Source organism: Lepisosteus oculatus, chromosome 5 (assembly GCF_040954835.1).
Source record: "Lepisosteus oculatus isolate fLepOcu1 chromosome 5, fLepOcu1.hap2, whole genome shotgun sequence".
In the NCBI taxonomy this organism is placed as follows: Eukaryota; Metazoa; Chordata; class Actinopteri; order Semionotiformes; family Lepisosteidae; genus Lepisosteus; species Lepisosteus oculatus.
This window is the reverse complement of record NC_090700.1, coordinates 13,887,163-13,959,251: the sequence shown is the minus strand read 5'-3', so window position 1 is coordinate 13,959,251 and position 72,089 is coordinate 13,887,163. Positions and strand designations below refer to the sequence as shown.

Below are 72,089 nucleotides of genomic sequence, written 5' to 3'. Positions count from 1 at the left end.
AAGACATTACATTCCAGTATCTTCTTTACGCTGCATCACCTTCTCAAGCATCATTTCCTGAGCTTTCTACTCATTCCTTGCTTCAAATCTTTTTTTGTTTTGCCAAAAAACCTTCTGCCAATTACTTTAAACTCAGTCAGCCATTCCTCTTAAAATTGACTTTTAGTGATTTGCAAATGATCCTTATACCAACCCAGAAGTTGCTATGATGAAGAAAAAGTGATTTGTTTACTACAGCACACAGTGGAGCACAGCATCCTTTTGGTGTAGCCATTGATGGTCTGTGCAGACACTGGGGAAAATAGCTATGGTAGCTCAATCTTTGCAGTTCTTTGTAAATCAATCATTTTGCAACTGATTGATATGTATTTCTGGACAAGTGTGTTACCAATAAATTTTCTATTAAAGTCTAGTATCGTAGTGTTACATCCCTGTGTGTGTCTGTATGTATCGTTTTTTTTTCCTGCTTCCTGTATTCAGGTACCCCCCCCAATTGGTCCATCATTACACCATTGCTGCAGCTGTGATGTCATTATGATCTCTACTCCCAGCCAATCAGAACCCAAGATCTACAGTTTAAATACCAGAAAAGGTTAGACTCCATTATCTTTTCCGTACAACTTTGGTCAGCTTTCAGCTCATCTTTGGTTAGCTTTTTCGCTCGTGTTCGCATTTGCTCGGTAGTGTTCGTGTTTGTTCGTTGTTAGGTTCGGCTTCGTTCGTTTGTTTGTTTTGATTACCTGTGTTTTGTTATTATTTTGCCCGCCCTTGTAACTTTCCTTTTTACCTTGCTTGTGCTCATTTTGTTACCCTAATCCTTGCTCGTGTATTTTCTTCAGTATTATCTATTTTTCCATAATCGTGCAATTGGTTCACTCGTGTCGTGTTATTGATAACTGTGAACTTGCTGTACACCAGGGGAAAAGGTAAAGGTAAGGTCGTCGGGTTACATTGTGCACATGTAGGTTTGTTTTCTATCTAGACACACTAGGTTAGGGGCATGTGCCACTGATGTATTTTGGTTCTGGTTAGTTCACTGTGGGGAAGTTAGGGCCCATGAAGACGCCCTATTTTACTTTATTTTTATTTGGGTTAGTTAGGTTAGTCCTCACTGTATTAGCTACATCTGTTTGGTTTAGTTTTTTTCTTTCCTCTGGCAAGTTCTTTTTCCCTGTGTGCTCTTTGTGCCCTGTAATACAAGTCACTGTAGCGGCGAGGCTTAATAATAAGACAGAATTAAGTGTTTCTGAGCTTTCCCAAATTAGGCCTCATTTCTCTGTTCATCTCTGTGGTGCAGCCACAGAGAAACCATTCATGCAAGGTGATTTAAGGTCCAAGGACAGCTCCCAAAGGGGGATGCACTTAGCTAAGCCTGGCTATCATGATCAATGGTCACCCATTGGCGCCTATCTGTCTAGGGAGTGCCAGTTGGACATCTGGACTGCATTACTAAGTGTCAGGACTAAGTGACTCATATCTCACCTTGATCAACCAATCAGGGACTGGTAGGGCCGAGTAACCCACGTGGGACTCTGATGCCCATGGAACTTTCAGCCAATCAATGAGCTGAAGTTCCTCCAGGTAAAAACAGGCAACACAGAGAGCCTGAGAGATTCAGAGAGTTTGAGATTCAGATTCAGATCCAACAATTCTAAAGGGAATTCAAAGGAGAATTCCAGGAGCAGAAGGCTCCCAAGGGCAGGACATCCTCGCAGCGCGCCTCCTGACCATCCTGAGACTCAGCCCGGACAACCACGGAACGGCCAGTGTGTCCGAGTGCCAGAACTTTCCTTTGTTCTAAGAGTCTAGAGTGGAGGTTGCCAGAGAGTAACCAGCAGCAGGCCTCGTGAACAGGTCAGAACTGTGGACAGCTGAATTACTATTCAGAACTAGCTCTTCATCAGGAACGAACCGGTCCTCTTCCTGACTTGCTGGGACCCACAGTCATCTTTTCTCCTGTGCACAAACTTTGCTAGTTAAAGCCAACAGTGAGCATCAGCAGCGCACCGTCGCAAGCCGCACAGCACAGCCTGGCACCGAGCCAGAGAGCGCGGATTGGACAGCAACAGCCTGCAACTGTTTCTTTGTGCCCACAGGAGATCTGAATCCCCAAAAATTGGATGAGTATTCAACTTCAATGCATTACAGCTCGAGAATTCAATTGTTATCCAAACCAGTTGATATCAATTTAATTCCTAAGAGTTATGTACTTGTTTTGAGTATCTAATGTAGAAGTTGTAACCAAGTTCACTTTACGAAACGGTCTTAATGAATGATATACTGAACGTATGTCCTCTTGATGTGTAACTCTTTGTAACTGACCGAATATACCTTTTGTATTCTGATAACCCTCTCGATAAGATCTGTTAGGTTTATATGCATATTCTATGTATTAATAAATGTATCCTCGTGTATTAGTACCTGTGTGTGTGCGTTGTTTGAGTTATATCGCATGGTTGGATTCTAAAGCCACCAAAAGAATCAACTTTGTGATTTACTGCTACAATTAATAATTGTCTCAGTAAATGCCCAAACCCTACAGAACTGGTGCCTTCAGAGAGCCACTATGATTACATATTTGGCGTCCCTGAACCACTTTTCTCTACATTATTTGGCGTCCCTGGGTGGGCGTGGCAAGACTGAAATGAGTCAACCAAGCGGAATAATTCAATATAAAACGCCGCGGGTTTCATACACGACAATACAGTGTGCTGAAAGCAGAAAGAAAAAAAGTTCCCCTTGCTCTTTAAGCAGTGCTTGATTGTTTTGTGATCTTTTGCGATCTACCGGATTGATTGCATACTTGATCTTGTGGTTTTCTGTGGTAAAACTGTGATTTCGTACTTAAAAGTAATACTCTTTAAGTTTAACGATGGTTGCTAAAAGGTCTGAATTCGAGTCGCTATTAAGCACTCTCTCTAGCAGCGACAGGTCTGACCACGATCTCTTCCATATCTCCGTCAGCGGAGAAGCTAGGAGAATAAATCTCCATTCTCTGAGAGAGCTAGCGAAGGACATAGAGAGATTTGACCCCGCAGTGTCAGAGAATAATATCGAGAGTTATATTCAAGACCTCAGGTATACCCTGCAGTACCTGCCAAACGCCACAGAACAGGAGAAAGTGTTTCTGGTCAGGAAAACTACCAGCAGAGCTGTACATGAGTGGATGGCTAGGCAGATGAAAGAAGTCTGTAATGACTTTGAGCAGCTATGTCGAGCACTTATCGAAGAATACAGTGCGTTTATTGACCCAACTGCCGCGATAGCCGCCGCTCTTAACATTAAGCACGAGAGAGCAGAGTCCCCTCGCGAATATTACGAGAGACTTAGACGAACTTATTTTGCAGGGCGAAATGATGAGGGTTGCGAAGAGAACACACATTTCAAGGGTTTATTCATTGGGGTTGGGAAAGGGCTAGAAAAAGCTGAACAAAAGGATTCAGTAGCCGCCCGCCTGGCCAGGCTTGAACAACCTTTATTAGGACAGGGACAACCGCTCCCCAAGGCTGCCGGAAGCGTGAATGAGCTGATACTCTCCAATGGAGGAGGCGGAGACCCGCCCCCTCTCCCTCCCTCAGTCTATCTGATTGAGCGGAAGAGTTCCTGCCTGGATGAGGTCAGCCACTCCCAAGCGAGTGCTGACTCCACCCCTGAAGTCACAGAGCAGGCAGTAAAACGCAGAGGAAAAGCAAGAAGCTTTTACCTCAAGGCTGCCATGGGAGATGTCTTACCCAGTGAGACACTGATTGACACTGAGGTTGAAAGGTGTTTGATGTCACACGGCAAGCTCAAACGGGTAGAAAAAGAAAAGGGCATGCGACTCAGAGAGGAACCTTTGGTGGATCACCAGAAAGGCAAAGTGTGGAAACAGGTCAAGGCTCCTAAGCCTTCTGTACAGAAGGAAAGGGGGGCCAAGAGGCAGACTGTGCTCACACAGTGCCCACCGAACACAGAAGCCCATGCGGAGATTCCTTCTGTTCCCTCTGGACAAGAAATAAAAATATTTCCTTGTTCCCCAGATATACAGGGAAGTCGTGTCCCGGCTGAGGTCCCAACAGCCTCCATGCCACAGGAGCGGTGCTCCGAGCAGCCGCCTGATCCACCAGGTAAAGCACACCCCTTTTACATCCCTAAAGAGGAGCAGATCTCCCCACCTGGCGATGAGAAGGAGCTTTCCCTGTGCACCCTGGCACCCAAGAGGGTTCAGGAACACCACCCCGCAGTGGTGGAAGGGATCCAGATGGCAGGAGAGCAGGTTGGTGATGTAGCCCTCACCCTTAGCGCTGAGAGGTCCTCTATTAGTGAGGATCTGCTTGAGCAGCTGTCACAGGGCCACCGCCAGGTGCCCCTAGTGCAACATTCACAGGTTAGACAGGAGGTCCAGCTGGACGCTGAGACTACTCCGCTGTGGACACACCTGATCCCAGATGCCGATTCCCTCTGCTGTGACCCAGGGAACCTGCGGTCAGGTAACATTATTTCTCACAACTACCAGGTAGTGAGTAAGACTGACCTGATTGCTCCTTCCTCAACGGCAGGGTTGCCAACACACCCAGTCCCCCAGAAGGGACAGGGAATGAAAGCCGAGCCAGTTTTCTTACAGCCACCAGCTCAGTCTGTCAGTCTGAGTCTGACCAACAGTGGTTCAGCCAGACTGGAGCTGGATGGTAAAGTCACCCGCCTGCCAGTGCAGGACATCGCAAAGAGAGGTGTCAGAATCCCCGTCTGCACTGACATGGGCCTGGTGAGTGATAGTGAGTTCAAAGACAGTGAACTAGCTATCCCAGTGCTGAGGCAGCTCCCTGAACCCCTAGCGAGGGAAGGGGGGAGCGAGCAGGTGTCCTACACCTACCCCCAGCGAACGATTGTAAACATGCCGATAGAGGGATTCCTCAATCAGGAAGTGTGCAGGGTGGACCTGAACAGTGAGAATGGGATAACAATCCCAGATCACTCAGGTGCTCCAGATGACCACTCAGCCGAGGGTCAGGCATGCTCCACCGCTGCACCGCCCCCTGCAGGGTTCCTAGAGCACAGGCATGAACAAATCGAAAAAGCAGATGCCCTGGAAACGGAGGAGCAGCATCAGCCGCTGCGTCAGATCTCCCCAGATTTCCAAGATGTTGGTGCCCAAGATGCCACAGGGCATACTGAGAAAGACACCATGTACATGCTGCGCCAGCTTAGAAAGGCAACAGTCACTCAGAAGGAGATGACTGGGATCAGCCACCCGAAAAGACTTTTGGGAGGACTGATTGCTGCCACCACTGTTGTGCATTTGCTATTTCTGGTAGGTTTGTGTGCTACTGGCACTCTCACCCTGACTGCCCCAAGAAGGCAGGTGTCAGAGATGCCAGAGGGTAGTGACAGACTGTATCGACAGCAGCAAAAGTTGGAAAGCTTAGGGAAAACCCTACAGGCAATTTCCTATGCAACAAGGTTAAATCTTATTCCCCAACCAGTGGACATGATTGTTGGTGTTATACAGTGGGTTTATGCTTGTGTGCAACAGGCCAGAATGTTGACACAAGACCTGTTAAGGGAGTTTAGTGCCACTGTAGCCAGTCTAACCACGGCACAAATCCCAACCCACTTGATTCCACTCTTCTCAGTAGAGGAGTGTGTGACATTAACCCCATCGCTCATAGCTCACCCAGAAGGCAATCCAAGATTGAATTCGGTTCCAAATCTTGAGATGGGTATGGCTACCAAAGCTATCCATTGGCTGTGTCTAAACGATTCACCAATGAAGGGTGTAAAGCTACTAACGAGCAGAGGGAGGTTAATGAACCCCATGAAGAGCAGATGGGAAGTAAATGGCTGGTCAGCACACCACATTTAACTGACACTATGACTTGTGACGGGCATGATACAGCTACCACAATGCAGCTATCTAACCAACAGTTTTCCTGTAAGTTCCCGAGGAGGCCATAGTACAGCATGGTAACTTAACACTGTACGGTCTGGAACCAGACAATATAAGACCAAACTTGAGGTCATGGATGCCTTCAGGTGCCACACTAAGGAATTGGATAGAAATCCAAGAAACAGTAAGCCCTGAAGAGGTACAGGTAGTTAGTTTGCTTTAATGGAACAAACCTCCAAACCACCCTAGCAGATACCCAACACAGGTGTTGTGGTTTATCGGGGGGCTGGGAACAGGAACTGTTGTTATTGTAACACTACTGCCAGGTAGCTGGATCATGACTGACAGTGTACTCTGAATGATGTAGTCTCACATCAAGATGTACTCTGGGTAGCATGAATGAGTCAAAGGTAGCATGTCAAAAGAAAGGAAGTGACTTCTCCCCAAATATCTACTACAGAGGTATCAGATATTGACAGTGAACTTCCTCATGTGTAATTCCTAGACTGAGATAATGTCTCCTACCGTGTTTATACATACTCCAGATGTTATTCATCCTGTTTGTATCCAATGCTGGTTCCGGTATGAATTCTTGAGGAGTAATGTGGACATTTAAGGTTAATGTTCTAATGGCAAGGGACATCACTTAACTCTGTTTTGTTTTGAAGGCAACAATGCCTCGGGACCTCGTGGCCTTCAAAAAGGGGGGATATGTAGCGGCGAGGCTTAATAATAAGACAGAATTAAGTGTTTCTGAGCTTTCCCAAATTAGGCCTCATTTCTCTGTTCATCTCTGTGGTCCAGCCACAGAGAAACCATTCATGCAAGGTGATTTAAGGTCCAAGGACAGCTCCCAAAGGGGGATGCACTTAGCTAAGCCTGGCTATCATGATCAATGGTCACCCATTGGCGCCTATCTGTCTAGGGAGTGCCAGTTGGACATCTGGACTGCATTACTAAGTGTCAGGACTAAGTGACTCATATCTCACCTTGATCAACCAATCAGGGACTGGTAGGGCCGAGTAACCCACGTGGGACTCTGATGCCCATGGAACTTTCAGCCAATCAATGAGCTGAAGTTCCTCCAGGTAAAAACAGGCAACACAGAGATCCTGAGAGATTCAGAGAGTTTGAGATTCAGATTCAGATCCAACAATTCTAAAGGGAATTCAAAGGAGAATTCCAGGAGCAGAAGGCTCCCAAGGGCAGGACATCCTCGCAGCGCGCCTCCTGACCATCCTGAGACTCAGCCCGGACAACCACGGAACGGCCAGTGTGTCCGAGTGCCAGAACTTTCCTTTGTTCTAAGAGTCTAGAGTGGAGGTTGCCAGAGAGTAACCAGCAGCAGGCCTCGTGAACAGGTCGGAACTGTGGACAGCTGAATTACTATTCAGAACTAGCTCTTCATCAGGGACGAACCGGTCCTCTTCCTGACTTGCTGGGACCCACAGTCATCTTTTCTCCTGTGCACAAACTTTGCTAGTTAAAGCCAACAGTGAGCATCAGCAGCGCACCGTCGCAAGCCGCACAGCACAGCCTGGCACCGAGCCAGAGAGCGCAGATTGGACAGCAACAGCCTGCAACTGTTTCTTTGTGCCCGCAGGAGATCTGAATCCCCAAAAATTGGATGAGTATTCAACTTCAATGCATTACAGCTCGAGAATTCAATTGTTATCCAAACCAGTTGACATCAATTTAATTCCTAAGAGTTATGTACTTGTTTTGAGTATCTAATGTAGAAGTTGTAACCAAGTTCACTTTACGAAACGGTCTTAATGAATGATATACTGAACGTATGTCCTCTTGATGTGTCCCTGAACCACTTTTCTCTACATCACTTATTCAATTTGTACTTCGTAATAAAAATAGAAAAGTACAGAAATACTGGGTATATATGTTTTAATTCACACACCATTAGGCCTGTGGATTTTAGAATTTCTTTGAGATTTCTAAAGCATTTAAATTCCTTTGGAGAAGTCATTAAACTTGTTAACAGCTATGTACAGTAATCTGTAGGCCTGACACTAGGTCTGTTACAAAGGTTAAACTACGAAATATTTGCCAGCATTTCTCCTTATAGTATTCTCCCTCAAAAAACTGTATAGTAAAGCCATGCTTTTGAATTCATTCTTCAGATGACTTTTAATTCTGGGTTTGACATTCAACATACTTTCACTAATTTTCTTGCAAATATATCCAAAGCATCCCGTAAGTAAATCAGCCTTACCTCTGTGGAATACTGTTAACATCACTGCAGGGGCAGTTCTAGTGTGCATCCCCATGTTAATTGACCTGCACAACAACATGCTTATAAAAGTCATACAAGTGGTACCATTGTCAGAAATTTGATTTCTGAGGCATCAGTTAAGGTGTTAAATACAACATGATTTCACACTTTTTTTCATAGACACATGCTATATTGGAAAATAAAAATAAATTGGGTGAGTATTACATTAATACTTTTGATGCATATATAGATATGTTAATATTTTCCTGTATTTGAACTAAATTAAAAATCTATATTATTTTTAACAAGGTTTATAAACAAAATCAAATATGTCACAAATAAATCATTATCAAACACTCATTTCACAGTGCAAGGAATAGCAGTCTTACATAATACAAATATTTTAACTTTTTGTCAATACTAGCCATGAAAGCTCTACCTGTTAGCCTTTGACTTGCAAGCAATGAACCACAAATTTACCATTTTGCTATCCTAACTTCATTGGAATATTGCCTATAAAGAGTGCAACAGATTGTACATGCTAATCCTATGCACAAAGTGTTGATAAATTAATTTTATATACTGCACAGCAGGAAGTCAGTCCATAACTTTATTTCGCTGCTCCACAACACAGATAACATAAATCATCGTATACAGTACAGACTTGGAACATAGTCTATTGCGGTATACAGTACCAGTGCTTTAGCAATAATATCTGTTATATACAGTATGTATTTAGTGTATTGATTTTCTAGGTCCAATGACTTTTATTTTATTAAATGACAGTTAAGGCCGATTATGCTTTGGATGTGCTCTGTTATGATATAACTTGCATTTCATATGATTTAACTTGCCATTGGGTCACAATTTCATGAGAGGCATGCAAAGGTGACAATCGTAGACATTCTAAAAGGCGTCTCTGAAGTGCAGCGTATACTAGAAAAAGGGAAAGCACACTAAAAAGGAGTGCACACTAGAAAAAGTAGCAAACACTAGAAAAAAGAGCGCACACTATTAAAAGGAGTGCACAATATAGAAAAAGAGCACATTCTATAAAGAGGTGTATTACAGAAATATATTATCATTCTGCCCTCTACTTTTAGGTTGCAATTATGTCCGTCATCCTCAATAATTTACTTTAGGAGAGTGACAGCTGGTGAAAGGTGTCATACTATATATTTTTCATGTTCCTTTGAGAGTTTTTACTTAGCTAACTTTAAATAATTTCTCCTTTTCATTTCCTATGCAAATCTGACACTATTGTGTTGAATGTAAGGACTGTATGAATGTTTAAGTGTTTAGAAATTTGGGAATTGAAATTCCAAACATTCTTCTGTTAGGTACTGTAGCTAGTTAGTATAAACAATCTTCAGGCATGTACTGCTAGCTAGTTAGTGGTTGACAGGACCACCCTTGCTTTTCATGAAAATTTCAGTGGTGAACTGGATAAATTCACTCAGTGGGTTTGATTCAAAAGCCTTTTTAACTCAGCTATACTTAAATGGATGATGTTTATAGCTAGCTAAACCAGTCATTGAAATATAATTCACAGCTGCGGTATCACGTTATATTGCATTGGTGTTATTACACACATGAAAGTGAACTGAATGTCTAGCTCCATATATATAATCATCATTTGCATAACCAAATAACAGTACTGTTCGTAATGATAGGTAACCATGTATTGCCCAGTTTGTGGAGGATGTTTGGCAAGTTTGTTTTGTTTCTGCAGTTCCTGTGGCAAAAGTTTTTAAACACCATCCACTTAGACAAAGATGAGGGAAGAATGACCATGCAATTCTGTAATTACTGGTCTTTTTCTAGTGTGCACTCCCTTTTCTAGAGTTTCATTTTAAAGTGCCAACTCCCTTTTACTTGTGTGAACTGCACTTTGGGGCCACCATAATCCTGGCCTAAATGGATAAATAAAAAAAATACTTGAAATATTTGAATATTTGAAAAGGATAATGAGATTTGTATTTTCAGGTTAGAAAAAAGTCTCATCAAGAAAGAAGTTTGTCATGAGCTCCCTGAATTCAACTGTTTCAACAAATTCCACGTTTGTTCGACCTCAGTTCTTTTACATCAATGGCTTTTCTAACATTCCACATGTTAAGCACTACTTCATTTTCTTGTGTTTTGTTTATACAGTAACTGTAATAGCAAACTCTTTCATCATGTTCATTATATTTATGAACCAAAACCTTCACACCCCTAAATATTCGGCTGTTTTTAATTTAGCTGTAGTTGATATGGGTGGCAGCACAGCTCTTATTCCTAAAATGATTGAGACTTTCTTATTTGATTCTCAGTTCATAACATATGAAGCTTGCTTGGTCAATATGTTTTTTGTGCATTTGTTTACTTTCATGCAGTCACTAACTCTTCTTGCACTTGCCTACGATAGATTTGTTGCTATATGCTTTCCGTTAAATTATCACAGTGTTATCACTAATGGAAAGATGGTTTTGATTTTGGCAATAATATGGATTATGACAGCTGGCCTTATGCTAATAGCTGTAGGTTTAGTTACAAGACTGTCATTCTGTAAATCTATTGTCATAAACAGCTATTTTTGTGATCATGGGCCTGTGTGTCAATTAGCTTGTAACAGCAATTCTCCAAATCATATTTACGCACAGTTTTGTATTTCAATTGTCCTCATTATACCATTAATTCTGATTGCACTATCCTATATGTGTATTGTGTTTGCGTTGTTGAAAATTGCATCAGGAGAAGAGCGTTTAAGAGCAATGAAAACTTGCACCTCCCATCTAATCTTAGTGGCAGTGTTTTATCTTCCCATATGTGGAACCTACCTTGCTGCGATACTATCTACCATTCATCCAGATGCCAGAATATTAAATACATCCTTATCTTCTACTATTCCACCAATGCTGAACCCCATCATTTACACATTAAAAACCGAGGAGATTTTGGAAACAGTTAAAAGGCTTTACAATAGAAACAAGATATCGGCAGCTTTTTGAGAAACATTACAATGAAATTTATTCTAATTCATTTTTAGTACTGATATTTATATTTCATGCAATTTATGATTTTAAATAAACATGGTACACCTCCTTGATTCATTAATAAAATGAATGTTTCTGTGTTTGTTTCTAAGCATGTGTACCATATATAGACATAGTCACATGAAATTGTATTACAACAGGTCACAATATACAAATAAATGTAAGTTATTAATGTTAAATATTGAACATTAGTTTATTATTATAAATGGATGTATAAATTATCTAGAATGAATATGTGAATCTAGAACAATTTATCTAGAATGAAGCATGCCAATCTGAAAACACAGGTATGTTAAATGATTATATTTCTTGTAATTTCTTTTGACTTATAACAGATTTACTTCTTTTTGCCATTTTGTGTCTATACATACCTTAAATCTGTGGGGAGCATCTTTCCTACAATTGTATCAAAGAATTGTCTTTCTCAACAAAAGCAGATTAAAACAAAATAAAGACTGCAGTGCTGGACAGTTTTATTCAGTGTTTGTCTACTAATTTTAAAGGACTTTCTGAATAGCATTTGGAAACATACTGTATGTCAGAAATATGTCAGAAATTAGCACAAGAAGCTGTATCCCTGCAATACAATATGCACTTCAGTATGAACCATCTCATTTTCACTAAAATACTCTGCATTCTTGTGACATACAGATGCAGCCATTCAAAACAAGCGGACGATACCGCATTATTTTCCGGTGTGCTTGACGCAGTATACCGCAAGTTAGGTATTAATACCGTATATTCTCGCATAGCGCCGCATGATACCGCAAATAAAATAATAGTATCCTGAAATTAAGCTAATAAAGCTCAACCTCTCATGTTTGAGCTGTCGCCATCAAAGTCTTTACCGAAGATAATACTAAAAGTATTTAGAGTATAATGAATGACCTTGGACAAGCTGTAAACTCAAAGTATTGCCCTGGTCCACATTCACCATGCCTTTCACATGCTCATAGAAGATATTGATTTAGGAACATGTATACTGTACTGTATACAGTATGTATATGTATATTTAATCTGCTTTTATGTCTTTACTGTGCCCGTTTAAGTATTGAATATTTATATGGAATTTTACCATAACGTGTGTGAAATCCATAAATGATATTGGTTTTGGAACATAAACATACAGTATGTAAACTGTATATGGCTGGTCTCGGTACTTTGAAGAAAAAATACACACCAGTATTTAATTTCTCCCTAAACATTTTAAGCATGGCAGTCTTTAACTAATGTGAAATAACGTGTATAAAAAGTGGTAGTTTTAAGCTTTTCTGCGAATACGCTTGATACCGGAGTCAACAAGCATACTTTTAGAATTTGATTAATAGGAAATATAATGCGGAATCGTGTATCTAAAGAAATTAATAACGATGTAATTTGGTTTCTGTCAAAGCGCAGGGAAACCTATAACTTGATTCTTATGGATGCCTGGTCCCACCAGGGATTAAAGAAAAACATGGAATCGCGTATCTAAAGAAATAACAGTATACAGTAACTATGTTCATGCACAAACAGTAGCATGTTACATTATTAATTTGGGGGTCTCCTCCTGCCAGAAAGCGCTAAATTGCATTATGAGTGTGGTTTTTTACTTTTTTTAAATTACAACCCATAAATAAGTTGATACTGTTTAGACTTTTAATTATTTTAAACTGTATTATAGCAGCACAATGTGCTTTTTCACGAAACCTAGAATAAGGCAATGTCTTGCGTTGTACAGCTTTTCAACTAAATATATTTATCGCTTGCACCTGACACTTGAGGTGCCTGACAAAAACCGGTTGAACAGCTCTGGTGGAGATTTGCAGATCAGATCAGATTCCCTTCCCCCCACAGAAAGACCGACTTATTAGTCGCTATTCACTGCGACTCCAATTTCAGGCGTAAGCGATAGATTCCAGTTTAGCCGATCTTGTTACAGCATGTTACAGTTTACTCTTATTAACCATATTAATTTTAAGTGCTTAATGCCATTTTTTGACCACGCACGAATATTCTTATGTCCATATCTTTGCAAGGGAATCAGTGTGAATTGTAAAACTAATTAAATGGCCGCGGGCACTTTCCACCCCCTCTGACAGCAGGAACATAACCCATTCTCAGCTCAGCAGCTCATTACAATATATAGATGCAGCCATTCAAAGTGCGTGGTACAGACACATACCGGAGGTAATTGGCTACGGCGTCGCGCATTGTTACGCAGGATGATGCGCGGTACCGCAGTACGTGATTGGTTGACCGACAGGGGCAGTCATGGCCCGTTGGTCTGTCGTAGAAAGATTTACAGTAAATGTCTTTACTGTGCCCGTTGTAGAATATTTATATGGAATTTTACCACTGAAGGGAAATCTTCGTAGCTGAGCATAAAAAGAATAGGAGCACACTGTAATGAGTGTGAAGGCCATAAACGATATTAATTTTGGAACATAAACATACAGTATACAGTACATACAGTATATAGCTGGTCTTGGTACTTTAAAGAAAACATACACACCAGTATTCCATTTCTCCCTAAACATTTTAAGCATTGAAGTCTTTAACTAACGAGATACCGGAGTCAACAAGCATACTTTTAGAATTTGATTAAAAGGGAATATAATATGGAATCGCGTATCTAAAGAAATTAATAATGATATAATTATATTCATGTACCGCAACACAAGAATAGTACACGCTGTACACGCTGAAACATGATCAGATTTTCCCCGGTTCAGAAAAAAAGATCTGAAGTATATTAGTTAAGAAAATTAAATCTAAACGGGGAGAAAGCTATGCTGAAAGTTTATTAAGATACTTAGAAGACAAAGATATCAATTTATGTTGCATTTGTCTGATTGTGAATCAAAAAACACATATATTTAAACATGCGTTTACGATTTAAATCAAAACGCGATTCAAATCAATATAAATGTATATTTTGTAAGGCATAGGTGACTATTCATTGTTATTAAAAAGACTTAAATTCGATCATGTTGTGATATTTAGAAATATAAATTTGTTTGGTGCGAGTGAGGTTTTATTTAATCTCTGACCCAGGGAAACATTTTATTTTTTCAAAGAAATGTTTGTTAAAAAAAAGTCATGGCTCCAGCTGGATTCAAACGCACAACATGTGACGTGGGAGTCAGGAACCTAACCCACAGTGCCACATGAGGAGTGTTGAAAAAGCCCTACAAACATTATCAACAGACATCGTACAGCGTGTACTATTCTTGTGTTGCGGTACATGAATATAATTATATCGTTATTAATTTCTTTAGATACACGGTTCCATATTATATTCCCTTTTAATCAAATTCTAAAAGTATGCTTGTTGACTCCGGTATCACGTTAGTTAAAGTTAGTGTAATTTATAATGTATGTATTTTATGTAAACCATGTTTGCTATTAATTCATTTAGGGCTAAAATACATTCATTGTCTTCCAATCGAGTAGAGTTGACATTGGAAGCTTGCCACACCCGGACTGTTAAACCAACGCATTAGCACGTCAAAGCCCAGTGAGAGTATTGAGCCAGTATTGGCTTTAGTATTCCCCCCCTCTCCCCTCAATTCAATTCAATTCAAGGTGTTTTATTTGCAGGACAGATGGGTACAAGCAGTGCTGGGTATGTATATTGTAACGGTGTACCAGAGCAGGGAGGCGAAACAGCCCCACACAGCCCTGTCGCAGTACACGAATATAATCATACTGTTATTAAATTCTTTAGATACCCGATTTCATATTATATTCCCTTTTAATCAAATTCTAAAAGTATGCTTGTTGACTCCGGTATCACGTTAGTTAAAGACTTCGATGCTTAAAATGTTTAGGGAGAAATGGAATACTGATGTGTATTTTTTCTTTAAAGTACCAAGACCAGCCATATACTGTATGTTTAAGTTCCAAAATGAATATCGTTCATGGCCTTCACACGCGTTACAGTATGCTCCTATTCTTTTTATGCTCACCTACTAAGATTTCCCTTCAGTGGTAAAATTCCATATAAATATTCAATACTAAAATGGGCACAGTAAAGACATTTAAATCTTTCTACGACCGACCAATGCACCATGAATGTCCCTGTCTGTCAATTAATCATGTACTGCGGTATTTTGTATTGTGACGCGCGAGGCCTTAGCCAATTACCTCCGGTACGTGTCTGTGCCGCGCACTTTGAATGGCTGCATCTGTACACGATCCAAAGAGCTAAAAGTGTTTTGTCTGTAGCCTCCAAAAAAATAGTTGGAAATATTTTCCATCCTCAGTCTTTTAGATATCCAAATATATTTATTGAGTACATTAGTATATTGTTTGTTCTTTGTTTATGCCATAACTGTGGAATACTGTTTACACTTTAAATGTAAAAGTACAGTATACTCTTCAATGAGACCTGCTGGGCAAGAGGGAGACAAAACAGGGAAACATCAGTCAACACACATACAGGGGTCAAGGAGTGCTGAGCACGTAGGCGGACAGGGGGATCTAGCATACAATGGAATGAGGCATCAACACAGTATGACGAGTGGGAGTCAAAGCTGGAGTTTCACAGAGCGAGGCACAAAGGGGTATTCCATCAGGATTTATTTTTGTTGCGTGTTTTTTGTCTCGCTTCTCCGGAGCCCAGTTCGGCCCTCCCTTCCTCTACTCAATAAAGTTTTTTTTTGCCCTGGAGGAGGGGGTAGCTCTCAGCCATGGACTCCCAGAGGTTTCCTTTCAGTAAATGAGGTTTTTCCTTTCCAGTGCTGTTTAGCTCTTTTTTGCCGTCAGGAGCCGAACTTGAAGGGGAGGAGAAGGGGTACTGTCATGCCCTGTACACCTAGAGGGCGCTCTACTTCTGTCCTCTTCCTAGTTCTCTGTGATTATTCATGTCTTTCTGGTGTGTCTTGTTGTGTAACCGATTTACTTCCTGTGTCTGCTCTGCCCCTGGCTCAGCAATGAGGTAACAGATGCCCTGAGACCCATCTAGCACCAGTTCGCACCACGTCCGTGGCCTGAGGGCTCAGGTTTCTATACCGACATCATCTGACCCTCTGACCCTGGGCTTGCCCCCGTGTTGCCCCTTTTACCGCTGCACATAGGGTCTCTATTGCTCTCCTGGCCATTCCACGACTTGCCATTTCGACATCCATGACAAACAAGGAGGCTACACTTTCATTAATTTTCTTACAAACACTTTCATAACATCCAGTCAGTAGTTAACTTTATTTCTCCGGAATACTACTAGTGTCACCACTGGGGCAGTTCTTGGGTGCATCCATATGTTAATAGAAATTCTCATCAAAAGTATGACATTCTGCCCAATTAGCTACTGGAGATGGATTCGAACAGTGGATGAAATAAAAAAAACACAAATTAAAAAATTAGTGAAATGACATTAATTAAAATGACATTAATTAAAAAATGTCACTACAGTATGTGATCCCTTTTCTTTCTATATAAGATATAGTGCATACTGTATATAGCATATTAAATAAATTAACACTACCAGGCAGTTGATTTTGAACCTAAGATGAAAACGAATTCGAACTTTTAGCTAAAGTAGTTTGTTTTTTTAAACAATTTATGGAGTTTATAATAAAAGTTCAGAAGGGATGAGAACAGCCAGTTTCAGTGGTCAGTAATTCACAATCACTGCTAACCTTATTTCATCACTTAAAACCATGGAAATATTAAATGTACATCATCCCTTTCTCTCCTTCGCATATGTCTTTTTGCTTCCCACCTCTGCAGCTGCCTCTCGGTCACTCCTCACTCTGCACTGGGGTCCTAGCTTCCTCATCATATCGATAAGAGATCAGCCCTCAGCCAAGAGGGTTAAGACAAATTTTGACCAAAACACTCCATAATCTTTTCAGTTTACTTCATTCTTGGGTGTTGCTATTCCAAGTGAATGCTATTTAAAATATATCAATTAACCTATTACAACAACACTTTCTTCTTGTCACTTTGTATTTCCAGGCCATAGGTTAAATAAAAAAGGCAGAGTAAACTCTGGATGAGATTATAACAGTTTGCTTTTATTTTATTACAGACTGGATTGCATACAGTATTGCCTGTAAAGAGTGCAATAGATTGTACATGCTAGTCATATGCATGATGTATTGTTAAATGAGTTTCAGATGCTGAGCAACAGGAAATCAGTCCTTAAACTTATCATGCTGTTCTACAACACAAGTCACTAAAATTGTGATATACTGTACACACTTAGGACTCACATGTTCAGTAGAAAGGATAGCCTAAATGACACCAAACAAAAAGAAAATAATACTTTACTCCACTTAATAAACTACTAATACTGTACCTAAGCCTCCTTTTTAGTGTGAGAATTAATCATTGCATGTACAGATGCAGCCATTCAAAATGCGGGGACGATACCGCATTATTTTCCGGTACGCTGTACGCAGTCTACCGCAAGCTACCGGTAAAAACCGCGAGTTACCGGTAAATACCGCTAGTTACCGTAAATTCTCCTATAATACGACAAGCAACATAATAGTATCCGGAATTTCCACAAGGTGGAGCTAATAAAGCTTAACCTCTCATGTTTGAGCTGTGGCCATCAGTCTTTAACGAAGATATTACTAATAGTATTAATAATGAATGACCTTGGACAAGCTGTAAGTGTAAACTCAAAGTATTGCACTGGTCAACATTCTTTTTTTCATTGACCGTCTTTCTAAAAGTAACATCACAGCATTTCGCAATCACGCATTTGTTTCCAATCATGCAAAGTACAGTGATTCACCATGCCTTTCACATGCTCATAAAAGAGATTGATTTAGGAACATAAACATATTACCGTATGCAATATGTACTGTATACAGTATGTACAGTATATGTATATTTAATGTCTTAACTGTGCCTGTTTAAGTATTGAATATTCATATCTAATTTTACCACTGAAGGGAAATCTTAGTAGCCGAGCATAAAAAGAATAGGAGCATACTGTAACGCGTGTGAAGGCCATAAACGATATTAATTTTGGAACATAAACATACAGTATATAGCTGGTCTTGGTACTTTAAAGAAAAAAATACACACCAGTATTCCATTTCTCCCTAAACATTTTAAGCTTCGAAGTCTTTAACTAACGTGATACCGGAGTCAACAAGCATACTTTTAGAATTTGATTAATAGGGCATATAATATGGAATCGCGTATCTAAAGAATTTAATAACGGTATGATTATATTCGTGTACTGCGACAGGGCTGTGTAGGGCTGTTTCGCCTCCCTGTTCATGCGAGTTGTCTTGTAGCCTACTGGTCTACGTGCGTGACTAACAATGCACAGGTTGTGTTTTCGAATCCAGCTGGTGCTGGACTTTTCTTTTAACAAACATTTCTTCGAAAAAATAGAATAGCGATATTATGGAAAATCAATTAACTTTTATATTTCAAAATATCGCAACATGATCGATTCTAAGTCATTTTTGATAACAATGAATAGTCACCTTCTTCCCGTCTGACAGCGGTTCCTGCTTCTATTGTGTGTGTGTGTGTGTGTGCAACAGAGTAAATTTTTATAGAGAAATGGAGGCTGGACAGTATGCGTTACAATATAAATATTTATATTGATTTAAATCGTGTTCTGATTTAAATCGCAAACGCGTGTTTAATTATGTGTTTTTTAATCATAATCAGGCTAATGCATTTCTACATTTTCTGTATGAACCAGCTTAGAGGTTCATACAGAAAGACAGCTTGTGTTTAAATTGAGTGTAAGGTAATTTATGCTTCTAAAGTCATGGTCAGCATTTATTATTGTACTGTGCTGTAAACTTTTTCTGTGCCTAGTCACATTATTTTATAGCGTTTTTATTGCGTTATTAAATCTGGTGGTGCTGTGTGTTCGTTTCCTGACTCCCATGTCACATGGTCTGTGATTGAATCCCATGGAACTATGACTTTATTTTTTAACAAACATTTCTTTGAAAAAATGAAACATTTCCCTTGGTCAGAGATTAAATAAAACCTCACTCGCACCAAACAAATTTATATTTCTAAATATCACGACATGATCGAATTTAAGTCTTTTTAATAACAATGAATAGTCACCTATGCGTTACAATATATACATTTATATTGATTTGAATCCCGTTTTGATTTAAATCGTAAACGCGTGTTTAAATATATGTGTTTAAAGACGATATACTGTATAAAAGCGCTGATTCCTATGGAGTGTGTTCCGCAAGGGATTCAAAAAATTTATTTTAAATAGGCTGATAAAGCTTAGACTACTGTAACTGTATTCTAGCCTGTATTACAACAGAACATTGGACAATGCAACGTAAATTGCAAAAATGCACTTGGAATCTGTCCAAGCCCTCCTACAAAAATTATTTAAACTGCGACAATGATAATTCATCTCTAAATAAACTTTATTTTATAAAACGTTTTAAGCGAATAGGTTATTAGATTGCTCATAAACCTAATCGCTTTTTCTACATAAACACAGCGTGATTGCTCTCTGAAAATGCTTTTCCTTTATATTTACAGTAGGCTCAGATTTCAACTATAGATCATATTATTATAAACTTTCTTGGAAAAATGTATTTTATGTAAACCATGTTTGCTATTAATTCATTTAGGGCTAAAATACATTCATTGTCTTCCAATCGAGTAGAGTTGACATTGGAAGCTTGCCACACCCGGACTGTTAAACCAACGCATTAGCACGTCAAAGCCCAGTGAGAGTATTGAGCCAGTATTGGCTTTAGTATTCCCCCCCTCTCCCCTCAATTCAATTCAATTCAAGGTGTTTTATTTGCAGGACAGATGGGTACAAGCAGTGCTGGGTATGTATATTGTAACGGTGTACCAGAGCAGGGAGGCGAAACAGCCCCACACAGCCCTGTCGCAGTACACGAATATAATCATACTGTTATTAAATTCTTTAGATACCCGATTTCATATTATATTCCCTTTTAATCAAATTCTAAAAGTATGCTTGTTGACTCCGGTATCACGTTAGTTAAAGACTTCGAAGCTTAAAATGTTTAGGGAGAAATGGAATACTGGTGTGTATTTTTTTCTTTAAAGTACCAAGACCAGCTATATACTGTATGTTTATGTTCCAAAATTAATATCGTTTATGGCCTTCACACGCGTTACAGTATGCTCCTATTCTTTTTATGCTCCGATACTAAGATTTCCCTTCAGTGGTAAAATTCAATATCTACAACGGGCACAGTAAAGACGTTTACGGTAAGTCTTTCTACGACAGACCAACGGACCACGAGTGCCCCTGTCGGTCAAGCAATCACGTACCGCGTCATCTTGCGTCATGATACGCGATACCGCAGCCAATTACCTGCGGTACGTGTCTGTACCGCTCACTTTTAATGGCTGCATCTGTATTCATTCTTAACAGACTTTCAATACAGCCAGGTCTTATAAGCAAAGTCACACACACAGCGCACAAACAGTTTTTAAAATGACAACAGCTTCTGTAAGGCTTCTCTCTCCATTTTCTATTTTTTTCACATTCTTTCTCCTTCACACTGAGTTACATTTCTACTGGGAAATTGACTTCTCTTGAGGATGATTAATGTTAACAAGCAGAATATTCAACACGTCCCTCAACAGCTCATGCACAGCAAAGAAACCAAAACAATTATGCATAAAAGGCTGTACTTTTTCAAAGTTCATGCAGATAGCTTTGGCTTCAAGCGTACTGGGAGATTCACATTTTCAGAAATATTAACCCACATTAAAGGTGAGTATTGGAAATCTAATGTTTCAATTATCTTAAGTACGATAGGCATCGTATTAGGAATGTCAGTTAAAAGAATATAATTTAAAGTGCAAGAAGAAAATGATACATGAGAAAATCATTAAGAAACTACAATGGTTTAGATGTTGAGGCACAATCAGCTGGCCTGATGTTGTCTTAATAATAATAAACTGTGACAACACAGCAATGTCTTTTTTAATGCATGAAGAGATAGACAGTGCTGTAAATGCACCACATTATTATTATTATTATTATTATTATTATTATTATTATTGCATTACTCTGTCATAGTGCTAGGGCTTTTCCTGGGTGGTATCTGCGTGAAGCTGGTACAGTATATTTTCCATGTGGGTATCCTCAGTTTCCTCCAGTTTCTTTCCACAGCTCAAAGACATACCCTATCTTTTCCAAATAAAGACATACCACATAAAGCGGTTAGGAAATTGATGTAAAGTAGATCAGACTTTATAGCCAAATGTGCAAAGCATTCATTCAAATATTATTGCTATTCCATGCACCATAAAAAAGTTTTTTTTCTTTTGTCTAATAAGATCAATACATACCTGACAGCTTGAAATTTCCATGCTTACACTTGTTATACAATTAGTGTTTTAAAGAGAAACTAGAGATTTTTTTTTACCTTTAGACTGTCTCTTAATAAAACCCGCCTTCAACATGAAAGTAAAATTCAAGTCACAATATTTTACTCTCCCTGAAAAATCAGGGTAAATTCTACAAGATATATGATTTAGTTTTGGACACAGTTTTTATTAAACAAGAGTTCATCTTTTATTTACAGGTCCTGGAAAAAGAATTGCAAGACACATATTTACCATGAACTCTTTTAATGCAACAGCTCCTGTCTATGGTCTTTTTGTTAAACCTCAGGGATTTTATATCAATGGATTTGTCAATATGCCGTACATACGATATTATTTTATTTTCTTAAGCCTTGTTTATGTTATATCTGTGTTGGGAAACTCCTTCATTATATTCATTATATCCATGGAGCGAAGTCTTCATATCCCTAAGTATGTGGCTCTTTTTAATCTTGCTGTAGTTGACACGTGTACAAGCACAGCTGTTATTCCGAAAATGATTGAGATATTTCTATTTGATTCTCGGTTCATCACATATGAAGCCTGCTTGGCCAATATGTTTTTTGTGCATTTTTGTACTACCATGCAGTCTCTCACTCTTGTTATACTAGCTTATGACAGGTTTGTTGCTATCTGTTTTCCACTGAATTATCATATAAACATCACAAACAATAGGATGATTGTAATAATAACCACAGTATGGAGTGTTGCAGTAACAATAATACTTATAACCGTAGTTTTAATTACCAGACTGTCCTTTTGTAAATCAACTGTGATAGAGAGCTATTTTTGTGATCACGGACCTGTGTATAATCTTGCTTGCAATGACAAATATCCAAATTTAGTAATGGCATTTTTCAATATTACAACAGTTCTCTTAGTACCATTAGTACTGATTATATTATCTTATATTTGTATATTATTTGCATTATTAAAAATTGCATCACTAGAAGGACGCTGGAAAGCATTCAATACCTGTACTTCCCATCTAATGTTGGTGGCAGTTTTCTACCTACCAATATTAGGAATATACTTTGCAACAATAACCAGCACAATTAATCCAAATATTAGAATTCTAAGTACTTCACTGTCACGCTCCATCCCATCTCTAATGAACCCTATTATTCATGCTTTTAAAACAGAGGAGATTAAAGAATCATGTAAAAAAATATTTAAAAGGAACCGAATATGAAACAAAAAGTTGAAGAGGATTTAGTCATTTCTTGCTGCTACATAGTTTATTAGTTATTTTGATCAAAGCCAAGATGAAGCATCTCATTTAATCTTTTAGTTTTGGGTGGTATTTCGAAGTTTCATTTGTTTTATATTATAGATATTTTTTATCATGATATTAATTTGTTGTCAATTTTGAATTGTCAAAAATTTTCAGGAGACACAGCATGTGCCCTGTAACACATACTGTTGTATACTTCAGTTATTGAATTGTATTCTAACTAGAACAATACAACAGAGAAAACCCATTTTTCTTATTTCTACTAAATAAAAAATGTTTTAATTTTGCATATCTCTAAAAAGAACAAGTGGATTTACAGTAAACAATGAAATTCTCTAGTTTACATTAAAATGTGCTTTATAAAAGAGGTAGGAGCCAACGTTTTCATATTTAACAAGATCTGTGAATTAATAAAATGTTTTAAAAGCAGAACCACAAACATGTTCCTCTAACTTCTTGATTTTGCAACATCACAGAGCCATGATTAATAAAAGACTCTGGATTCTTGTGACATATAATAAATGCTAAAGAGCTGAGACAGTTTTGTCTTCAACAGCTAAGAAACAAGCTGGAAACCTTGGTGAGTACAAAACAGCAGTGACTTCATATTTGAAATTCCCACAGTTGCATTTCTTGTTAAACAGAACTGGAACTGGTAAATGTAGCTAACATATGTAAAGTATTAGAATATTTATTGTACTTTGTTTATTTCATAATTGTGCAAGAGAACTAGACAATACTGTTACACTGTAACTCTGTTGCAACCTTTTTCATCATGTTCATTAAACACTGTGCATAGAACAAAGCCTTCATACTCCAAATTATGTGATCATGTTTTAATTTGGCTGTGGTTAACGTGTAGAAGCACAGGTTCAGTATCATTTTTGTGTTAGTGAATTTCATGCAGTCACTAACTCTTGTAGTACCCTTTGACAGCTTTTTGCTACTGTACTGTATATGCTTTCCATTCAATTATTAGATCATTACCACTAGGGGCAAGATGGTTTTGAATCCTGCAGTAGTATGGATTCTGACGGCTCCCCTTTTTTGGATGGGTGTTGGTTTAGTTACCAGATTATCATTCTGTATCTCTATTGTGATATAAATGCTATTTCTTTGTCCATGGAGTTGTGTATGAAATTGCCTGTAATAATTTTCCAAGCCACATTTATGCACAAATATGCATTTAAGTTGTCCTTTTTATAGCAATAAATGTGATTGCATCATCTAATGTGTATATTGTTTTTGCATTGTTGAAAATGTAATTGGGGTAGAAAGTATTTAAAAGCAATGAAAACTGGCACTTCCCTCCTGAACTTAGCAACTATGCTTTATTTTCCAATATTTGTCAACTACATTACTGTGTTATTATCCACCATTTATCCAAATGCCATAATTTTAAATACATGTACATCTTTGTCTTCCATTCTTCCACTGATGCTCTGAACCCCATGGTGAATTTGGGAGCAAGTATAAAACTTTAAATTAAAAAGATATTAATAGTTTTTAAGAAACCCCCAAAATTGAAACCAGATTTGGTCATTTTGAATGTACATGTTGCTCTGCCTTCATTAATAAAAAGAAAAATTGAATCTGACTTTCCAGAAGCCATTACTGCGATCCAGTGATGAGAACCACAGAAATGGCGAGGTAGTCCAGGGAATTAAATCCTCATACTGTAGGTGGGTAGCAGTCCTTTCATGTGACAGTGTTCAACGTCTGCTGAGCCACACAGAGGCGCCATTATCCATCTTAGTGGACCATTACAGTTGGAGAGCTCTATGGGCTGCCTGGTGGTTCAGTTATACCTCCTTTCTTCATTTCCAGGAGGGCCCGTTCTGCCATCTGCCCTAGCTTCAGAGAGTTAGTATGGGTGCTGTCTGATGCAGCACACCTTACTGATGTCTGGTTAAAGAGGCTGGTCTGGCCCAGGTAATATGGAGCTCCTGAAATTACTGTAAGGGGCGCTGGAAAGCATTCAATACCTGTACTTCCCATCTAATGTTGGTAGCAGTTTTCTACCTACCAATATTAGGGACATACATTACAGCATCTAGCAGCACACTTCATCCAAATGCTAGAATTCTAAGTTCTTCACTGTCAAGCTCCATTCCATATCTACTGAACCCTATTATTTATGTATTAAAAACAGAGGAGATTATAGAATCATTTTAAAAAATAATCAAAAGGAGCTGAGACTGAAACAAAATGTTAGAGATCAAGAGGAGTAGTAATTTCTTGTTGCTACACAGTTCATTCTGACAAAAGCTAAAGCAGTTGCTTGAATTAGTAAGTATTATCATGTCTGTTATAAAACATTGTGGTTCATTCCTTTTGTTTGGGTGTAATAGTTAGATAGCACTACACAGAAAGCTGTCTCCAGTTGCTTTTATTTTCATTTTAGGAACATGGTGAGCACCTCTTTAACATGATATGTTTTTTCTAGGAACACTTTAGCTTTTCTCAATCTCTGGTAGGTTGGAGTATACATAAACAACAAGATAAAATGCTAAAGAACTTAGTTTAATCATTTAATTTTTAAATAATTTGAAAGTTTCATTCATTTGTTATTGTAGATATTTGTAGACTTTTTATTTGTGATAAATACTGTATAGCAAAATTTAGCATGTGAAACCTCTTCCCTCTATTCTGCATTCTTCCAAGATGATCAAGTGGATTTAAATACACTAAAATTCTCAAGTTTACATCAAAATGTACTTGATAAACTAGATTTCAGATTTAATGAGACCCTTGAATGAAAACAATGTTTTAAAAGCATAGTAGAAACTCAAACATGTTCCTCTTTACCGTTTTGATTCTGCTATTAATGCTGATGTGTTTTAAGAACAGAACACAGAACACTGAGCATGATATTTCTAGCTAAATTTCTTAGCTAAATTTCAAGCTAAAATCACAAACTAAAAACATCACAGAACCGTGATTAACAAACATCTCTGGATTCCTGTGACATACAAATCCAAAAAGCTGAGAGTGTTTTGATTTAAACATTGAAAAAACAGTTTGGATAACTTTCTCTTCCCTCTGGCACCACTCAAGTTCTTTTTCCCTGTGTGCTCTTTGTGTCCTGTAATACAAGTCACTTATTCAATTTTTACTTCGTAATAGAAATAGAAAAGTACAGAAATACTGGGTATACACTGTATATGTTTTAATTCACACACCATTAGGCCTGTGGATTTAAGAATTTCTTTCAGATTTCTAAAGCATTTAAATTCCTTTGGAGAAGTCATTAAACGTGTTAGCAGCTATGTACGGTAATCTGTAGGCCTGACACTAGGTCTTTTACAATGGTTAAACTACAAAATATTTGCCAGCATTTCTCCTTATAGTATTCTCCCTCAAAAAGCTGTATACAGATGCAGCCATTCAAATCGCGTGGGGTATTTCGCGGTACACCGCGGTGGCCGTTTTGCATCAAAACACAGTATCACGCGGTGTAACGCGTCATTTGACATCATGCCAAAAAGTATCCCGAATCACCTTATAAAACTGATAGGAGGAGCCAATAAAGCTTAACCTCTCATGTACAGCATTTGAGCTTTTAAATTTAAACTGTGTATTACAGCATGTTAATCATCAGTCATTAAAAAGTTGGTATATTTTATGAAAGCAAGATCGCTCAGTTGGGCAAAAGTATACAACCTACCTTTATCTTAAATATTTTAATTATGCAGAAATATTTTATGCATCAAAGCCTTTACCGAAGATATTATTAATAGTATTAATAATGAATGACCTTGGACAAGCTGTAAACTCAAAGTGAACATTTCCATCGATTGTACAAGCACTGAAAAACTGTCCAATCCCTAGTTCGTCGGGCATTTTCTTTTAGTATAACAGACATAAAAACCTTGCTTTTAACAGAGCGTTTCATAATTTCTAACAATGAAAATTATTTAAACTGCGACACTTATCATTCAACCAGAGCTCAAAATATCACAAGGATCCTCAAGAGCACAACAAAGACTTTTTTAAAGATACTTGTAGCAGATACATGAGAATCCAAGCTTTTTTATCTACGCTTTCTTATCTATGCTAAGAAGTAGTCTTTAAAATGTATCACACAGTAAAAAGTCAAATTTCAGGGGCGTCCGTATACCAGAGATTATGGTACCGCTTCAGAAAAGTGTCAGCCAGTCAGATTCCAGGACCGGAATTATCTGTTTTATGATCGAGAATATATAATCACGTAACGAAATAAATTAATAATTATATTAATTTAAGGATCTAAATATCTAAATCTATGTATCTATATAGCTGGTAGTATAACTGTATTTCACTTTCTTTGTAAACATGTTTTGTTAACACCCGAATCGTAGGTGGATTCTGTTTTTTGGTCTGTTATGGTCTGTAGCTCAAATCCTAGAGTATTATTGGACAATGTTGTGAGGCTCCGGCGGAATTTCTCTGTAAACTGAAGAGTTATAGAGGAGACAGGTTGTGTATCACTTCTTTTGACACTTGTAAAAAAAACATTCCAATGTTAATGCGACACGGAAGATAATGTGGTGTATTGGTCATTAGTGAAAAGATGTAATCATTTAATCTCTTTACTGTGCACATTTTAATCCGCTTAGTATTGAATATTTATATGGAATTTTACCACTAAAGGGAAATTTGAGTAGCTAAGCATAAAACGCAGAGGAGCATAACGAAGGTTCTAAAGGTCATAAAAGATATTAATTTACAGATGCAGCCATTCAAAGTGCGCGGTACAGACACGTACCGCAGGTAATTGGCTGCGGTGTTGCGTATCGTGACGCAAGATGACGCTGGGTACCGCGGTACGTGATTGGTTGACCGACAGGGGCACTCGTGGTCCGTTGGTCTGTCGTAGAAAGACTTACTGTAAATGTCTTTGCTGTGCCCAGTGTAGATATTGAATTTTACCACTGAAGGGAAATCTTAGTAGCTGAGCATAAAAAGAATAGGAGCATACTGTAACGCGCGTGAAGGCCATAAACGATATTAATTTTGGAACATAAACATACAGTATATAGCTGGTCTTGGTACTTTAAAGAAAAAAATACACACCAGTATTACATTTCTCCCTAAACATTTTAAGCTTCGAAGTCTTTAACTAACGTGATACCGGAGTCAACAAGCATACTTTTAGAATTTGATTAATAGGGAATATAATATGGAATCACGTATCTAAAGAATTTAATAATGGTATAATTATATTCGTGTACTGCAACAGGGCTGTGTGGGGCTGTTTCGCCTCCCTGTTCATGCAAGTTGTCTTGTAGCCTACTGGTCTACGTGCGTGACTAACAACGAACAGGTTGTGTGTTTGAATCCAGCTGGTGCTGGACTTTTCTTTTAACAAACATTTCTTCGAAAAAATAGAATAGTGATATTATGGACAATCAATTGACTTTTATATTTCAAAATATCGCAACATGATCGATTCTAAGTCATTTTTGATAACAATGAATACTCACCTTCTTCCCTTCTGACAACGGTCCCTGCTTCTGCTTCCTGCTTCTATTGTGTGTGTGTGTGCAACAGAGTAAATTTTTATAGAGAAAATGGAGGCTGGACAGTATGCGTTACAATATAAACATTTATATTGATTTAAATCGTGTTCTGATTTAAATCGCAAACGCGTGTTTAATTATGTGTTTTTTAATCATAATCAGGCTAATGCATTTCTACATTTTCTGTACGAACCAGCTTAGAGGTTCATACAGAAAGACAGCTTGTGTTTAAATTGAGTGTAAGGTAATTTATGCTTCTAAAGTCATGGTCAGCATTTATTATTGTACTGTGCTGTAAACTTTTTCTGTGCCTAGTCACATTATTTTATAGCGTTTTTATTGCATTATTAAATCTGGTGGCGCTGGGTGTTAGTTTCCTGACTCCCATGTCACATGGTCTGTGATTGAATCCCATGGAACTATGACTTTATTTTTTAACAAACATTTCTTTGAAAAAATGAAACGTTTCCCTTGGTCAGAGATTAAATAAAACCTCACTCGCACCAAACAAATTTATATTTCTAAATATCACAACATGATTGAATTTAAGTCTTTTTAATAACAATGAATAGTCACCTATGCGTTACAAAATATACATTTATATTGATTTGAATCGCGTTTTGATTTAAATCGTAAACGCGTGTTTAAATATATGTGTTTAAAGGCGATATACTGTAGAAAAGCACTGATTCCTATGGAGTGTGTTCCGCCGGGGATTCAAAAAATTTATTTTAAATAGGCTGATAAAGCTTAGACTAACTGTATTCTAGCTTGTATTACAACAGAACATTGGACAATGCAACGTAAATTGCAAAAATGCACTTGGAATCTGTCCAAGCCCTCCTACAAAAATTATTTAAACTGCGACACTGATCATTCATCTCTAAATAAACTTTATTTTATATAGCGTTTTAAGCGAATAGGTAATTAGATTGCTCATAAACCTAATCGCTTTTTCTACATAAACACAGCGTGATTGCTCTCTGAAAATGCTTTTCCTTTATATTTAGGCTCAGATTTCAACTATAGATCGTATTATTATAAACTTTCTTGGAAAAATGTATTTTATGTAAACCATGTTTGCTATTAATTCATTTAGGGCTAAAATATGTTCATTGTCTTCCAGTCGAGTCGAGTTGACATTGGAAGCTTGCCACTCCCGGACTGTTAAACCAACGCATTAGCATGTTAAAGCGATTCTATTGAGGGAGGAGCCCAGCTTCCACTTAACACTGTACTTCCTACTTTGAAAATACTTGTGAAACCGGTTTAATTCCAGCGAAAGACACCCCCCCCCCTCAAAAACCCAGTAAGCAGTAATGCTTTAAGTTGAAAATCGAGGTAGATTTTGAGGATGATAAAGAGGATAAACTGGGATGGGAGGAGGGTTTGGTTTTGCATAAGGGGCGGGAATATGATAATTGGAGGAATTTGCGAGAGTATAATGGTTTGATATATTTGATTTTGTATTGTGGTCGTTATCTATGTTTTTGGTTGGTATTATGTTTATATGGTTGTTTTTGTTGGTTGGTTGTTATAATGGTTATTAATAATACGATCTATAGTTGAAATCTGAGCCTAAATAAAAAGAAAAAGCAAGTGATTAGGTTTATGAGCAATCTAATTACTTATTCATTTAAAACGCTATATAAAATAAAGTTTATTATTAATTTGCTAGACAGAGCGGTGAACATTATTATGCATAAGACAAAGATAACGAAATCTGTGTACGCTGTTAGGTTTTTACTTCTTAAACTTTTAAAATACATGTTTCGAACAGAAATAATTCCTCTTCCTGGTACAGTACTGTATGTATAGCAAACCAGCACGTCTTTTTTCTCCAATCAGAGGGGTGTCAGATGGTGTCAGCCAATCACCATTCTGAAGCCCTACCATAATCTCTGGTATGGGGAGACCCCAGAATTCTGTCCCATAGTTTAGACAGATGATAGATACTTTTATTGATCCCGTGAGCGAAATAAAGTAAATCATTTTCATTTTAGGAAATTATTAAACGCTCGGTTAAAAGCAAAGGAGATTGTCCGTTATAGTGGACATAAAAACAAGAGTTCGCTGGGATTATATAATTATACGAATTACACAAATATAATTATATTTTATTAATTTCTTGAGATACGCGATTCTTTTTATACAGTCTTTGCTGTGCTCTAGAGGATCCTTGTGATATTTCGAGCTCTGGTTGAATGATAAGTGTCGCAGTTAAAATCATTTTTGTAGTTAGAAATTATGGAACACTCTGTTAAAAGCAAAGGAGTTTTTATGTCCGTTGCAGTTCTTTTGCAACATGAATATAATTATATCGTTATTAATTTCTTGAGATACGCGATTCCATATTATATTCCCTTTTAATCAAATTCTAAAAGTATGCTTGTTGATTCCGGTATCACGTTAGTTAAAGACTTCGATGCTTATAATGTTTAAGGAGAAATGGAATACTGGTGTGTATGTTTTCTTTAAAGTACCGAGACCAGCCATATACTGTATGTTTAAGTTCCAAAATTAATATCATTTATGGACTTCACACGCGTTGCAGTATGCTCCTGTTCTTTTTATGCTCAGGCACTAAGATTTCCCTTCTGATTCCCTTCTGCTTTGTGTAAGGATGGTATCAAAAGCAAATCTTAAGTGGTGAGAAAGCTGTGCTCAAAGTATTTAAGGGACTTAAAAGTAAAAGGAGTTGCTTCATATTGCTTGACTAATTTAAAATAAAAACTAAGTTATAAATGCAGATGCTCCCTCGGTGCGCTGCTCTGGTACGCCGGCTCTTACACAGTGCCTGTCGGCCGTAAGCGTTACAATATACATACCCAACACTGCTTGTACCCATCTGTCATGCAAATAAAACACCTTGAATTTAATTGAATTGAGGGGAGAGGGGGGGAATACTAAAGCCAATACTGGCTCAATACCCTCAATGGGCTTTGACGTGCTAATGCGTTAGTTTAACAGTCCGGGTGTGGCAAGCTTCCAATGTCAACTCGACTCGATTAGAAGACAATGAACGTATTTTAGCCCTAAATGAATTAATAGCAAACATGGTTTACATAAAATACATTTTTCCAAGAAAGTTTATAATAATACGATCTATAGTTGAAATCTGAGCCTAAATATAAAGGAAAAGCATTTTCAGAGAGCAATCACGCTGTGTTTATGTAGAAAAAGCGATTAGATTTATGAGCAATCTAATTACCTATTCGCTTAAAACGCTATATAAAATAAAGTTTATTTAGAGATGAATGATCAGTGTCGCAGTTTAAATAATTTTTGTAGGAGGGCTTGGACAGATTCCAAGTGCATTTTTGCAATTTACGTTGCATTGTCCAATGTTCTGTTGTAATACAGGCTAGAATACAGTTACAGTAGTCTAAGCTTTATCAGCCTATTTAAAATAAATTTTTTGAATCCCCGGCGGAACGCACTCCATTGGAATCAGCGCTTTTATACAGTATATCGCCTTTAAACACATATATTTAAACACGCGTTTACGATTTAAATCAAAACGCGATTCAAATCAATATAAATGTATATTTTGTAACGCATAGGTGACTATTCATTGTTATTAAAAAGACTTAAATTCAATCATGTTGTGATATTTAGAAATATAAATTTGTTTGGTGCGAGTGAGGTTTTATTTAATCTCTGACCAAGGGAAACGTTTCATTTTTTCAAAGAAATGTTTGTTAAGAAATAAAGTCATAGTTCCATGGGATTCAATCACAGACCATGTGACATGGGAGTCAGGAAACTAACACACAGCGCCACCGGATTTAATAACGCAATAAAAACACTATAAAATAATGTGACTAGGCACAGAAAAAGTTTACAGCACAGTACAATAATAAATGCTGACCATGACTTTAGAAGCATAAATTACCTTACACTCAATTTAAACACAAGCTGTCTTTCTGTATGAATCTCTAAGCTGGTTCATACAGAAAATGTAGAAATGCATTAGCCTGATTATGATTAAAAAACACATAATTAAACACGCGTTTGCGATTTAAATCAGAACACGATTTAAATCAATATAAATGTTTATATTGTAACGCATACTGTCCAGCCTCCATTTCTCTATAAAAATTTACTCTGTTGCACACACACACACAATAGAAGCAGGAACCGCTTTCAGACGGGAAGAAGGTGACTATTCATTGTTATCAAAAATGACTTAGAATCGATCATGTTGCGATATTTTGAAATATAAAAGTCAATTGATTGTCCATAATATCGCTATTCTATTTTTTCGAAGAAATGTTTGTTAAAAGAAAAGTCCAGCACCAGCTGGATTTGAACACACAAGCTGTGCGTTGTTAGTCACGCACGTAGACCAGTAGGCTACAAGACAACTCGCATGAACAGGGAGGCGAAACAGCCCTACACAGCCCTGTCGCAGTACACGAATATAATCATACCGTTATTAAAATCTTTAGATACGCGATTCCATATTATATTGGCAGAAAAGCTTAAAACTAACACTTTTTCACACGCTATTTCACATGCTAGTTAAATACTTCGATGCTTAAAATCGTTAGGGAGAAATGGAATACCGGTGTGAATTTTTCCTTTAAAGTACCGATTCCTGGAATCTGACTGGCTGACACCCTTCTGAAGTGGTTCCATAAAATCTGGTATACGGAAAAGAAAGCATTGATAAATACAAGTGTCTTTTAATACACTCTTTGCTGTGCTCTTGAGGATCCTTGTGATATTTTGAGCTCTAGTTGAATGGTAAGTGTTGCATTTTAAATAATTTTCATGGTTAGAAATTATGAAACGCCCTGTTAAAAGCAAGGAAGTTTTTATGCCCGTTGAAGTTTTTGTTTTGAAAACAAAATGCCTGACAAAGTATGGCTTGGACAGATTTCAAGTGCTTGTACAAATGTGCTAAAGAAATTATACTTTGAGTATACAGCTTGTCCAAAGCCATCCATTATTAATACTATTAGTAATATCTTCAGTAAAGGCTTTGATGCATAAATATTTCTAATAAAGGTAGGTTGTGTACTTGCTTTCTGAGCAATCTTGCTTTCATAAAATATACCAACATTTTAATGACTGATGATTAACATGCTGTAATACACAGTTCAAAATTAAAGGCTCAAACGCTGTACATGAGAGGTTAAGCTCCCCCTGGCGGTTTTACAAGGTGACGCCGGATAGTTTCCGGCAGAGCATCAAATGACGCGCGATTAACCACGTGATACCGCGTGATACCGCGATACGCCCACCGGGGTATGCCGTGAAATACCTCACCCATTTTGAATGGCTGCATCTGTAAGAACATAAACATATTATTTAAACTGTATGTTGCTGTAATTGGTATTTTAAAGAAAAAATACACACCAATACTCAATTTCTCCTACAGTATATTGACATTTTTTATATTTCAAAATAACACGTTCGTAATGTACTGTATGTACAGTACATAGCGGTACTGCAGGTTGAACTGTAAGGCGCAAATCCACCCGAACCCAAAAGCCCAACATATTAATGTGAATTCGTCTGGCACTGCGCGGTTTTCATCTCTCTGCAGGAGTGCTGGCTGTGATGAATTAAACCGGTTTCACAGGTATTTTCAACGTAGAAGGCGGCGAGTCTTCCAGCGAAAGACACCTCCCCCCCTCCAAAACCCTTTTTTTGCTTAAACTAGTAGTTCTTAAGTACTGTACAGTAAGTAAAGTAAGTACTTACTGTACAGTACTTACGGTAGTACTTCTCGCGTTAAGAAAGCTAGGTGTTAGCATAAACTATTAGTAATCAATAATATTAAATGTAACACTATAATAAATTCTGCTAATAATAAATTATATTCTACTCTGAGAATGTAGGGGGGAGGAAGAATGCCCGTGGTCTTTTCACTGATAAACTTGTGTCAAGCTGTCAACAAAAACCAGCTGTCAAAAAAAAAGTTTTGTTTTTTAAAAAGTCATTTGTTTGTCCATAATATTGCTATTTTGATATTGCTTATTGCAATTGCTACTGAGTCTCTGTGTCTACAGTCCATTGTTTGTGAATCAAACGGTATCACAGGTATTTTCAACCCCCAGCCACTGTTGTTTCATCGGTTGTTATCCTGTAATGCGCTTTGAGGAGCCACCTTTAAAGGTGCTATATAAAATAAAGTTTATTATTACTATTATTATTAATATTGATCATATTTTTCCTCCCAGAACTTGTAAATTGTTGTTGTTATTGTTGTTGTTATCCTGTAAAGCGCTTTGAGAAGCATACTGTCCAGCTTGTCAGGTGCATTCTCTTGTAAAATAATAAGTAGAGCTTTGGGCTTATTAGTGCTCCACTTACAGCAACCCAATGTAAACACATTTTGTCTCCAAATCCACCACCACTTGTATGAATCATAGCCCTGCCAAACAATGCAAATTCCGCTGCAATGGTTGTGTGCAGGAATTTCAGTATGGCATCTCCATGTTCAAGTAAACACTGCCCTGTGTGCAAATGCAAACGCATTTAAAAAAAGTTTTTTTTAAAAAAAGCCACCTTTAAAGGCGCTATATAAAATAAAGTTTATTATAATTATTAATATTGATTATATTCTACTTCCCAGGACTTGTAAAATTGTTGTTGTTATTGTTGTTATCCTGTAAAGCGCTTTAAGAAGCATACTGTCCAGCATATTGTATTTCATTCCCCCCAAGAGGATATGGAGGATAACCCCCAAGAGGTATCCAGGTAACAGTGAAACGGGCGTACAGTCTGGGGAGATCGCCCGTTTTCCATGTAAATAGTTCCCTGGTTCCGCATCCCTTGGTCTCTCTCTCTGTCTCTCTCTCTGTCTCTCTCTCTCGCTCTCGGGCCCGCGCTCTTGGCGGGCTTGTTTTGTGTCTCTCTCTCGTCTGGGTGTGAGAGTGCTGCTGGCGGGTGGTGACGGAGAAGAAATAAAGCGCAGTTTTTAACACCACAAGTTTGAGTCTCTTTGTTCGTCCTCAACTAACCCAAATTCATTACATTGGTGTTAGAAGTGGGAGGATGGACAGTGAACGGCCGATGATGTCGGACTCAGAGGAGCGCCGGTTTCCCCAGCAGCTGAGTGACCCCCTAAAGCACCTCTTGGGGGCAAGCAGCAGCTGCCAGGGGCCAGGACGACCCGTCAGCACCGCCAGTGGCCACAGCCCTTATCAGGGCTACCCCACGGTGACCTACTCAGCGGAAGGGGGGCCCTTCCCCGGGTCGCCTCAGGCCGTGTGACAGGAAGGAGACACCAGGCGCTGGGAGTGCCAGGCGCTGGATCCCCGGGGACTCCGGAGGCCGTTGGGAAACGGGAGCAAGGCCTAAAGGGGGGAAGGCCGCCCTTGAGCGACTCTACCTCTGCTCTGGAAAGCCAGAAAGAGTGCTTCACCCCGCCTGCTGTGGGAAGGGTTGGCCACAGCCGAGGCTTATTTCTTCCCTGCCTCATCGAGGGCAGACCCTCCCAGGCCCTCGTCGACACCGGCACCGAGGCAGCCGGACCCCCAGGGCGCTCACCGTGCACTTTGGGGCTGCGAGTGTGAAACACCCCTTCCACCTTGCCCCAGTCAGCAAGGACTGTATCCTGGGGTTGGACTGGTTGCAGAAAGTGGGTAGTTGCATTTGCATTTGCACACAGAGCAGTGTTTACTTGAACATGGAGATGCCATACTGAATAATTCCTGCACACAACCATTGCAGCGGAATTTGCTTGGCTTGTTTGGCAGTCTATGATTCATACAAGTGGTGGTGGATTTGGAGACAAAATGTATTTACATTGGGTTGCTGTAAGTGGAGCACTAATAAGCTCTACTTATTATTTAACTTATTATTTAAGAGAATGCACCTGACAAACTGGACAGTATGCTTCTCAAAGCGCTTTACAGGATAACAACAACAATAACAACAACAATTTACACGTTCTGGGAGGAAAAATATGATCAATAGTAATAATAATAATAAACTTTATTTTATATAGTGCCTTTAAAGGTGGCTCCTCAAAGCACTTTACAGGATAACAACCAATGAAACAACAGTGGCTGGGGGTTGAAAATACCTGTGAAACTGGTTTGTTTACAATGTACTGTAGACACAGAGTGTTACAACAATGCATTAGCATGTTAAAGCAATTCCATTGAGGAGCCCGGCGCGATAATTGTTTTGTTCCTTGATATCTGATCTGCAAGGGCATTTGGCTGCAGCGAATGTGAATTCTGTCTGAAAAAATAAAAGTATTTTAATCAAGATTCCCTTTTAAAATTAACGTGAAACAAAACAAAAACTAAAAATAAGATACAATCTACAGACATTCACAGCATAAACATATCTTAAAACATTTACATATATTGTTAAATTATTACTAAATATATACTTTAAGTTACTGAAACAGCCAGTTAATAAAATCGTTGCAATTTTGTTCTCGTTTGGAGGTGGGGATATTCTGACAACAATTGATTTAAAGACAATCTGTCAAAGTGCAATGAAATACAATATTATGGGGGTACCTTTAAAGCGGAGACGACGAAAATAAAGTTTATTATTAATTTGCTGGACAGAGAGGTGAACATTATTATGCAGAATACAAATATAACGATTTACATTGCATTGACAGATTGTGAATCAATAAACATATTTAATTAAACACAGGTTTGCGATTTAAATGGAAATGGGGGTGACGGGAACTCTTAATCTAAATAAAAATAAAATAAATAAAACAGGTTTTGATAGTTAATAACCACTTTTTATGCACAAAACACAGGTGATTTTTCTTCCTCCTGATCAGTTTAGAATTCTGTGTACGCTGTAAGGTTTTTACTTCTTAATTAAAATTTTTAAAATACGAGTTTCGAATAGAAGCAGCATATGCTGTTTTCTTCCTGCTATGTAGAACAGATCAGCAAGTTTTTTTTTCTCCAATCAGAGGGGTGTCAGATGGTGTCAGCCAATCACCATTCTGAAGCCTACCATAATCTCTGGTATAGGGACACCCCAGAATTCTGTCTCATTTTCATTTTAAGAAATTATGAAACGCTCGGTTAAAAGCAAGGGAGATTGTCCATTATAGTGGACATAAAAACAAGAATTTGCTGCTGTATTATTGGAAACCCAATTTTAACACAAATCGCCGGCATTATATCCTAGAAGACACAGACCGGCACCAGACCGGTAGAATGACCGGAGCATAAAAAATGCAGACGAACTAGGGATCGGACAGTTTCCAAGTGCTTGTACAATCGATGGAAATGTTAAAAAAAATGTGCAAAAGAAATTAAAAAATCATTTATTCCTTTATCATATTGTCTAGCTAATGTCCTCTCTTTGCTAGTTACCTGTGGCTGTGTTTCTGCGTTGCGTAGCAACGAGTGACTATATGGCATTACTGTTTTGCAATATATGAATATAATTATATCGTTATTAATTTCTTTAGATACACGATTCCATATTATATTAGCAGAAAAGCTTAAAACTACCACTTTTTATATACGCTATTTCACATGTTAGTTAAAGACTTCGATGTTTAAAATGTTTAGGGAGAAATGGAATACCGGTGTGTATTTTTTCTTTACAGTACCGAGACCAGCCATATACTGTAATACTGCATGTTTATGTTCCAAAATTAATATCGTCTACGACCTTCACAGGGGTTATGCTCCTATTCTTTTTATGCTCAGCTACTAAGATTTCCCTTCAGTGGTAAAATTCCATAAAAATATTCAATACTAAAACGGGTACAATAAAGACATTGAAATCTTTTTATGACCGACCAATGCACCTCGAGTGCCCCTGTCGGTCAACCTATCACGTACCGCGGTATTGCGCATCAGGATGCGCGAGGACGTAGCCAATTACCCGTGGTACGTGTCTGTGCCGCGCGCTTTGAATGGCTGCATCTGTAGTAGAGCCATGCTTTTGAATTCATTCTTCAGGTGACTTTTAATTCTCGGTTTGACATTCAATGTACTTTCACTAATTTTCTTGCAAATACTTCCAAAGCATCCCGTCAGTAAATCAGCCTTATCTATGTGGAATACTGTTGACATCACTGCAGGGGCAGTTCTAGTGTGCATCCCCATGTTAATTGACCTGCAAAAAAACATGCTTATAAAAGTCAGACAAGTGGTACAATTGTCAGAAATTTGATTTCTGAGGAATCAGTTAAGGTTTTAAATACAACATGATTTCACACTTTTTTTTCCATAGACACATGCTATATAGGAAAATAAAAACAAATTTGGTGAGTATTACATTAATACTTTTCATGTATATATAAATATGTTTATATTTTCCTGTATTTTAACTAAATTAAAATCATGAAACTCTATGGCAGAGCACCAAAAAAAGAGTTCAAATATTCTGAACCACCTGAAGCAGGCATAGTCATAAATATAGATCTCTTCGTCATACCTTTTCTTCCTCCCTGGGCCACTTGTCTGCTTCTCTCACTAAACCAGCATTCTATCTCTTCACAGCTATCTGTTCCAAGACCAGGCTTTCTAACCACCTTCTATTCCTTTACAAATGTTGTCGATATAATATAACCCCTAAAGGATTTCGCCTGAAATTTAATACCTTTTCTTTTGACTCTGATACCACCCAGAGTAGCACTCAGAAACTTCTAAAACAATTTTCTTGGAAACTAATGCTCTCTACCATTTTCTCCCTCAGAAAACAGATTATCCTTTACGACAACAATATCAAAGAGGCTAAGGAATTTCTACGTCTGACAGCTCAACATCATCTTCCCTTCATATCTAACCTCATTAGATCTCTCAACTCTAAACTCTACCAGTTTCTCACTACAGAGAAGGACAAAAAACTCAGTCATCTTCTACAGAAGAAAACCATCAACACCCCTAACACCTTCACCAATCCTAACCTTGTTGTCACTATACCTTCTGACCTTTCTCTTTCACAGGATGAGCGATCCTGCCTCAGCAAAGGCCTCAGTTTTGTACCAGTTCCCAGGAAGCTGGACATCCCCCAGACCAATGTCGACCTTAGCACATTTTGCTGATGATTCCTCTTCACAGGCAGCTGATAACAACCTGGTTATTGATGTCATTAACAACATCAATCCCAAACAGAGCTGTTGGACTCCCCCCTCTGGCTGTTTTCCACCAGTCAATTATTTCATTAACCAATGCACCAATCAAGCTCCCAAGGCACTGTCTATACCCAGTAAACACAGGTCCAACCTCACCCAAGAAAATCAGGCACTCCAGTCTCTCTGCAACAGGGATGATATTGTCATCAAACCAGCGGACAAAGGAGTCGCTGTTGTGGTGTGGCGTAAGGATCTATATATCTTTGAAGCCTCTAGACAACTAAGTGACACTTCTGCCTACCTCCCTCTCCAACAGGACCCTACCAATGACTACCAAAAGGAAGAGGTATCCGCCATTTCCTTTCTTATCAACAGTAATGAGCTCCCCCAGGAGGCAAACCGGCTCATCATTGAATATTCGCAGGTATCTCAATTTTACCTCCTCCCCAAAATCCATAAACCGGACATCCCTGGACGCCCCATCGTATCAGCATGTAACTGTTCAGCTACTTACATCTCAGCCTTTCTCGACAGCCTCATGAGATCGCTGGTTGAAGGTCTATCCTCATACATCAAAGACACCAACTACGCGCTCCAACTTTTTAATAAGTTCCAATTTCAGGGCACTGAATGCTACATTTTTACCATGGACATCACATCTCTTTACACCGTCATTCCCCATTATGACGGCCTTACAGCCCTCAAGCACACGCTGGACAAACGCACAGTGCTTGATCCACACACCCACACCCTGGTATGCCTTGCAGAATTGGTCCTCACACTGAACGCATTCTCTTTCAATAATCTTTTTTACCAACAGGTGAGTGGAGTTGCCATGGGCACCAGAATGGGACCCAGCTATGCCAATATTTTTGTCGGCTGGGAAGAAGAACGCTTCTTCGCTTCCTACACTGGCTATGTCCCTGACCTCTACAAACGATATATTGATGACTGCGTCGGTGCCGCCTCATGCTCCAACAATCAGCTTGAGTGCTTCCTGCACCATTTCACCAACTTCCACCCGTCCCTCAAATATACGTTTAACATATCTTCCATTACTCTTCCATTTCTAGACATCAACTTCTCCATCAACTACCCCCGACTCTCCACTTTGGTTTATAACAAACCCACGGATTCACACAGCTATCTCCTGTGAAGATAGCTCATTTCACCCCAAACACACTAAAAAATCTCTCCCTTTTTCACAGTTCCTTCGGCTACGACGATTATGCAGCGACGACAACGACTTCCAGAACCAAGACCCCAAAATGTACTCCTTTTTCATCAACAGAGAATACCCCAGCAATGTTATTGCCAAAAACACCCCTTGGACCATCAACCCAGACAGGAACTCCCGCTGTAACAACCGCATTCCTTTGGTGTTTCCCTACCACCCTAACACACTTCCTATCCCCAGGACTATTAACGACAACTTTTCCATCCTAAAGGATGATCCCTCCATTGGGGCCCTCTTTTCTGACTGCCCCATCATCTCATATCGCCAATCACCTAATCTGCGCAACCTTGTTGTTCACAGCTCTCTTGACCACCCTCAGCAACCATCCACACCAGGCACTTTCCCTTGCAACAGAGCTCGCTGTATCACCTGCAAGTATACATCCAACACCACACTCATTCAAGGCCCCTCAGGACAATTCCGGATCACCCAGATGGCATCTTGTATCTCCAGAAACCTTATTTACTGTATCTCTTGCAGTAAATGCCCAGCCATCTACATTGGAGAAACAGGAAGGAGACTCGGAGACCGCTTCAGAGAACTAGTCAGGGCTGTGAAAATTAAAGATCTCTCCAAGCCCATTGTTTCTCATTTCACCTCTGTCGACCACGACCACTCTAATCTCTCTGTCTGTGTTCTCAAAGATGGTTTTCCGTATTCATACATCAGAAAGACTACCGAAACTAAACTTATCCTGCAGCTAGGATCACACCTTCCCAATTCTCTTAACGACAGACTACTCTTCTTCTAAATTTTCTCCATTCATTGGAAGTTTCATTTCACACCTCTCTATACCTATTCTTACTTCACACATCCTGATTGGCCTCTCTTTCTGTCCCCTGATCCCGCCTCTCACTCCTCCTCCCTCCCAGCCTTAGTTCTCCCGCTACATTACCTTTGCCTACTGCCTTGTCTCTCTCACATCTGAAGAAGGCTCCACGGCCGAAACGTTGTGTTTTCTTTCTTCTTTTTTTCAGCATGGAATAAACCTATTACTTGTTCCTTTGCAGCCTACGCATGCTGACGCAGCTACCCACCTGAACTAGTATAGTCATAAATAGTCTCCAGGTGGTCCAAATCTCCTGTCAGATTCATATACATGGCAACTGCTGCTGAGTGACAGGTAAGTGGAGGTCAGGCCAGTTGCCATGTGAGTATGACATGCCCTTCAGGATTGATCATGACACTTCCATCATGTTCATGTTATGACAGCTGTCCTGGGAGTCTCTTAGCCCACTGTTGCCTTGGGAAACCATTGCATTCTCATGAGGGCTCATGGTTTTACCGGGCTTGCATGTAATTATTCTATTGCTCTGTTTCTCTATTTAATGCTGAGGACCCTGAGGAATCCATCATCCAGGACCTCAGTGCTCTCTATGTGCAGGCATTTTCCCTCATACTAGCAGCCCCATTCCTGTCTTGTAGGGGGTTCTGTTCACTGGTTTTCTCTTCAACTGCCCTCAACTCTCCTGCTTTTTTGCCTACTCTTCAGGACAACCATTCTCTACTTTTCTTTTCTGATCCTTTTGTTTTAGGGCTGTCTTGGTAACTTTTCTAGTTTTCCTTCCAGTGCCCCAGCAGAGCCTTCTTCTTTTCTTCCTAGGGAGAGACACCCCTTAGCCTGAGTTAATAGGAGGATTCCTATGTTCTCTGCTGTGCTGACCAGGAGTCTCCTGGGGTCCAGGAGATGAGTGCGAACCAAGGATATCTCTCCAAGTTGATCCAAAGGGTGCCTGGGTACCCAATTCGGTTCCCACCTGGACACTTCTGTCGGAGTTACTAACCTGAGGGACTGAGCTGACAGTGCATGCCTGGCCTTGTTAACGTATACTACAGAATATTTGCCAGTATTTCTCCTTATATTCCTCAAAAAGCTCTATAGTAAAGCCATGCTTTTTCATTCATTCTACAGGTGTCTTTTAATTTTGGGTTTGACATTCTACAGACTTTCCACTAATTATTTGCAAAAACCTCCAAAGCATCCCACTGGTAAATCAGCCTTATCTCTGTGGAATATTGTTAATATCACACAGTGGAGTTCTAGGGTGCATCCCCATGTTAATTGAAATGCAAAACAACATGCTTATAAAAGTCAGACAATTTGTACCATTGTCAGAATTTGGAGTTCTGAGGAATCAGTTAAGGAATTATAGACACAAACAGTACTGTATAGGAATTTTTTTTTTAAATTGGGTGAGTATTACATTTATACTTTGGATGCATATATAGATATGTTTATATTTTGCTGTATTTTAAATAAATTAAAAGAATATAATATTTACCAAGGTTTAAAAACAAAATCACATATATCATAAATAAATTATTATGAAACACTCATTTCACAGTGCAAGGAATAGCAGTCTTACATAATACAAATATTTTATCTTTTTGTCAATACTAGCCAAAAAAGCTGTACCTCTGTTAGTCCTTGATTGCACGCAACGGACTATATATTGTCTATAAAGACCGCAGCAGAGTGCACTTGTTAATCCTATGCATAATGTGTTGTTAAGTTAATTTCATACTGTATACTGCACAGCAGGAAGTCAGTCCTTAACTTTATGTTGCTGCTCTACAACACAGATAACTTAAATCATGGTACAGTATATGTGTATATAACTTACCTTACATTTCATATGATTTAACTTGCAATTCTGCTAAAATTTCATGAGAGGCATGCAGAGGTGACAATCCTAGACATTCTATAAGGTGTCCCTGAAGTGCAGCACATACTAGAAAAAGGGACAGCAGACTAAAAAGAAGTGCACACTAGAAAATCTGAAAGTACACTAGAAAATGGAAAACAGACATTCTAGAAAAACAGCACACTATAAAAAAGAATGCGCACTATAAAAAGATGTGCACACTAGGAAAAGGGAATGCACACTATTAAAAGGAGTGCACACTATAGAAAAGGAGCACATACTATAAAGAGGTGTTCACATTAGGAAAACGGAAAAAAACACTAGAAATGTATTTGAAAGTGTTTTTAAATTTGGGATTGAAATTCCAAACATTCTTCTCTTAGCTACTTTAGCTAGTTAGCATAAACGATCTTCAGGCATGTGGTGCTAGCTGGTTAGTGGTTGTAGGTATAATAGTGTTGACAGGACTACCCTTGCTTCATGCAGATGTATTTCATGAAAATGGGGTGAACTGGTTAAATTCACTCAGTGAGACTGATTCAAAAACCTGTTTAACTCAGTTTTACATCTTAAATGGATGATTTTTATAGCTAGCTAAACCAGTCATTGAAATATAATTTCACAGCTCTGGTATCATGTTATATTGCATTCGTGTTATCACACACATGAAAGTGAACTGAATGTAGTGCTCTATATATTTAAATAAACTATTAACCATCCTTTGCAAAACCAAATAACAGTACTATTCTTAATGATAGGTCACCATGTATTGCCCTGTTTGTGGAGGATGTATGGAAAGTTTGTTTTGTTTTTGCAGTTCCTGTGTAGTTGTTCCAGAAGTTATTAACACCATCCACTTAAACAAAGATGAGGGAATAATGATCATGCAATTCTGTAATTACTGGTCTTTTTCTAATGTGCACTCCCTTTTCTAGAGTGCATTTCCATTTTAAAGTGCCAATTCCCTTTTACTAGTGTGAACTGCACTTTCGGGCCACCATAATTCTTGGCCTAAATGGATAAATAAAAAAAATACTTGAAATATTTCAATATTTGAAAAGGATAATGAGATTTGTATTTTTAGGTCAGAAAAAAAGTCTCATCAAGAAAGACGTTTGTCATGAGCTCCCTGAATTCAACTGCTTCAACAAATTCCACATTTGTTCGACCTCAGTTCTTTTACATCAATGGCTTTTCTAACATTCCACATGTTAAGTTCTACTTCATTTTCTTGTCTTTTGTTTATATAGTAACTGTAATAGCAAACTCTTTCATCATGTTCATTTTATTTATGGACCAAAACCTTCACACCCCTAAATATTTGGCAGTGTTTAATTTAGCTGTAGTTGATATGGGTGGCAGCACAGCTCTTATTCCTAAAATGATTGGGACTTTCTTATTTAATTCTCAGTTCATAACATATGAAGCCTGCTTGGCCAGTATGTTTTTTGTACATTTGTTTACTTTCCTGCAGTCACTAACTCTTCTTGCACTTTCCTACGATAGATTTGTTGCTATATGCTTTCCATTAAATTATCACAGTATTATCACTAATGGAAAGATGGTTTTGATTCTGACAATAATATGGATTATTACAGCTGGCCTTATGCTAATAGCTGTAGGTTTAGTTACAAGACTGTCATTCTGTAAATCTATTGTCATAAACAGCTATTTTTGTGATCATGGGCCTGTGTATCAATTAGCTTGTAACAGCAATTCTCCAAATCATATTTATGCACAAATTTGTATTTCAATTGTCCTCTTTATACCATTAATTCTGATTGCACTATCCTATATGTGTATTGTGTTTGCGTTGTTGAAAATTGCATCAGGAGAAGAGCGTTTAAGAGCAATGAAAACTTGCACCTCCCATCTAATCTTAGTGGCAGTGTTTTATCTTCCTATATGTGGAACCTACCTTGCTGCGATACTATTTACCATTCATCCAGATGCCAGAATATTAAATACATCCTTATCTTCTACTATTCCACCAATGCTGAACCCCATCATTTACACATTAAAAACGGAGGAGATTTTGGAAGCAGTTAAAAGGCTTTACAATAGAAACAAGATATCAGCAGCTTTTTGAGAAACATTACAATGAAATTATTCTAATTCATTTTTAGTACTGATATTTATATTTCATGCAATTTGTGATGTTAAATAAACATGGTATACCTACTTGATTCAGTAATAAAATGAATGTTTCTGTGTTTGTTTCTAAGTATGTGTACCATATATAGACATAGTCACATGAAATTGTATTACAACAGGTCAAAATATACAAATAAATGTAAGTTATTAATGTTAAATATTGAACATTAGTTTATTATTATAAATGGATGTATAAATTATCTAGAATGAATATGTGAATCTAGAATAATTTATCTAGAATGAAGCATGCCAATCTGAAAACACAGGTATGTTAAATGATTATATTTCTTGTGATTTCTTTTGACTTATAACAGATTTACTTCTTTTTGCCATTTTGTGTCTATACATACCTTAAATCTGTGGGAAGCATCTTTCCTACAATTGTATCAAAGAATTGTCTTTCTCAACAAAAGCAGATTAAAACAAAATAAAGACTGCAGTGCTGGACAGTTTTACTCATTGTTTGTCTACTAATTTTAAAGGACTTTCTGAATACCATTTGGAAACATACTGTGTGTCAGAAATATGTCAGAAATTAGCACAAGAAGCTGTATCCCTGTAATACAATATGCACTTCAGTATGAACCATCTCCATTTTTTCACTAAAATACTCTGCATTCTTGTGACATGCATGATCCAAAGAGCTAAAATTGTTTTGTCTGTAGCCTCCAAAAAACTAGTTGGAAATATTTTCCATCCTCAGGCTTTTAGATTTCCAAATATATTTATTGAGTATATAAGTAAATTGTTTGTTGTTTGTTTATGCCATAACTGTGAATACTGTTTACACTTTAAATGTAAAAGTACAGTATACTCTTCAATGAGACCTGCTGGGCAAGAGGGAAACAAAACAGGGAAACATCAGTCAACACACATACAGGGGTCAAGGAGTGCTGAGCACGTAGGCAGACAGGGGGATCTAGCATACTATGGAATGAGGCATCAACACAGTATGACGAGTGGGAGTCAAAGCTGGAGTTTCACAGAACGAGGCACAAAGGGGTATTCCATCAGGGTTTATTTTTTGTTGCACGTGATTTTTTCCGTGTTCGGTCTGGTTTTTTGTCTTGCTTCTCCGGAGCCCAGTTTGGCCCCCCCTTCCTCTACTCAATAAAGTTTTTTTTTGCCCCAGAGGAGGGGGTAGCTCTCAGCCATGGACTCTTGCTCCTGGAGGTTTCCTTTCAGTAAATGAGGTTTTTCCTTCCCCAGTGCTGTTTAGCTCTTTTTTGGTGTCAAGAGCCAAACTTGAAGGGGAGGAGAGGGGGTTCTGTCATGCCCTGTACACCTAGAGGGCGCTCTGCTTCTGTTCCGTTTTTATTTCAGTGTTTATTTTAAATATTTATTTCATGCAGATGGGAGAGAAACACAGAGACGCTCGGTGTATTTTTCTCAAATTAACTTAGAACAGTTCTTAAATATTTTTCTGTTATTTTTCATGCTTTCCTGTGCTCAGAAGATTACCAGCGTTCATAGCATGCATTTCTATGTGTTTACAATGTTGGCATTGTTCCAAAATCACGCACATTCTCCTTTCTCCCTATTTGCTGCAGATACAGTTGTTTGAGTTATATCGCATGGTTGGATTCTACAGCCATCAAAAGAATCATTTTGTGATTTACTGCTACAATTAGTAGTTCTCCCAGTAAATGCCCAAACCCTACAGAACTGGTGCCTTCAGAGAGCACACTACAGGTGCATCCATATGTTAATAGAACTTCACATGAACATGTTTATTAAAAGCCTCAGACAATTTGCACCATTGACAAAGTTGTTGAATTTCTTTTAAGAGAAATTAATACAGAGTTAACTGCATGAACAATAATCCACACCTCAAAGAAATTAGATCTTTAATTCCTTGAACTGTAAAAGAAAATAATGTTTGGTGAGTATTAATTTCCTCTTTATAATACCATTTGATATATCTATATTTTTGCTTTTAAAAATAAACTAATAGATTTCTTAATGGTTAAAATATTTAATATTGACGGTGCAATAATATTGTGAAGTACAGACCTAAAGATTCTACACCCTATTCTATATTTTAATTTCTTCACAATTAATAATGACCTATCCTTCTCACATACAATTATTTATTGTTAATGTAATTTCTTAAGTAGTGTTTAGAAGTTATCTCATCAAAGTATGACATTCTGCCCAATTAGCTACTTGAGATGGATTCGAACAGTGGACGAAATAAAAAAAAACACTAATTAAAAAATGTCACTACAGTATGTGATTCCTTTTCTTTCTATATAAGATATAGTGCATACTGTATATAGCATATTAAATAAATTAACACTACCAGGCAGTTGATTTTGAACCTAAGATGAAAATGAATTCGAACTTTTAGCTAAAGTAGTTTTTTTTTAAACAATTTATGGAGTTTATAATAAAAGTTCAGAAGGGATGAGAAGAGCAAGTTTCAGTGGTCAGTAATTCACAATCACTGCTAACCTTATTTCATCACCTAAAACCATTAGAAATATTAAATGTACATCATCCCTTTCTCTCCTTCGCATATGTATTTTTGCTTCCCACCTCTGCAGTTGCCTCTTGGTCACTCCTCACTCTGCACGGGGGTCCTATCTTCCTCATCATATTGATAGGAGATCAGCCCTCAGCCATGAAGGTTAAGAAAAATTTGACCAAAACACTCCATAATCTTTTCAGTGTACTTCATTCTTGGGTATTGCTATTCCAAGTGAATGCTATTTAAAATATATCAATTAACCTATTACAACATCACTTTCTTCTTGTCACTTTGTATTTCCAAGCCATAGGTTAAATAAAAAAGGCAGAGTAAACTCTGGATGAGATTATAACAGTTTGCTTTTATTTTATTATAGACTGGATTGCATACAGTATTGCCTGTAAAGAGTGCAATAGATTGTACATGCTAATCATATGCATGATGTATTGTTAAATGAGTTTCAGATGCTGAGCAACAGGAAATCAGTCCTTAAACTTATCATGCTGTTCTACAACACAAGTCACTAAAATTGTGATATACTGTACACACTTAGGACTCACATGTTCAGTAGAAAGGATAGCCTAAATGACACCAAACAAAAAGAAAATAATACTTTACTCCATTTAATGAACTACTAACACTGTACCTAAGCCTCCTTTTTAGTGTGAGAATTAATCATTGCATGTATTCATTCTTAACAGACTTTCAATACAGCCAGGTCTTATAAGTAAAGTCACACACACAGTGCACAAACAATTTTTAAAATGACAACAGCTTCTGTAAGGCTTCTCTCTCCATTTTCTATTTTTTTCACATTCTTTCTCCTTCACACTGAGTTGCATTTCTACTGGGAAATTGATTTCTCTTGGGCATGATTAATGTTAACAAGCAACACGTTCCTCAACAGCTCATGCACAGCAAAGAAACCAAAAAAATTATGCATAAAAGGCTGTACTTTTTCAAAGTTCATGCAGATATTCTTTGGCTTCCAGCATACTGGGAGATTCACATTTTCAGAAATATTAACCCACATTTAAAGGTGAGTATTGGAAATCTAATGTTTCAACTATCTTAGGTACAATAGGCATCTTATTAAGAATGTCAGTTAAAAGAATATAATTTAACGTGCAAGAAGAAAATGATACATGAGAAAATCATAAAGAAACTACAATGATTTAGATGTTGAGGCACAATCAGCTGGCCTGATATTGTCTTAATAATAATAAACTGCGACAATACAGCAATTTTTTTTTAATGCATAAAGAGATAGACAGTGCTGTAAATGCAACACATTACTATTATTATTATTATTATTATTATTATTTTTATTATTATTATTTTTATTATTGCATTACTCTGTCATAGTGCTAGGGCTTTTCCTGGGTGGTATCTGCGTGAAGCTGGTACAGTATATTTTCCATGTGGGTATCCTCAGTTTCCTCCAGTTTCTTTCCACAGCTCAAAGACATAATGCCCCTATCTTTTCCAAATAAAGACATACCACATAAAGCGGTTAGGAAATTGATGTAAAGTAGATCAGACTTTATAGCCAAATCTGCATACCATTCATTCAAATTTTATTGCTATTCCATGCACCATAAAAAAAGTTTTTTTTCATTTGTCTAATAAGATCAATACATAGCTTGAAATTTCAATGCTTACACTTGTTATACAACTGGTATTTTAAAGAGAAACTAGAGGTTTTTTTTAACCTTTAGACTGTCTCTTAATAAAACCCGCCTTCAACATGCAAGGAAAATTCAAGTCACAATATTTTATTTGCCCTGAAAAATCAGATAGATATATGGTTTAGATTTGGACACATTTTTTATTAAACCGGAGTTCATCTTTTATTTACAGGTCCTGGAAAAAGAATTGCAAGACACACATTTACCATGAACTCCTTTAACGCAGCAGCTCCTGTCTACAGCCTTTTTGTTAAACCTCAGGGATTTTATATCAATGGCTTTATCAATATGCCATACATACGATATTATTTTATTTTCTTAAGCCTTGTTTATGTTATATCTGTGATGGGAAATTCATTAATTTTATTTATTATATCCATGGAGCGAAGTCTTCACACCCCTAAGTATGTGGCTCTTTTTAATCTTGCTGTGGCTGACATGTGTACGAGCACAGCTATTATTCCGAAAATGATTGAGACATTTCTCTTTGATGCTCGGTTCATCACGTATGAAGCCTGTTTGGCCAATATGTTTTTTGCCTTTTTATTTCCTACCATGCAGTCTCTCACTCTTGTTATACTAGCTTATGACAGGTTTGTTGCTATCTGTTTTCCACTGAATTATCATATAATCATCACAAACAATAGGATGATTGTAATAATAACCACAGTATGGAGTGTTGCAGTAACAATAATACTTATAACTGTAGTTTTAATTACCAGACTGTCCTTTTGTAAATCAACTGTGATAGAGAGCTATTTTTGTGATCACGGACCTGTGTATTATCTTGCTTGCAATGATAAATATCCAAATTTAGTAATGGCATTTTTCAATATTACAACAGTTCTCTTAGTACCATTAGTACTGATTATATTATCTTATATTTGTATATTATTTGCATTATTAAAAATTGCATCACAAGAAGAACGTAGGAAAGCATTCAATACCTGTACTTCCCATCTAATGTTGGTTGCAGTTTTCTACCTACCAATATTAGGAATATACTTTGCAGCAATAACCAGCAAAATTAATCCAGATATCAGAGTTCTAAGTACTTCATTGTCGTGCTCCATTCCATCTCTACTGAACCCTTTTATTCATGCTTTAAAAACAGAGGAGATCAAAGAATCATTTAAAAAAATAATAAAAAGGAACCGAACATGATGCTGAGGATTTAGTCATTTCTTGCTGCTACATAGTTTATTCGTTATTTTGATCAAAGCCAAGATGAATCATCTCATTTAATCTTTTAGTTTTGGTTGCTATTTTGAAGTTTCATTTGTTTTACAGTATATTGTAGATATTTTTTATCGTGATATTAATTTGTTGTCAATTTTGAATTGTCAGTAATTTTCACGAGACACATCATGTGCCCTGTAACACATAGTACACTTCAGTTATTGAATTGTATTCTAATTAGATTAACACAACAGGGAAAACTTATTTTTCTTAATTCTACAAAATGTTGCATATCTCTAAAAAGAACAAGTGGATTTACAGTAAATGCAATGAAATTCTGTAGTTTATATCAAAATGTGCTTGATAAAAGAGGTAGGAGCCAATGTTTTCATATTTAACAAGATCTGTGAAATAATAAAATGTTTTAAAAGCAGAACCACAAACATGTTCCTTTTCAACTTCTTGATTTTGCAACATCACAGAGCCAAGATAAATAAAAGACTCTGAATTCTAGTGACATATAATAAATGATTAAGAGCTTTGACAGTTTTGTCTTCAACAGCTAAGAAACAAGCTGGAAACCTTGGTGAGTACAAAACAGCAGTGACTTCATTTTTGAAATTCCCACAGTTGCATTTCTTGTTAAACAGAATTGGAACTGGTAAATATAGCTAACGTATGTAAAGTATTAGAATATTTCTTGTTCTTTGTTTATTTTGTAATTGTGCAAAAGAACTAGACAATACTGTTACACTGTAGCTGTGTTGCAACCTTTTTCATCATGCTCATTAAACACTGTGCATGGAACAAAGCCTTCATACACCAAAGTATGTGGTCATGTTTTAATTTGGCTCAATTATATTGAGATGGGTAGAAGCACAGCTTTTAATCCTAAAATGATTGAGACCTTTCCCTTCGAACCCTACTCTATTCAATATGAAGCCAACTTGTTCAGTATCATTTTTGTGTTAGTGAACTTCATGCAGTCACTAACTCTTGTACTACCCTTTGACAGCTTTTTGCTACTGTATATGCTTTCCATTAAATTATTAGATCATTACCACTAGGGGCAAGATGGTTTTGAATCCTGCAGTAGTATGGATTCTGACGGCTCCCCTTTTGTGGATGGGTGTTGGTTTAGTTACCAGATTGTCATTCTGTATCTCTATTGTGATAAAAACGCTATTTCTTTGTCCATGGAGTTGTGTATTAAATTGCCTGTAATAATTCTCCAAGTCATATTTATGCACAAATATGTATTTAAGTTGTCCTTTTTATAGCAATAAATCTGATTGCATCATCTTATGTGTACATTGTATTTGCATTGTTGAAAATGTAATTGAGGTAGAAAGTATTTAAAAGCAATGAAAACTGGCACTTCCCTCCTGATCTTAGCAACTATGCTTTATTTTCCAATACTTGTCAACTACTTGAGCAATGTATCGTGTGCACACTAGAGCCTTTCTGGGACAGCAGATTCCCCCACACCAACTGCTCAAGAAGTAGGACCGCAATAGCTGAAATTACTTGAAAGCTTCAAGAGTGAGACTTCTCCTTGAAAAGAAAATGTAGAAACATGGTTGTGTTGTTAGAAGTGAGGGATGTGTCAGATGCGTTGGCATGGGTCAGCAAAAATGCAGACCAAGTTGAGAAAAGAGCAGGGGGGTGGAGTAATCAAGAAAGTCCAGGGCTTGTAGAAAGGCCTAGTGAAACAGTACGTGAAGAATTGAGGCTCAGGGTGTGCTGCTAAGAGAGTGACTGTTATGGGTAACCCCTTTTTATAAAGTGCAGTGTTAGAGGAGAAGCTGCTAAAGGACAAGACAGGGGGCTAGGGCACAGTGTAAGAATATGGGGGTAGGGAGCGGAATACTGAATATCCCCTTTCTTATTACCCCTCCCTGTGGAGCAGTTGGAAATCATTGCCTCCATCTGTGTGAGCAGTGTATTAATCTCTAAAAATTGAGAATTACATCTCTATGCTTTGTAACCTGTTAGTACTGTGTATTTGGGAGATATAACCTCTAATTATATTTGGCTAATGTACAAAGTTTATTTGTTTGTTCTTTGGCATTCTACGTTTGTATTTATTTAGTTAAAATAGCTAAGGTTAGAACACAAGCAACTTCTAATTCAGTTTGTCATACTGTACCTGTGCATTATCAAAAATATTATAGATACATCAAGTGTGCAAAATATTGTTACAAATAAGGGGTTATCAAAAACAATGAATATCAGGAATTGATTGAGTGGATTAATAAAATTAATTAAATTAAATCATTTTATTCCTAGCTTGTAGATAGTTTGTCAAGAATATACCCAAGCAGTTGGTATGGTTAGGACTACATGAAACAAAATGAAGAAAAATAAAACTACAACACTGGATAGTTCAAATTGTTATTTGTCTATTCATATTTCAATGGTCTTACCAAAGAGCTAATGGGAAAAAAATGTCATAATGTAGTTGTTGTGTAAGTGGAAATAAGCATGCAAATTAAAATGATCAAAATCTAAATAGAGTTTGTGAAAAGTTATATCGGTGATACACATTTGCACGAGAACATTTATCCATGTAATACATCTTGGACTTCAGTAATTCAATTGTAGTTTATTACAACAGCAGAAAAAATAGAAAATATTTTCTTAGCTCTAATGGGAAGTATTTTACATAGCTCTAAGTTGTATGAATAAATTTTAATATACTGACATTCTTTACTTTACATCAAACATAATTAAAATGTACTGTAGGAGACAATGTATTAATGTGTAATGAGATCGGCAAATGAATAAGATATTCACATGCCTGAGGGAGCAACACAAACACTTTTTACTTTACCTTTTCATTTCTGTGTATATTGTAAAAAATAAAAAGGTGTAAAATGTTTTTTACTTTAAAAATACAACACATCTCCATAAGAAAGAGCTGATGCCACTGATTGCAATTACACTTCAATGGTACAGCAAAAAACTACAGATACAGTACTCTTTTTGTGTCTTTTGCTACAGTAAATTAATGATCTGAAGGGCAGAGAGAGATTTTTAAAAAACAAATGGGAAAGATAGCTTTCCCACCCCCATGCATTGTAACCTGTTTGTATTTGGATGACATTACCTTTAACTATATTCAAGTGATGTACAAAGATGCTTAGAGTGTTCTTTCATATTTCTACATTTGTATTTTTTAAATTGAAATGCAAATGTGAAAAGAGATAAGGTTAGAAATCAAGAAACTTATAATGCAATATTAGAAATGTGTTTGTAATACAGTACCTCTGCATTATCAAAAATTAATTCATGTACATCTTGTATGCAAATGATGTCATTTTCTCATGCCTACAGTTTGCTTAATTAATAACCCTATTGACATTTGCTGCAAATCTGTTAAAGCAGAGTCAAAAGTTAAATGTACAGGCTCTCCAGATACATTTCTTCAATCTCAATGCTTTATATGAATGGATTTTCTGACAATCAATACGTGAAGCACTGTTATATTCTCTGTGGATAGAGAACAGATTTCTTTATATACTGTGCATGTACATAATAAAAGTAAAGTCTCCACACATCAATGTACGGAATGTAGCTTTTTAAATTGACATGAGAAGACATGCACAACAGTATATGAGATGCCAGCAACCATATCACCCTGCAACTCACAACTGGCGACCCACTGAAGCTAAGCAGGTGTGAGCCTGGTCAGTACCTGGATGGGAGACCTCCTGGGAAAAACTAAGGTTGCTTCTGGAAGAGGTGTTAGTGGGGCCAGCAGGGGGTGCTCACCCTGCGGTCCATGTGGGTACTAATGCCCCAGTATAGTGACGGGGACACTATACTGTAAACAGGCGCCGTCCTTCAGATTAAACATAAAACCGAGGTCCTGACTGTCTGTGGTCATTGAAAAGAGTATGAGTGTAACCCCGGCGTCCTGGCCAAATTTCCCATTGGCCCTTACTAATCATGGCCTCCTAATAATCATATCATCATCACAAACAATCGCATGATTGTGAAAGTAGCTATAGTATGGGGTTTTGCAACAGTGATAATAATGACTCTAGTAGTTTTAATTACCAGACTCTCGTTTTGTAAATCAACTGTGATAGACAGTTACTTTTGTGATCATGGACCTCTGTATCGTCTTGCTTGCAATGACAATTTTCCATATTTAATAATGGCTTTTATTAGTATTGCTATAATACTCTTTGTACCATTAGTACTGATTATATTATCTTATGCTTGTATATTATATGCATTATTAAAAATCGCATCACTAGAAAGACGCTGGAAAGCATTCAATGCCTGTATTTCCCATCTAATGTTGGTAGCAGTTTTCTACCTACCAATATTAGGGACATACATTGCAGCATCCAGCAGCACGCTTCATCCAAATGCTAGAATTCTAAGTTCTTCACTGTCAAGCTCCATTCCATATCTACTGAACCCTATTATTTATGTATTAAAAACAGAGGAGATTATAGAATAATTTTAAAAAATAATCAAAAGGAGCTGAGATTGAAACAAAAAGTCAGAGATCAAGAGGAGTAGTAATTTCTTGTTGCTACACAGTTCATTCTGACAAAAGCTAAAGCCGTTGCTTGGATTAGTAAGTATTATCATGTCTGTTATAAAACATTGTGGTTCATTCCTTTTGTTTGGGTGTAATAATAGTTAGATATCACTACACAGAAAGCTGTCTCCAGTAGCTTTTATTCTCATTCTAGGAACATGGTGAGCACCTCTTTAACATGATATGTTTTTTCTAGGAACACTATAGCTTTTCTCAACCTCTGGTAGGTTGGAGTGTGCATAAACAACAAGATAAAATGCTAAAGAACCTAGTTTAATCATTTAATTTTTAAATGATTTGAAAGTTTCATTCATTTGTTATTGTAGATATTTGTAGACTTTTTAATTGTGATAAATACTGTATAGCAAAATTTAGCATGTGAAACTGCATCCCTCTATTCTGCATTCTTCCAAGATGATCAAGTGGATTTAAATACACTAAAATTCTCAAGTTTACATCAAAATGTACTTGTTAAAATAGATTTCAGATTTAATGAGACCCTTGAATGAAAACAATGTTTTAAAAGCAAAGTAGAAACTCAAACATGTTCCTCTTTACCGTTTTGATTCTGCTATTAATGCTGATGTGTTTTAAGAACAGAACACAGAACACTGAGCATGATATTTCTATAGTAGGTAAATTCCTTAGCTAAATTTCAAGCTAAAATCACAAACTAAAAACATCACAGAACTGTGATTAACAAACAACTCTGGATTCCTGTGACATACAAATCCAAAAAGCTGAGAGAGTTTTGATTTAAACATTGAAAAAACACTTTGGATAACTTTCTCTTCCTCATTCTTTGTAAATCTCCAAATGTCTTTGGTGAGTACAAAACAATGATCACCTGACTGATATTTGATATTCCTACAATTAATTTCTTTTAAAATAGAAACTGAACAAGTAAAATTAGCAACCATACTGTATGTAAAGCATTACTATGTTCTGTTGTTTATTTATATCTGTCAAAGAGAACTAGGGAAAACTTGTACTGTAACTGTTTTGCAAACTGTTTCGTTGTGCTCTTTATGTACTATACTGTACATGGAGGAAAGACTTCATTCGCCAAAGTTTGTGGCCATGTTTTGATTTGCCTGTGGATAACATAGATAACATATGTAGCAGCACAGCCCTTACTAATAAGATGATTGAGACCTTTCTCTTTTATTCCTAGTTCATAAGATATTGTAACGCATAAGGCCGACATTGCAGGTTGTGCGAGCCGGCTTACCAGAGCGGTGACGTCACCGCCCTTCCCTGTGAATAGCAGGGACCGCAGCCACCGGGCTGATGGGAGATTTCCCTTTAGCTCAGCTGGCTGGGTCCCTGTTGACTGATGCCAGAGGCCCGGGTTTGAGTCCCCAGTGGTAGGAGGCGGCAGTGGAGAGGGCACATACCCATGTGAACCTGAGAGCGCTACATTATGAAGCCAGCTTGGTCAGTATGATTTTTGTGTATGTTTTTACTTTCATGCAGTCACTGTCTCTTGTACTATCTTTTGACAGGTATGTTGCTATACTGTATGCTTTCCATTAAGCTATTAGAGCATTATCTCTAGTGGACAGATGGTTTTGAATCTGGCAGTAATATGGACTCTGACTGCTGAACTTTAGAGGATGATGTGTTGGTTTAGTTACCAGAATGTCATTCTGTAACTCTATTGAGATTAAAAGGTATTTTTGTCTTTTAGGACCTGTGTATCAAAAAGCCTGAAATAATTCTCCATGTCACATTTATGTATGAATATGTTTTTCAGTTTTCCTTTGATACCAATGAATCTGATTGCATTATCTTATGTGTGTATTGTTATTTGAACTGTTGAAAGTTACTGTACATCATGGAAAGAGTATTTAAAAACAATGAAAACCTTCCAATCTAGTCTTAGTAACTCTGATTTACCTTCAAATATGTGACTACATTAATGCATTATTTTCTACCATATTTCCAAAAGCCCGAATTTTAAATATATCCTTGTCTTCCACAAATCCACTGATGCTGAATCACATCATTTATTGTTTAAAAACTGAGGAGAATTGTAAAGCAAAAATACAGTTTTAAATAAAAAGGTACTAATAACTTTTGAGGAACCATAAAATTTAAAGTGGATTTGGCTGTTTCAAATGTACATGGTGCACTTTGTTTCCTTAAATTCAAAATATAATTTAATTTTATGAGCACATTAATTAGATAGTTTTGAATACTCATATCAAATGAAGCACACATGGCAAGTTTTTTTATAAAATATTATAAAAAAGATTATATACTTGTCAGTTTTCTGGCCTCAATAACAGCTTTATGTTTTGCCCTGTTGTGTCTCTGCAGCACTTTGTTGGTTCTCCAAAACTGTGGGAGTATTTGGGAATTGTTCCTGAGATTGTTAGCCTGTTGTGGACATTTGTTGGTCCACAGTAAGGTGTGCATAAAACAAAATGAAGAAAAAGAAAGCTACAACATTTGGCAGTTCATCTTGTTATTTGTCTATACTGTACAGTACATTTCAGTGGGCTGCTGAAGAGCTAATGGAAACTTATTTGTCATAAGACCTGTAAGTTAAGTTGCTGTGCAAATGAAAATAAGTATTTATCTTTGACTGAAACAATTTAACAAAATAGCAATTGTGATAAGTTGTGTCAGTGCCAAAAAAGGCACATTTGCATGAGAAACTTTATCCATCTATGAAGTACAATACACCTTGTAACACCCAGTACATTATATGAATTATAGTTTATTACAACAACAGAAAAAAATGAAATGTTTTATTTTCTTAGTTCAAATAGGCTGTATTTACATAGCTCTAGGTTGTATAAATAAATTAAATGACAATAACATTCTCTACTTTATATCAAACATTACTTGTTAGAAAGTAGGAGACAATGCCTTAATGTGTAATGAGACAAGCAAGTGAATATGATATTTGACATGCCTGAGGGAGTAACACAAAAAGTTTCTAAGTTACTTTGTTGTTTCTATTGTTTAAAATAAAAGGTGTAAAATGTTTTTAACTTTCAAAGCACAACACATCTCCACAAGGAAGTGCTGATGCCACTGAACAATGCCTAATTAAATTACACTTCATTGGGACAGCAACAGATACATGATTAGCAAAAGAGTCTGGTCTTCGGATAGATTTCGTCTATCTCAATGCTTTCATATTAATAGCTTTTCTGACAATCAATATGTAAAGCACTGTTATATGCTCTGTGCTTTGTTTATGTCTTAGCTGGTCTAGAGAACAGTTTTCTCATGTTCATTACATAAGTAAACTTACTTTTCTATTGGGAAATTGAGTTCTCCGGAGCACTGTATGATTAATGTTGACATAGAGATGATTCAACAGTCCCCCATCAGCTCATAACAAAGACATCAAAGAGCTTCATTAATAAAAGGCTGTACTCAATCACAGTTTATGCATATAGCTTCCAACTTATATATATATAAGCTTCCAGAAATATTTGCACACGTTAAGGTGAGTACTGTATATAAAATCTAATGTTTCAAATTTCTTAGGTACCGTATGCACTGAATTTACAACTTTAATAAGAAACAAATGTATTTTAACATGTGAAAGAAAAAAGAATCAGAAACATGATACGCTCATATAGAAATGGTGCAATAATTTAGATGCTGAAGCACAATAATGTAGCCTGATTTTGCCTTAAAATATTAAGAACTGTGACACCACATTAGTTATCTTTTGAATGTATAAATGCATTAAAGCCAAACTCAATCATCATCAAAATCAGCGCTATTATTATTATCATTATCATTATTATTATTATTATTATTATTATTATTATTATTATTATTATTATTATTATTATTATTATTATTATTATTATTATTATTATTATTGTGGTGGTGCCCTAGGTTCAGTTCCTGGACAGCCATTTTTGTTGAGTTTGTATGTTACTTTTTTCTTGCTGTGATGCTTATAGGAAAAAGTGGCCTGGTGTGAGTGTGCTCCATGCACTTCAAAAAATGTTTTTTTTATTTGTTTCGGCAATAGAAACAAAAAAACATCCAAAACACCCAAAAGCTTGAAATGTCTGTGCTGACATTGGTCATGAAATTAGTATTTTAAAGAAAATTTGAGGTCACACTTAAAGTTTAGACTATTTTTATGTAAATAATATGTCTCTTCAAAGTAGGAGGATCTGGGAATGTCAACATGAAAGAAATATTCAAGCCACAATATTGAAAAACCTGGTAAAATTCTACATATATAGGGTTTTGATTTGGACCCATTTTTTATTAAACTCCGTTTCATTTTATATTTACAGATCCTGGAGACACAACTGCAAGACACAAATCTGGCATGAGCTCCTTGAATTCAACAGTTCCTCTTTATTCTCTGTTTGTCCGGCCTCAGGGGTTTTATATCAATGGCATTATCAATATGCCGTATATACGATATTATTATATATTCCTGAGCCTTGTTTATGTCATATGTGTGTTAGAAAACTCCTTCATTATATTAATTATATACATGGAGCAAAGTCTTCACACCCCTAAGTATGTGGCTCTTTTGAATCTGGCTGTAGCAGACATTTGTGCCAGCACAGCTCTTATTCCTAAAATGATTGAGACATTTCTCTTTGATTCTCGGTTCATCACATATGAAGCCTGTTTGGCCAATATGTTTTTTGCCTTTTTGTTTCCTACCATGCAGTCTCTCACTCTTGTTATACTAGCTTATGACAGGTTTGTTGCTATTTGTTTTCCAATGAATTATCACATCATCATCACAAACAATCAGATGATTGTGATAATAACCATAGTATGGGGTTTTGCAACAGTGATAATAATTACTCTAGTAGTTTTAATTACTAGACTGTCCTTTTGTAGATCAACTGTGATAGAGAGCTACTTTTGTGATTATGGACCTGTGCATCGTCTTGCTTGCAATGACAATTCTCCAAATTTAATAATGGCTTTTATTGGTATTGCAATATTACTCTTTGTACCATTAATACTGATTATATTATCTTATGTTTGTATATTATTTGTATTATTAAAAATCACATCACTAGAAGGACGCTGGAAAGCATTCAATACCTGTACTTCCCATCTAATGTTGGTGGCAGTTTTCTACCTACCTCTATTAGGAATATACTTTGTAGCAGTTACCAGCACACTTCATCCAAATGCTAGAATTCTAAGTACTTCACTGTCAAGCTCCATTCAATATCTACTGAACCCTATTATTCATGCATTAAAAACAAAGGAGATTAAAGAATCAATTAAAAACATATTCAAAAGGAACCGAGTATGAAACAAAAAGTTAGAGATCAAGAGGAGTACACATTTCTTCTTGCTACAGTACACAGTTCATTAGTCATTTTGACAAAAGCCAAAGCAATTGCTCGAATGAGTAATTAGTATCTCTCTTGACAATGTATTTCATCCCATTTGTCTGGGTGTTATAAAGTTAGATGCCAACACGTGGAAAGCAATATCCAGCTACTTTTATTCTCATTTGAGGAATGTGGTGAGCACCTCTTTAATAATGTTTTTTCTAGGTGGACTGCAGCTTTTCTCAGACTTTGGTAGGGTGGATTGTGCATTAGCAGCAAGATAAACTGCATTAATTTATTTCAATCAATGAAGGTTTACTTAACTTAATTATTTACTTAATTATTTTCTGTATTCTATTGTATAATGGGATGTTTTCTATTTAATGAAAATAAATTACTCTGAAAATGTATTTTCAGATTCATTAACATGATAAAATCCATTTAAGTCATGCATTAAATTCTTTAATGTGGGAATTGCATTTTGTAGTTAGTATTTTATTAAATTATTTTTAGAATGCAACAGCATTATACATAACAAATATTTTGGTAAATCATCAACAATATTTTAATTTACTTTACACACATAATTATTTAACTGATAATTTCACATCTGGTTTTTAATATTAATATGTATGCTGTAGCCATATTATGGGTAATCATTTGCTCTGTGTGAGAATTAATTGCAAAACGTAAAAAAACATAGTCTTTTTACAAAATTTTACACTTTATTTGATATTTTTAAAAGATTTATAATAATTCTTAGTTATAAAATCAATGATTTTTTAGTACCTTATCTTGGAATTATATTTCGTAACTGTGTTTTTTATTTTTTTTACTGAGCTTTCTGTGAAAAGCATAGAAAATACTTAAAACATCCAAATAAACTATATATGTTGAAAGTACGATTTAACAGAAATAGTGCAATACATTACATTTAGTAAAGTACAGATGCAGCCATTCAAAGTTCATGGTACAAACCCGTACCGCGGGCAACTACCCTCAAGCCACCGCAGTCTACCGCAGTAAGTGATTGGCTGGCCAAAATGACCGACAGAGGCACTCGTGGTGCATTGGTCGGTAGTGAAAAGATTTAATCATTTAATCTCTTTACTGTGCAAGTTTTAATCCGCTTAGTATTGAATATTTATATGGAAGTTTACCACTAAAGGGAAATTTTAGTAGCTGAGCATAAAAAGAAGAGGAGCATAACGCATCTGAAGGTCATAAACGATATAAATTTAGGAACATAAACATATTACTGTATGTAAACTGTACTGTATATGGCTGGTCTTGGTAGTTTAAAGAAAAAATACACACCAGTCTTCCATTTCTTCCTAAACATTTTAAGCATCAAAGTTTTATGAAACGGTCCCCAAATATGCGATTGCTGTATAGAATGAATTTTAATTTAAAAAAAAGTATTTAACATGAAAATTAAGCCGTTTACGTTCCTCCGCCTGAGAATATAGTCACTTGTTGCTATGCAACACAGAAACACAGCCACAGGTAACTAGCAAAGAGAGGACATTAGCTAGCCAATATGATAAAAGAATAAATTATTTGTTTATTTCTTTTGCACATTTATTTGAACATTTCCATCGATTGTACAAGCACTTGGAAACTGTCCAATCCCTTTAATGCTCCGGGCATTCTCCCGGTCTGGCGCCAGTCTGTGTCTTCTAGGATATAATGCCGGCGATTTGTGTTAAAATTGGGTTTCCAATAACGCCGCAGCAAACTCTTGTTTTTATGTCCACTATAACGGACAATCTCCCTTGCTTTTAACCGAGCGTTTCATAATTTCCTAACATGAAAATTCTGGGGTGTCTCTTCCCAGAGATTACGGTAAGCTTCAGAATGGTGATTGGCTGACACCATCTGACACCCCTCTGACTGGGGAAAAAAAAACTTGCTGATCTGTTCTACATAGGAAGAAGAAAACAGCAAATGCTGCTTCTATTCGAAATGTGTATTTTAAAAGTTTAATTAGGAAGTAAAAACCTTACAGCGTACACAGATTTTTAAGCTGATCAGGAGTAAGAAAAATGTTTCGAGCATAAAAAGTGGTTATTAACTATCGAAATCTGTTTTATTTATTTTATTTTTATTTAGATTAAGAGTTCCCGTCAACCCCATTTCCATTTAAATCGCAAACCTGTGTTTAATTAAATATTTTTATTGATTCACAATCTGGCAGTGCAACGTAAATCGTTATCTTTGTCTATCTTTGACCCCTCTGTCCAGCAAATTAATAATAAACTTTATTTTCGTCATCTCCGCTTTAAAGGTACCCCCATAATATTGTATTTCATTGCACTTTGACAGATTGTCTTTAAATCAATTGTTGTCAGAATATCCCCACCTCCAAACGAGAACAAAATTGCAACGATTTTATTCTGGCTGTTTCAGTAACTTAAAGTAAATATTTAGTAATAATTTAACAATATATGTAAATGTTTTAAGATGTGTTTATGCTGTGAATGTCTGTAGATTGTATCTTATTTTTAGTTTTTGTTTTGTTTCACGTTAATTTTAAAAGGGAATCTTGATTAAAATACTTTTATTTTTTCAGACAGAATTCACATTCGCTGCAGCCAAATGGCCTTGCAGATCAGATATCAAGGAGCAAAACAATGATGTTTATGTTTATGGGCTCCTCAATGGAATTGCTTTAACATGCTAATGTGTTGGTGTAACACTCTGTGTCTACAGTACATTGTAAACAAACCAATTTCACAGGTATTTTCAACCCCCAGCCACTGTTGTTTCATTGGTTATCCTATAAAGCGCTTTGAGGAGCCACCTTTAAAGGCGCTATATAAAATAAAGTTTATTATTATTATTATTAATATTGATCATATTTTTCCTCCCAGAACTTGTAAATTGTTGTTGTTATTGTTGTTGTTATCCTGTATAAATTCTATTCTACTCTGAGGGGGAGGAAGAATGCATTCTTCGGGCATTCTTCCTCCCCCTCAGAGTAGAATATAATTTATTATTAACACAATTTATTAGTGTTAAATTTAATATTATTGATTACTAATAGTTTATGCTAACACCTAGCTTTCTAAACGCGTAAAGCACTACCGTAAGTACTGTACAATAAGTACTTACTGTACTGTACTTAAGAACTTCTAGTTTAAGCAAAAAAAGGGAGTTTTGGAGGGGGGGAGATGTATAGATACATATATTTAGATATTTAGATCCTTAAATTAATATCATTATTAATTTCTTTAGATACGTGATTACATATTCTTAATTATAAAACAGATAATTCCAGTCCTGGAATCTGACTAGTTGACACCCTTCCGAAGCGGTACCATAATCTCTGGTATACGGATGCCCCAGAAATTTGACTTTTTACTGTGTGATACATTTTCTTAGCATCGATAAGAAAGCCTAGATAAAAGAGCTTGGATTCTAATGTATCTGATACAAGTATCTTTTAATTAATACAGTCTTTGTTGTGCTCTTGAGGATCCTTGTAATGTTTTGAGCTCTGGTTGAAGATAAGTGTCGCAGTTTAAATAATTTTCATTGTTAGAAATTATGAAATGCTCTGTTAACTTTTAAAACACAACACATCTCCACAAGGAAGTGCTGATGCCACTGAACAATGCCTAATTAAATTACACTTCAATGAGACAGCAACAGATACATGATTAGCAAAAGAGTCTGGTCTTCTGATAGATTTCTTCTATCTCAATGCTTTCATATTAATAGCTTTTCTGACAATCGATATGTAAAGCACTGTTATATGCTCTGTGCTTTGTTTATGTCTTAGCTGGTCTAGAGAACAGTTTTCTCATTACATAAGTAATAAATAGTCTTCACACACATATGCAGTTCCTTTTAAATTGACATGAGACATGCACAGCAAAACAGCTCTTTTTATAAAGAAATGTTTATCACTTTTGAATACTACTTCATTTTTTAATTTGTGTGAAATTAGCCTTTACTTTAATGTTCAGCATAAAGGATGACCTAAATTATACTTAATAAAAAGAACACTGCTCAATAGATTACTACATAATGAATTGTTAATATCTAATTCTCCTTTTTAGTGTGAGAATTAGGCATTGTTCCTATCTACTCTCAATAAACTTTTAATACAGTCAAGTTTTATGTAGGTAAAGTTGTACAAAATAAACATTTTCAACATGATAGCCCCTTTTGTAAGGCTTCTCCCCCTAATTTCTACTTTTGTACATTCTAACTTTCTCCTTCACACAACTTGCTTTTCTATTGGGAAATTTAGTTCTCTTGAGCACTGTATGATTAATGTTGACATTATGATTCAACAGTCCCCCATCAGCTCATAGCAAAGACATCAAAGAGCTTCATTTATAAAAGGCTGTACTCAATTACCGTTTATGCATATAGCTTCCAACTTAATGGAAGATTCCCAATTTCAGAAATATTTGCACACATGTTAAGGTGAGTACTGTATATAAAATCGAATGTTTCAAATTTCTTAGGTACAGTATGCACTGAATTTACAACTTTAGTGAGAAACAAATATATTTTAACACATGAAAGAAAAGAATCAGAAACACGATACGCACATATAGAAATGGTACAATAATTTAGATGCTGAAACACAATAAGCTAGCCTGATTTTGCTTTAAAATATTAAGAACTGTGACACCACATTAGTTATCTTTTGAATGTATAAATGCATTGAAGCCACACTGAATCATCATCATCAAAATCAGCACTACTATTATTATTATTATTGTGGTGGTGCCCTAGGTTCAGTTCCTGGACAACCCGTTTTTGTTGAGCTTGTATGTTCTTAATTTCTTGCTGTGATGCTTCTAGGAAAAAGTGGCCTGGTGTGAGTGTGCTCCATGCACCTCAAAAAATGTTTTTCATTTGTTTCGTCAATAGAAACAAAAAAACATACCCATAGGCTTGAAATTTCTGTGCTGACATTTGTCATGAAATTAGTATTTTAAAGCAAAATTAGAGGTCACACTTAAAGCTTAGACTATTTTTCTGTTAAACATATATCCCTTCAAAGTAGGGGGATCTGGGAACTTCAACATGAAAGAAATATTCAAGCCACAATATTGAAAAACCTGGGAAAATTCTACACATATAGGGTTTCAATTTGGACCCAGTTTTTATTAACCTAAATTTAATTTTATATTTACAGGTCCTGGGGACACAACTGCAAGACACAAATCTGGCATGAGCTCCTTGAATTCAACAGTTCAACTTTATTCTCTGTTTGTTCGGCCTCAGAGGTTTTATATAAATGGCGTTATTAATATGCCATATATACAATATTATTATATATTCCTGAGCCTTGTTTATGTCATATGTGTATTAGAAAACTCCTTCATTATATTCATTATATACATGGAGCGAAGTCTTCACACCCCTAAGTATGTGGTTCTTTTGAATCTGGCTGTAGCTGACATGTGTGCCAGCACAGCTATTATTCCTAAAATGATTGAGACATTTCTCTTTGATTCTCGGTTCATCACATATGAAGCCTGTTTGGCCAATATGTTTTTTGCCTTTTTGTTTCCTACCATACAGTCTCTCACTCTTGTTATACTAGCTTATGACAGGTTTGTTGCTATTTGTTTTCCACTGAATTATCACATCATCATCACAAACAATCGGATGATTGTGATAATAACCATAGTATGGTGTTTTGCAACAGCGATGATAATTACTCTAGTAGTTTTAATTACTAGACTGTCCTTTTGTAAATCAACTGTGATAGAGAGCTCCTTCTGTGATCACGGGCCTGTGTATCGTCTTGCTTGCAATGACAATTTTCCTAATTCAATAATGGCTTTTATTAGTATTGCAATATTACTCTTTGTACCATTAATACTGATTATATTATCTTATGCTTGTATATTATATGCATTATTAAAAATTGCATCACTAGAAGGACGCTGGAAAGCATTCAATACCTGTACTTCCCATCTAATGTTGGTGGCAGTTTTCTACCTAACGATATTAGGAATATACTTTGCAGCATCTAGTAGCACACTTCATCCAAATGCTAGAATTCTAAGTAGTTCACTGTCACGCTCCATTCCATATCTGCTGAATCCTATTATTCATGTATTAAAAACAGAGGAGATTAAAGAATCAATTAAAAAAATATTTAAAAGAAACCGAGTATGAAACAAAAAGTTAAAGATCAGGAGTAGTAATTTCTTATTGCTACACAGTTCATTAGTCATTTTGAGAAAAGCCAAGCAATTGCTTGAATGAGTAATTATTATCTCTCCTGACATAAAATACTGTGTTTCATCCCGTTTGTCTGGGTGTTATAAAGGTAGATGTCAACACATGGAAAGCCATCTCCAGCTTCTTTTATTCTCATTTGAGGAATGTGGTGAGCACCTCTTTAATAATGTTTTCCTAGGTGGACTGCAGCTTTTCTCAGACTTTGGTTGGGTCGATGGTGCATATTTCAATCATTGAAGGTTTACTTAACTCAGTAATTCTTTTCTGTATTCTATTGTATGATGGGATGTTTTCTATTTAATGAAAACAAATTTAATGAAAAAAAATGTATTTTCAGATTATTTAACATGATAAAATCCATTTAAGTCATGCATTAAATGCTTTAATTTGGGAACTGCATTTTGTAGTTAGTATTTTATTGTATTATTTTTAGAATTCAACAGAATTATACATAACAAATATTTTGGTAAGTCATCAACAATATTTTCATTTATTTTTATACACATAGTAATTTAAATCATTTGCTCTGTGTGGGAAGTTATCACCAGATATAAAAAAATGCAAGATCATTTCAAAATGTTACATTTTATTTGAAATTAAACTATATATGTATAAAGTACAATATGACAGAAATAGCGCAATACAGTACACATTATTATACTTTGCTTAAATTACAAAGTAAAATACATTACATTTAGTAAAGTATACAGTATGTTTTAATTAAATGGTATGAGAATATGGAGAGCTTTTTTACCTTTTGATAAATACAGAACTTATTACTTTTACAATATTTACTTGACATCATCCTTTTTATTCCTATAAATCAGTTTCTTAAATGAGGTTTTCCTATGTACTTTAACTGACCGGATACTATCAACTTGCATTAGGTATCTTAAAAAAAATATTATTACATCCACAACTCAAAATATGACTTCCTGATTATTAACATACAACAATGGTAATTAAGTCTGTATGTGGTATCTGACAGAAAATTGGATCCCTGCTGGTTTGCAGAAGCAGAAGGCTTTGTTATTGCAATTATGACACCATTTGGAGAAATAAATGAATATAAATTCACTTTATTCACATAAGCCATTTAGTGATATAACTATAATGTACTGAACAATAAACCTAAATGCTTGTTAGCTTTGCACATCCATTTACAAATTGATTCCTTTTAATGTTATCCTCATCTACAGTATATTTTAACAACAGCCTTAATGATGTTATCATATTAGCTCTCTTTAAAAAATATATCTAATTTTAAAAATGGCAACATCTTTTCCCTATAAGCACTGGAACAGGTACTGGTACTATTTCTCCCTCTGACTAGCTTGCAGTCTTAGGAAATCTTGGTGGCCCATGAGTTGGTTATGAAAGTAATCAGTGCACACTTTTATATCCTTCCAGATAGCAAATAGATCCAGGTATAACCTCTATGTGATCATCAGAGCAATCAGTGAAAATATATTGTTTGCCTTTAACACCCATAATACCCCTGCTTTACAGTGAACTGCTTAACTACTGCTTGTGAACATATTCTGTTCAGATAGGACGTTTTCAGAAAGTCTGAAGTTAGAATGGCACTTTAATGACATCTCATGACTGAGCTTGGAAATACAGCAAGAAAAATACATGCAGACTCTTAATATTTTTTTAATGTTCTAAAAAAAAACTGAACCCAGATCAATGAATAAATGACATTTTTCCTCTGGAGTGCAGACTGTCATGCCCACAGGTGCTGGGAACAGAAAACGTCACAAAGCCATATTTATAAAAGATGGCACTCTACTCTTGTGTACATTTGTGATTCCTAACATGGAAACAACTACTTTACCAAGTTAAGGTTCATTGTACAAATACAATAATTTTATTTCAGAAGACTGTGTTAAATGTCAAAGAAACCTGAAAGTCTAAGCTAATAATCTTAATATCCCTTGGGTAAGTATAAGACATAAATTATTAAATGTTTATTTAGTATTCTTGTATTTACAATAACTTAAAAATAACATTATAATAATTTATTCACTAATGGATTGCCAACAAATATTTTCTAGTTTCAGTAGTAACACGAATTTCGTGAATTTGTAGAAACGTTACGAATAATGTTGGCAAATGTGCAAAGAATATAAAAAAATACGTTTTTCATGTGAAAAAATGTTTTCAGACAGAACAATAATTACATAAAGAAAAGTAAGGTTTGCAGTCTAAGATATTCTAACTAAGGCATTCCAAGATTTGCAGGTTTATGAATTCATTAAACTCATGCCTGATTTTTCTCAAGATAAATCATTTTAGATTGTGAAGTTTTTTTGATAAATACAATTTGCGGGCGTATCTGTTAGCATTTATTAATTATCATTAACAAAATACATTTAAATAATGCCACCCAATTACACAATTAACTGTAAAAAGGCATACATGAAAAAATATTTAAATAAAAGGCATATATGAAATCAATCTAAAATAAAGTTTTTTAGGCATTTCTCCCTCAAAGTGTATTATGTGCAGCTCTTGAATCTACCATCTTAAAATACTTTAAGAAGTGTATGTTTCCTATAGGTTGTTATTTTTTAACTGGTTGGAAGCATTATTTTAAAAGTTTAATTCAGTTTTTCTGTTAATAATGTATAATTATATTTACTCTTGACCATTGGGTATTTAATGAATTTGAATATTTAAGCGGAAGACTAGTTGTATTTAAATGCAGATCAGCTTATTTCTTTTGAAAGGTGCAATGTTTTCTACATTCAGATCAGTTTTTCAAAAGTTTATAGTCATTAACAATGTGTCATATATATTAAATAAGTCTACCACGTATTCTACTAATAATTTAATTCAAGAACTACAAGTAATCCTTAATGCTAGAGTATGAATACAGATGGACTGTATGTTGCTGTTGGTGAAATTTGCTTTTGAGAAATGAAAAGAGTACCATATAGATCCCTTTAATGACATTTCATCTCCTAAACCTACCTTGGTAAATGCCATTCAGGGTACGCAACATTTAATGATAAGTTAATGACTTCTATAATTGCAGGACAAAGAAAACAACTGTGAAGAAAACATTGGACATGAGCTCCTTGAATGCAACATTTTCTCCAAATGATACTTTTGTCCGACCTCAGTTCTTTTATGTGAATGGGTTTTCAGACTTACCTAATGCAAAGTCCTATTACATTTTCATGTGCTTTGTTTATGCTATTACTGTCTTAGGGAACTCTTTCATCATGTTCATAATATTTATGGAGAGAAGTCTTCATACCCCTAAATATGTGGCTATTTTTAATTTGGCTGTTGTAGACATGTGTGGCAGCACAGCTCTTATTCCTAAGATGATTGAAACCTTTTTGTTTGATTCTCAGTTTATCACATATGAGGCCTGCTTTGCCAATATGTTTTTTGTACATTTCTTTTCTTCTATGCAGTCAATTACTTTGGTTGTACTGGCCTATGACAGGTTTGTTGCTATATGCTTCCCCCTTAAATATCATATCATTATGACTAACAATTCAATAACTGTAATTCTGTCACTAGTGTGGATTGTCACAGCAGCAATATTAATTACAGTTGTCCTTCTGTTTATCAGACTGTCCTTCTGTAGATCAACTGTGATAAACAGCTATTTTTGTGATCATGGCCCAGTGTTTCGTCTGGCTTGCAATGACAATTCTCCAAATTACAGAATGGCTATATTCTGTACAACAATATTTTTTGGTGCTCCATTAGTGGTGATTGCATTATCATATGTGTGTATAATATTTGCCTTGTTAAAGATTGCATCATTGGAAGGACGTTTAAAGGCAATGAAAACATGTACGTCCCATTTAATCCTAGTAGCAGTGTTTTACCTTCCAATAGCAGCTACTTACATAGCTGGATTAAGTTCCACTATTCATCCCAATGCTAGAATAATAAATACTTCCCTAGCTACTGTCATTCCACCAATGCTGAATCCTATAATTTATACATTAAAAACAGATGAGATAATGGAAGCAATTAAAAAGTTTTGTAAAAGAAACAAGATACTTTCCCAAGTAATGGAAAGTTAATTTTGAAAACACTGGAATAGTTGCCAGTACAAATAGCCAAATAATATGTGGTTGTAAATATATTTTAGTATATCCAGTTTATTGTAAACTGGTAGCTTACACTTAAACACAAAGTGTAAAAATACTGAATTCATGTAATTGCTAGGAACTATCCCAAGAGTGTACAAACAGAAATGAATTACTTCATCCTCTGTGCGACTATGTTAAGTTTTTCAAAGCAGCTGCAAAGCAGTTAGTCACCAAATGAGTTAGCAGGGCTTTTTACTGATCTTTCCAAGGAAGGGCTTTGTATCCTTTTTTTACTAGTAGGATCTCATGTAGCTCATAGAATTGTTCTTAATGGAAGCCTCTTTATATAACCCTTCTTATAGGCAATTCTTATGTTTCAGTAGTTCCATCCTAATGAATGTGAAAGAGAGACAAGATATGTATTTGTTGTAACTCGCCTAGCTGAGGGAATACTAGCCTAGCCAGAAGAACTGAGTCAGGGAATTAGTACGAGAATGGAAGGAGGGTGTGTGAGACTTAAATTGGTAGGCGAGCAGAAGTGTGCAAGATTAGGATCTATCCTTTCTCTTACGTTTCTTCCATTAATGTTTAAAATACCTATGATAAATTCATATGTACACTGTATGTTGTAAAGCATCCATTCCATGTGAAAATCCACTCAACAAAGTAATATGGTAGATTGGCAAATGTTCATTATTGGGAGATGATAGAAATTGTAAACCATGTGGAACATCACTTATCAAGACAGAGAAAGTCAGGCTAAACATACAATTGATTTTTTATTGGATTCCATAGTGCCAGCCTGGTGTTTTGTCATATTCTGGACTTTTTGGTTGATCATGCCTATATTGTACATTTGTTAGCCACTCCTTATTCTTCTTGATATTCATCTTAATTTTACGTTAAGATTCTGAACAGCAGATTTTTTTATTGTGCATCAAATCCCAATGAAATAAAACTGTTTGTATTCTTACAGATATTGTAAGTGACTATTGAAGTGTCTTGAGGAATCTAGATATGTGGTAACACCTGGCCTGTGTCACCATTTCCAGTTTCAAAGCAAGGAGATGTTTGCTTTGCTTTTACGAGATTCATAAATCAAAGTTATCATAAAGTTTACCTTGATTTGCCTTAGTTAACTACGTTCTGAGTAAAAGATTAAGTTTCAATCAACAGTCGAGGAAGACGGTTTAAAACAGGCAGGGAAAGAAAGAGATGAGAAAGAGACAGATGGAATGACAAGGGGACAGAAATGCAGAAGACGAGAGCTCCTTGTCCTGATCTTCCAGAAAGACCAGATTACAGTTAAGTATTTAAACCCTGTTAAGAGGGATATTGTTTTGATTTTCTCTGTAAAGAATCTCTCACAGGCCTTTTCTAG

At 36.4% G+C, this 72,089-nt stretch overlaps 7 protein-coding genes across 7 annotated transcripts; all 7 read left to right on the top strand.

Annotated features, from left to right (window-relative positions):
• Positions 1-10,114: 10,114 nt before the first annotated feature.
• LOC102686041 (olfactory receptor 51F2-like) lies at positions 10,115-13,886 on the top strand (the record flags this gene model as incomplete). Its single annotated transcript, XM_069189761.1, has 2 exons — positions 10,115-11,076; positions 13,862-13,886. Coding segments are annotated over exons 1-2 (987 nt in total), but the record flags the coding sequence as incomplete, so codon positions are not given.
• A 7,791-nt stretch (positions 13,887-21,677) lies between these two features.
• Positions 21,678-22,634, top strand: LOC102685838 (olfactory receptor 51E2-like). Its single transcript, XM_069189712.1, has one exon. It carries the CDS (start codon positions 21,678-21,680, stop codon positions 22,632-22,634), a length of 957 nt encoding a protein of 318 aa, XP_069045813.1.
• A 21,574-nt stretch (positions 22,635-44,208) lies between these two features.
• Positions 44,209-45,177, top strand: LOC102685636 (olfactory receptor 51F2-like). The gene has a single exon (XM_006643023.2). It carries the CDS (start codon positions 44,209-44,211, stop codon positions 45,175-45,177), a length of 969 nt encoding a protein of 322 aa, XP_006643086.2.
• Positions 45,178-49,607: 4,430 nt separating this feature from the next.
• Positions 49,608-57,549, top strand: LOC138239083 (olfactory receptor 1500-like). The gene is made up of 3 exons (XM_069189711.1): positions 49,608-50,559; positions 51,134-51,165; positions 57,460-57,549. Exons 1-3 carry the CDS (start codon positions 49,608-49,610, stop codon positions 57,547-57,549), a joined length of 1,074 nt encoding a protein of 357 aa, XP_069045812.1.
• Positions 57,550-59,452: 1,903 nt separating this feature from the next.
• LOC138239128 (olfactory receptor 1S1-like) lies at positions 59,453-60,409 on the top strand. The gene has a single exon (XM_069189760.1). The coding sequence runs from the start codon at positions 59,453-59,455 to the stop codon at positions 60,407-60,409; it is 957 nt and encodes a 318-aa protein (XP_069045861.1).
• Positions 60,410-65,624: 5,215 nt separating this feature from the next.
• On the top strand, positions 65,625-66,581 carry LOC138239082 (olfactory receptor 1-like). Its single transcript, XM_069189710.1, has one exon. It carries the CDS (start codon positions 65,625-65,627, stop codon positions 66,579-66,581), a length of 957 nt encoding a protein of 318 aa, XP_069045811.1.
• Positions 66,582-69,721: 3,140 nt separating this feature from the next.
• LOC138239081 (olfactory receptor 1M1-like) lies at positions 69,722-70,699 on the top strand. The gene has a single exon (XM_069189709.1). The coding sequence runs from the start codon at positions 69,722-69,724 to the stop codon at positions 70,697-70,699; it is 978 nt and encodes a 325-aa protein (XP_069045810.1).
• The last annotated feature ends 1,390 nt before the right edge of the window (positions 70,700-72,089 follow it).

Bases quoted from the DNA above. Each gene is read 5' to 3' on its own strand.
- LOC138239081 (XM_069189709.1), top strand. From the start codon at position 69,722: ATGAGCTCCTTGAATGCAACATTTTCTCCAAATGATACTTTTGTCCGA.
- LOC138239083 (XM_069189711.1), top strand. From the start codon at position 49,608: ATGAACTCCTTTAACGCAGCAGCTCCTGTCTACAGCCTTTTTGTTAAA. The intron at 50,560-51,133 runs CATGATGCTGAG...GACAGTTTTGTC, and splicing joins AATAATAAAAAGGAACCGAA to TTCAACAGCTAAGAAACAAG. The intron at 51,166-57,459 runs GTGAGTACAAAA...GTGTCTCTGCAG, and splicing joins GAAACAAGCTGGAAACCTTG to CACTTTGTTGGTTCTCCAAA.
- LOC102685838 (XM_069189712.1), top strand. From the start codon at position 21,678: ATGAACTCTTTTAATGCAACAGCTCCTGTCTATGGTCTTTTTGTTAAA.
- LOC102685636 (XM_006643023.2), top strand. From the start codon at position 44,209: ATGAGCTCCCTGAATTCAACTGCTTCAACAAATTCCACATTTGTTCGA.
- LOC138239082 (XM_069189710.1), top strand. From the start codon at position 65,625: ATGAGCTCCTTGAATTCAACAGTTCAACTTTATTCTCTGTTTGTTCGG.
- LOC138239128 (XM_069189760.1), top strand. From the start codon at position 59,453: ATGAGCTCCTTGAATTCAACAGTTCCTCTTTATTCTCTGTTTGTCCGG.